General features: G+C 38.9%; 1 protein-coding gene, 2 long non-coding RNA genes and 1 pseudogene across 3 annotated transcripts; 2 read left to right on the top strand and 2 right to left on the bottom strand.

Moving 5' to 3' along the window:
• Positions 1–3,648: 3,648 nt before the first annotated feature.
• LOC122143673 lies at positions 3,649–12,350 on the bottom strand. The gene is made up of 2 exons (XM_042754244.1): positions 11,847–12,350; positions 3,649–6,403 (listed from the first exon to the last, which is right to left on the bottom strand). The coding sequence occupies exons 1-2, from the start codon at positions 11,885–11,887 to the stop codon at positions 4,213–4,215; spliced, it is 2,232 nt and encodes a 743-aa protein (XP_042610178.1). The 5' UTR covers positions 11,888–12,350; the 3' UTR covers positions 3,649–4,212.
• Positions 12,351–43,021: 30,671 nt separating this feature from the next.
• On the top strand, positions 43,022–45,299 carry LOC122143679. Its single transcript, XR_006159311.1, has 3 exons — positions 43,022–43,520; positions 44,790–44,982; positions 45,286–45,299. It is a non-coding gene; the product is annotated as an uncharacterized LOC122143679 (long non-coding RNA).
• A 15-nt stretch (positions 45,300–45,314) lies between these two features.
• LOC122143680 lies at positions 45,315–46,986 on the top strand. The gene is made up of 3 exons (XR_006159312.1): positions 45,315–45,362; positions 45,881–45,988; positions 46,472–46,986. It is a non-coding gene; the product is annotated as an uncharacterized LOC122143680 (long non-coding RNA).
• A 10,675-nt stretch (positions 46,987–57,661) lies between these two features.
• On the bottom strand, positions 57,662–70,219 carry LOC122143666 (annotated as a pseudogene).
• Between the last annotated feature and the right edge of the window lie 1,870 nt (positions 70,220–72,089).

Below are 72,089 nucleotides of genomic sequence, written 5' to 3'. Positions count from 1 at the left end.
TCCAACAGTTGCGTGACCTAACACAGAAGGCCTATAGCAAGCAGAAGATGGCCTCAAAGAAAGGTAACAAAACATCCACACTCTTGAACTCTTTCAACAAAGACTCAAGCCTTGCACTGGATGACACCCAGTGGCATCACAACACCAGAGTCTTTCATCAAGAGCTCAGAGAATGTGACACCCATGTCCACAACCGCTTTCAGCTCAACCGCTGGAAAAATCCATGGGACCAGCCACGCTTCTCAAGAAACCAAAAGGATAAGAACAACTGGAAACCTAACCAGACTTCCAAAGGTAATCACTTGACTCATCCAAGAACAAGTCATGTGGGTAAGTGACAACGAAACCCACCTCAGCACCACTCAGACATGCACAGTGCTGAGTATTCACAAGAACATGACAGCTTATCGTCAGAAGACATGGAACAAGTCATGAGACAACTGAAAGAGTTCCTTCAAGACCAGTTTCATACTTATGACCACAAAGTTGAGTCATGCTTGCTGTGACCAGCGACAGAACGGAAGGCCGGTGATCACCTGGTACACCACATCAGAGATGACAAGCACCTGTTCAACAACCACCCGGAACGAGCTAGTCTTTCACGGCCAACCGTTGATGAAAAATCTGAGGTACTAAAGAACATCACCTCAGTCTCCCAACGCTCACTAACAAACTGTCAAATGAACTCCAACTCCAGGAACCACATTCCTGTCTGTGCAACAGCAACCACCAGAGCACAGAAGGTCAGAAAGTCTGCCACAGCCAGAAGGCTTCACAAGAAGAGTGCAACATAGGAGACAAAGTTTTGCAACCCAGCTTCACACAGCCATGCCAAACTACCTCCGGCTGTCTGCTAAAGAACTTCCTGCCTTGCTGGACTGACCCCTATTAGACCATGGACACGCCCTCATCCAAGCCAAGGATGCAGAGAGCCAGTCTTCAGTGACATACAAGCAAAGGGGGGGAGACAACACAGACTGAAACAGATCTGACCACACATACACTACACCTTTAACACACACAACATTACCTACACCCAGAGGTAACAGAGGCTATCTACTGATAACACATTCAACAAACATATTCTTCCCACAGGTAGAATATCCAAATTTTAGCGTAACAAAGTTACATTTACCCACCATGAAGAAACATGCAGCCATCCTCACAATAGGTAGAACACCTAACACTAAGTTAAGGTACATGACACACTAGCTGCACATGACATCCTAACTCAACAGCAGTTGTAAGCCATGCTAGGAAAGCCCACAGCAGCTTTGTTTTGTTTTGTTCTTCTTTTACCTATCCTTCTCCTTCCCCTCTTTCCTGAGTAGGTGAAACACCTAGACACCCTGCAAGGGTCGAAGGTCTGTTATTAGGATTGACTCACCACACCTAATATCCGCCAGCCACTCTAAACTGAATGTAAGCCAGAGAGCTCCATGCATGATAGGTCAACTCATTTCATTGCAAATGATGTTACTAGAAAATTAACGGTAAACGTTTAAATTAAGACAACCTAGAAGAACCAAACAAAGTTAACCACAAATTTGATTGACGAATCAACATGCAACAACGATGTCCAAAATGATCTAAACTATCCTCAATGTACTAAACTACATTGACTAATTGAACTTAACAACGTGTACCTAAATAACCTGATGCCTGCACCAGTACAGTAACCGTCATGGAGGTGTTGTCTTGTTGTTTGCTGTGTTTGTCTGCTTCTTCTGCCTTTGTTTCTCCAGCGATCGACGATGTCTTCAGCTAAACACCTCACCGATCGAAAGGGGGGATGTAGCGTATGAGGCCTGAACCAGACAAATTAAAGATTCGATCGTGAGCATGGTTGAAACAAGAGAAGCCAAATTCCTCGGAAAGGCAACAGGATGCTGTAAATCAAGTCCTAGCACCACAGTCTGAAGCTAGATAACCAACCAGCTCTTTCACAGAACATCTTTCAACATTAACACCATTAGAACAATTATTGAAAATTTCAATTCGAAGAAGAGATTGTCTAATTTGGGGCAAGTAATCGAAGAGATGGACAGTCTGACCCTCACATGTAAAGCCATGAGAGTAAACAAGATCGTTGGATTGACTTCCCCCCACCTAGCAGAAACAGACTGAAATTCCTAAGGAGACCAGTTAACCCCTCTGTTCTTCACAGGACATATCCTTACTCCCCAGAATGGCACAAAGAATGCCTTCCAGTGCATATATGCACCAAAATGAACTCAAAAAAGACTTCTAAATGGATATCAGTCCATTGCTTAACTCCATATCATACATGTAACCCACCAAATTTGATTATAATGTTTCTAATCACTTATTGTGTATGTCTTTTTAAATAACTCTTGAATAGCTTAAGGGATCATATTTATGTTTAGTATGTGTGTGTTCGAATCTTCTTGCTTGAAACGTTTCTGATCATCAGTTATTTGTCAAATATATCATATTCTTGTTATAGGAATCATGTCCAAATTATACCCTGCAAGAGTGGGAAAATTCGGACCACGTGCTTGATAAGATAACATATGATTTATGAATGGGTGGGACAAACAATGCAACACCCCGAGAAAAGACAATATCTTTTTTGTATACACACATGATAACAACACAACTTTGTGCATTAAAAAAATAAAGAAAACAAACAGAGTGCGCTGTCTGCAGCGCTGTCTCTATTTAGAAACACAACATTAAAATGAACTGTAACTCAATGAATACTCAACACAGAGACATGAGAGGTATATCTATAGAAAGCTTGACATGTCTACTTTTAAACTAAGCAACCAAAAACAACTATTCTGTGATAAAGTAATCCACATGAAAACAACGCGATGTCCGTCTTTCATGTCTCCCTTCATTATATTGTAAGGTTCCACCCACTAGCCCAACGACGGAATCTAGTGGTCTGGTCGAAGGTTTTCAGCGTGTAAGTCCTCTGGCACTTCTGGAAAAATCATCTTAATTTAATTTAAAGTAACTCTTAGTTTCACAATGTAGCTGATCATATAATTAATTGTGTTTAAATTTTGGATCTTAGATTTTTCTGATTGTCTTATATTCTTCAATTATTCGTTCACTGCAGACCCGGTATCTCTTTAGAAGTAACATTTCGGCCGATTGAATGCTCTTCCTGGACACAAACTTGTCAGTTCTGATCTTAAACATTGGATGCAGGGTAAATATCTACCTTTAAGTCGGTCGCGCCCTGCTTACTCGTACAAAAAGTATAGTTTTTATATATTTACGAAAACTGCAACTTATTTAAGACAGTGATAGTCAGAAATCGAAATGGACTCAATTGATGTGCCCCATGCTCCATCTATTAAACCTTTCGTATGAACAATCCTGAACACAGATTTGAGGTAATACCTTCGCTTTAATCTACTAGTAATAATGAATTAAGAATAATGCAGAATAAATCAAGAATAACATTTATTGATTTACCAGGTAGGATTAAACATCGATTAAAGAAATCAAAAAGAATTCATCACACAACTGATCAGCATAAAATACATAATGCAATTCAAAACATAATATTAGAAAGAGTTTCAAAGAGTCAGCATACATGGCAAATAGAGAGATACACACAGAAATTTGTGCGGGAAGTTCTGACTACAGATTCTTCCTCGAGTGGTTTTGCCAAATCCCTTTAAATACCCAAGTCTTAACAAAAGGACAGTAAACATTTAGCACCCAAATATTTATGCAGCTTTTGTTGGACCCTTTCTCGTGCCCCAAAGGGTCACGTGCCTGGTTTTGAGGACAAACAGATGGTTAATAAAGATCTTTATTGGGGCATCTCCCACAACAGGAGAACAGGTTTTGTTTTCTTTATTCTTGTCTGTTCTATTGATGTGGGAGTGAAACCATCTTACCAGCCGCACCAGAAGTGTTTATACTGATGTCACTTAAAACAACCAAGATATCAGATTTGTGAGGTTTGCATGGCCTGAGGGGAAGGAGAGGATGTGAGGGGTCAGGAACTCAGTATGGGGGAGACGAGAGGAGGTCAAGCCAGCTGTTGTCCTGAGCTCTTTCTCGCAGATCCTCACTTGAGATTGGGGAGTTTTATTGTTTTATTACAGGATAGGAATCTTGAATTCAGTCTTGGTGAAATCCATCCTTACAGTTTCCGCCCTTGGCCACTTGGGGCAGATCCAGAGCAGTCCCTGAGGGGCCACTTTCCATGGATTTCTTGCAGCTTGCTTACGGTTGTAGCTTCTGTAAGGCTGGTACCCGTAGTGGACTGAGCGCGATGGCCATATTAGTTGAAGTGCGCATCGCACGGAGGAGACATCTGAAGTAGCAGCACTGGATGAGAGTGAATAAGAAGATGAGCACACTGGCGATGGCACATCCCCGAAACATCCAGTCCCACCAGGTGTAAGCATACCAAGCTGAGCGGGTAGAGGAACTAGACAAGATCTCTGCAGTTCTTTTTGCCAGGTTCGCTTCCACTTGTGCTTGGTTGAGGTGGTATTCAGTCTGTAAAAGAATCCCTTGAACTAAGTCCATCGTGTTGACCAACGCTTGTGTGCCTTGCTCATAAAAAGTGTCCTCCCACCATGGGGAAACGTCTACGTCTAGCGGTACCTTTCCCAGGATGTTTATCTGGCCCATTGAAAAGTCCTCTTTCACTTCCAAGCAGAAAGTGTGATTTGCAGGGCAGGTCAGACCTCCATAGGTGAAGGAATTCATCTCACTCACGACGCACCACTGAGTATGAGACACTTGGACAGCATCCGAATGGCCATGCAAAGACTGCACATTAATGAGCTTAGAATCATTAGCAGAAAAAGGCTGTAAAGTATTGCAGGTACAGATAACGTAACTAGATGTTTCATGACAACAGGTGCGAGTGGTAAATAAGGTTTCAGTGCCCTTCAAAGTCATATACCCCGTAAGATGGTCCCATTTAATGATCTGATCCTTCACTACAACGCCAATAGAGCGTATGGTAGTGGAATTTAGGTAGACTTGATCTGGGTGAATTAGAGGGAAAGTGGCAAAAAACCCAATACAACCAATACATTCATTTCCATTATACATCATTAATGTTGACAATAATTCAGAATAGTTGATGTTCTTCATTTTTTCTGAAGTAAGCCATCTATGCAGATCTAAAATTTCTATAAGATCTTTTAAAACATGTCTAGGTGTTTTATGAAGACGAAGATCTAAAATTTCTTGTCTTGCTGCAGTAAACAAATCTTGTGCATACAATCTACAGGCTAAGTCATGCTCGATGGTACGGGTCTGATTGAAAATTGTTTGACTGGCCATCAGAAGCGCCTGCGCTTCAGATCTGACCGCTTTGATTATATTTTCATTACTATTGGTGATGTGTTGGAAACCAGTGGCCACCTGATTTGCCAACCATGTTGAAAATTGAGATTGACCTGTTATTTTGTAAGTGTTGGCTATAGAATTAACTGACCCAAAAAGGCCTGCTATATTCCCAAATAGGTCTCGCTTAGTACGAGCAGGTGGGATTTGGACTGCAAGTCTGTTTTTGTAATCAGAAACTAAATCATCGATTCGTGACTGTAGCCATGTATATGTTTCATCATTATAATTACAATGCTCTACATAAGCAGACAAAATGTTAGAAATATTATATGTCACATGTGTTATCACAAGATTAACATCATGAAGCAAAGTTTTGTTTACATTTCCTTTGATAAGGCCACCCGGAGGGGTGGGATATAACTTTGGACACTGTGTGGGCTTTCTATATCCACAAGTGGTTAGATTAAAACAATGATGTAATGTCCATGAACAATTATGAGGGCTAGTAAAATTGTCCATATTTGCCTCACATTTTCCCACACAGTATGTCCCTTCTTTTCGTCCAGTCCAAACAAATGTTTTTAAATGGTTTTTTGGTTCGGGATTTGTTAGGTTAAAAAGAAGTTCAGTAAACTTCAAATGTGTATCATTATGTGTTGTAGTGTGCCTACACATATATGTTGCTGGTTCTAGATCCTTCATGGAGTAACATTTTTTGGGATCTTGACCATAATTGTTGATTTTATACAATAGTGTTTGTCTACCAATGTTTGAACCTGGGTACTCGTTAAGTTGATTCCAGGTAGTAATGTTATGGTGCATTTTTAGTGCAAGTGTGTAACCTGTGAGGTTTGTGTCTGGGAGATGGGTAGAACCTGTCTTACAGCAGATTTCAGTTGCACAATTTGGTTCCGGTGCTAATCCGGGAGGCCATGTGACTATTTCTTTGTATGTAATTGGAGTGTATGTGGATGGCCCCTTAATATATTTCCATACCCATCTCCCGCATCCTAGGGTGTGTGCGAGTGTGACTCGTTGTCCCAGTCCGACGCAGGTGGGTCCAGATACAGCCCTGGCATCCGGCCTCCATGGAATTGCAGTGACTGTCCTATGGAAAGAAAAAAATCCTAATTAATTCAATGAACCTTTGAACAGTTTGCACTGGGACATGTGGTACCATTTTAGTTTTCCTCTGATGGTCACGGCCACACAGCTGTTGCAAACAGCTTTAATTTCATAGGGCCCATGCCATCTAGGGGAGAAAGCATTTTGTTTTACAAAAACGCGTACCATCACAATATCTCCTTCTGAAAATTTTGTTTCAGAGATTGGGTTGAATTGTGCATCATTTGTCAGGTCTGACTGTTGTCGCTTCAGATCAGCCTGGGTGTGCAACACTTTCAATCTTTCCTGCAATTGCACCAATACAGTCTGCTGCGTTGCGAGCATTAGAGGCCCCAGGTCTGCTGGGGAAATCTCTGGATCAATGGGTAACTTCATCACCCTTCCAGTCATAAGCTCATATGGGCTAATGCCTGTAGCTTTTGATGGGGTTGCCCGCAGCACCGTCAGAACAGTGGGCAAAGCATCAATCCACTTGTTTTGGTGTTGAGCTATCTGCTTTGAGATATTTTCTTTGATAAAACGATTAACACGTTCCACCATCCCAGAACTTTGTGGCCGATGCGATACGTGAAATCTTTGCTTAATGTTCAGCATTTTGCACATATCTTTCATAACCTGTCCAGTAAAATGGGTCCCTTGATCGGATTCAATTTGAATTGGTGCTCCCCAAAGAGGGATGATTTGGTTCGCCATCACACGTGCCACTGTATTTGCGGTGTTATTGCGAGTGGGAATCGCTTCGACCCATTTTGAGAATTTATCAATTATCACGAGACAATAACGATACCCCCCTTTGGCACTGGGTAGCGGACCAATGAAATCCAATTGTAAGGACTCCCAGGGTCCTTTAGGTGGTTCTGGCCTGCGCAGATTTGTTCGACCTGGTTTTCCCTGGTTGATTGTGGCACAAACCAGGCAGGTGTTGCACCATCTTTCAATGTCAGCTGTCATTCCTTGCCACCAAAATTGTTTTTGTATCAATTGTGCTGTTTTTGTTGCAGACACATGCGCATATTCATGATACAATTTAATTATTGGCTTTTGAAGCGCTTCAGGAACGACAAATTTTCCATCTCGGATGACTATGCCTTCGATTATGTTAACCATCTGATCATGTTTCAAGTGTGGCACGAGTTCTCCATCAGAGATCCACAGATCCTGTTGGTACTGCTTGAGATCTATGGGTGTAACTTGTGCTGCACTTGCTACAGAAACAGAGGGTGATTCGGTTTTCCATGTGTTACCTTTCACTGCTGCCAGCTTAGCCAATTGGTCAGCAATATTATTGTTTTTCTCATGCACATCAGGATTTTTATTGATGTGTGCACGCACTTTTACAATGGAAATGGGGGCTTCTCGCGCTTGTATTTCTTGCCAAATTGCAGTTATAGTGTTGAAATGTTTTATAGGCGTTCCAGCAGACGTAAGGAAGTTTCGCAATTGCCATTGAGCCATAAAGTCTGTTACTACCCCATAAGCGTAACGGCTGTCCGTGTATACGCAGAGCGGTTCAGTGTGTGCTTTAATCGCTTCTAGCAACGAAACGAGTTCAGCTTCCTGTGCGGATATGTTAGATGGCAATTTAAACAACAACTGCTGTTTTGCATCTGTATCGGGGAGATGAGGAGTCCACACTGCACAGCCAGTATAGAAATGACCATTTTGACAGAATCGAGAACCATCAATGTACACCTGTACTTGGCCTGGCAGTGGTTGGTCATGTACAAGGCTTTGTGCCTCTTGTTCAGGCTGGCATGTGTGTGGATGTCCCTCAACCTCTCCGAGCAGATGTGGCAAGATTCGTGTGTTTTTTATTGTAATTTCACGCGCTTGAATGTCTGCTAGCCATCTCGCTAATCTCTGGGAAGAAACTCCCTTTATCTGGCCTTGTAACAGCATTCGTACAGGTGTATGCATTGTGTGTATAACAACAGGTTGAAATCCGACAATGGGTTCTGTTGTTTTTAGCATCCAATGCACCGCGAGTACCTGCTGTGTACATGGATCAAATCCTTGTTCAACTAGAGATTTTTTCCGGCTGTAATAAGCGATTGGACGCAGTTTTCCCCCATGTTCTTGGGCTAAAACTCCACTTAATGTGATTTTATGCGCATCTACTTGAATATGAAAGTCTTTTGATGGGCTGGGCAAGCCCAGGGCGGGCGCGGCGCACAGTCGTTGTTTTAAATCGGTAAACGCTTGTTCATGTTCATCAGTCCATTCAAGGACATCATTTGGCTTAGTTTTGCCTTTTAAGAGCGAATACAACGGTGCGGCGGTATTTGCAAAATCAGGGATAAAATCTCGTAAATAGTTTGCTGTGCCTAACACTTTCTGCAGCGAGTTTAAAGTATGAGGTCGGGGCAGTTCAGCAATGCATTTCTTTCTATCATCTGTCAAAGCTCTGTGACTTTGAGTCAGAGTGTACCCTAAATAGTGTACTTCTCTTTGCGCAATTTGGGCTTTCTCTTTGTTCATTTTGAAGCCTGCGTCTCCTAGCATCTGTAACACTTTGTCAACCAGTTGCAAGTGGCTCTCAAGTGGTTCTTCTGTAGCTAGTAATATGTCATCTACATAGTGAACTACTTTACCACTCCCTAATAAGGGACCGAGAGTATCTGCCACAGCTCTGTGAAAGATTGCTGGGCTGTTATGAAGGCCTTGTGGCATTCTTTCCCATGTATATTGCATTTGATTTACAGTAAAAGCTAACTTCCATTGGTCTTCTGTTTTGACTTTAATAGACCAAAAGCCATTTTTAATGTCAAGCACTGTGAACCATGAAGCACTGGTTGAGACTTGTGATAAGATGGTAGCCGGGTTTGCCACTATAGGTGTCGCTTTGGGTAAAACCTTGTTGAGACGTTGATAATCAATGCAAAGGCGCCATTTACCGTTAGGTTTTGGAACGGGTAAACACGGAGAATTTGTAGTTGAACTGCATTGCCGAACTATCCCTCTAATCTCAAGCTGTTTCACTATCTCATAAACAGCGACCTCTGCCTCTGGCTTGATGCGATATTGTTTTTGTGGGGGAGGGGGCTCTCCCTCAATGCATACTTCAAAGTCAATGAGGCCGCAGTCGTGTTCATGATTAGCCCAAACACCGCTGTGTTTGTTGATGAGAAGTTGAATCGGATCTGTACTGGATATGGACATAATGCTGGTATGTCTTTGAGACAGACATCTCTTTGCTGTTTTGTTAGTTTGTACTTCAATTTGTTTCTCAAAACAATGAATTACAAAACCATGCTTTCTCATGATGTCCATTCCCAATACAGTTCCTTCGCTGTTATCTGGTAAATACCAGAACGACTCGTTTAACACTACCATGCCTAAGTCAAGCTGGACTGGCTGTGTTTGAGTTGCTGTCATTAAAGTATCGCCTATACCTTTAATTTGGATCGTTCGTGTACTTAAGGGTAGCGGAATGTTTGTGCAGGAACAAGCGGCACCAGTATCAATTAGGATGTTAACTAACCGGCCTCCAAGATTAGCTCTTATTTTGATTCGATTGCCGCTTTTGATAATGCTTCCTACAGCAACGGAGGCCACGCACCCCTATTGGGGATTGTTATATTTTGCTAGTAGGACAGCGAGATCTGCCTGTAAATTTTTGTATGGGCTGCTTTGGTTTGGCGGTTGGTTTTCGGCTTGAATTGGGCTGCTCTCTGGAGCATTATTTTTCGCAATCAAATTTCCTAAGCGCTTAAGGATTTCACTGTCATTTTTAGAATGCATTGCTTGATTGTTTTGTGCTTTTTTCAATCTGAAACAATTTTGAACGCTGTGGTTACTTTTTTTGCAATAATAGCATCGGAGTTGTGACTGAGGTTTAGGGCTAACGTTAGAAGTTTTATCACCGTTTCCTTCTGCTAACCATTGCGTTGTTGAAACGGAACGAGCTTTGGTTTGTTTAAGTCTGGTTTCTATTTTGGAAGCCCAATCCACCAGTGACCGGTAGGTATTCTCAGATGGATCGGCTCCATGCACCAACGCTTGCTGAATGTGAGTCCCTGCATTATTTTTCAGGAGTTGTAGTAAAACTTCCTGATCGCGCTGTGCATCTTCTAATCCTGAATGCTCTTTGTACGTCACCCACAAACGCTCCGCATACATTTCAAATGGCTCTTTGTTAGCTTGTTTTATTTCTAAAATCCTATTCCACTCAGCGTGTGTTGGTCCCCTTAATTCTAACAAAGTGTCTTTCAATCTTTCATACACGTCGTTTTCATTCTCACCTTCTCTTTTGATTATAATTTCTCCAGATCTTAATTCAGGGGACATTTTTGGTTTTAGTTCCTCTGGAATAGTGAGGAGAGCAATCTGCCAAACATCTCTGACCTCTTAATTGTACACTGATGATTGTAACATCAAGTTGTCCCAGTAGGGTTGGAAAGGGCCTTTTCTTGGCATCATTCCCACAACTTCTTTGTGTTTGGTACATTCCTCGCAAGTTAAAGGACGGCTAATGGTGGTGACTTCATCATCCGCGTTAGTCATTGTTTTAAGTACAGCAATTTTCAATGGTTTTCTGAGAATAGCGCCAGTTTTAGTTCGAGTCATTATTGGACTGTACTGTCCCTCTTCGGGTCTATTTGGGCGATAATCCATATCACTTGCGGGTTCCGGAGGGGAATCATGCACCACCGAACTAGGTTTTGTCTTTGGAGTTCGGCTACGAACCTCAATGACGGACAAATTATCTTTAACATTGCCTGCTAAAGCCGCAACATCATCTTCATCACTATCACTGTTTATCTCACCTTCAACTTTAGATTTTATCGCCGCTATTTTGACTGCAGTTACGGGAAACCCTGCAGACTCGCAGCACTCTTCGAGAGCGGAGGTGTATTTTTTATCCAATTTTAGCTTCTTTTCAAGCTTTTTAATTTGCGTTTCCATCGCGTCGCCCTGTCTTGCCCAAGTTTGTTTTTCATACACCGATGCTTCAGCCTGTGCTCTGAGCTTTTTCAGCTCATCTGATCGCGTTGCTTCTAGCTCTTTTATGTTCGCTATTATGCGTTTATTTTCTGCAATAGTAGCCAAATCATTTCGACGCAGCATAAAAACAATCGCGACCAGTAGCTTTCGGTAGGAAGATTTAGCTTCCAATTTTTGGCCTTCGGTAACGTACCAGGCTAGAATTTGATCATTGTTCCACTCAAAATCTACTCCCTTTTTACGCAGACGAAAAAGGAGATCTTTTATTTGCAAAGCATGCGATTCCATTATATCTCTGTCTACACTCGAACTACCATTTCCCTGATAAGCCATGTTGTTCCTCTAATAATCTTAAACACCACCGGGTTTTTCGGTTCCGGTCTATCCTGGGTATACCGACCCGTTCTATAAATGTGTTTATATGAAGTGCGTCTAAGTTTTCCCTCAAACGTTTCTAAAAAGGTGAACAAAAATGAACTTACCACAGTAGCTGAAGACAGAGAAGAAGATTCTCAAACCTCATGCTCTGTTTGGATCTGAATTGTCGCGCCAGATGACGTCACTCGCCTGAGACTGGAGGATCACGGAGGGAATGTGACCAACTGTAAGGTTCCACCCACTAGCCCAACGACGGAATCTAGTGGTCTGGTCGAAGGTTTTTCCGCGTGTAAGTCCTCTGGCACTTCTGGAAAAATCATCTTAATTTAATACAATTTTTTTGTCGAATTCAAATCTGACTCCATGATTAATTTTAGTCTGACTCCAATTATAAGTAACTCTTAGTTTCACAATGTAGCTGATCGTATAATTAATTGTGTTTAAATTTTGGATCTTAGATTTTTCTGATTGTCTTATATTCTTCAATTATTCGTTCACTGCAGACCCGGTATCTCTTTAGAAGTAACATTTCGGCCGATTGAATGCTCTTCCCGGACACAAACTTGTCAGTTCTGATCTTAAACATTGGATGCAGGGTAAATATCTACCTTTAAGTCGGTCGCGCCCTGCTTACTCGTACAAAAAGTATAGTTTTTTATATATTTACGAAAACTGCAACTTATTTAAGACAGTGATAGTCAGAAATCGAAATGGACTCAATTGATGTGCCCCATGCTCCATCTATTAAACCTTTCGTATGAACAATCCTGAACACAGATTTGAGGTAATACCTTCGCTTTAATCTACTAGTAATAATGAATTAAGAATAATGCAGAATAAATCAAGAATAACATTTATTGATTTACCAGGTAGGATTAAACATCGATTAAAGAAATCAAAAAGAATTCATCACACAACTGATCAGCATAAAATACATAATGCAATTCAAAACATAATATTAGAAAGAGTTTCAAAGAGTCAGCATACCTGGCAAATAGAGAGATACACACAGCAATTTGTGCGGGAAGTTCTGACTACAGATTCTTCCTTGAGTGGTTTGCCAAATCCCTTTAAATACCCAAATCTTAACAAAAGGACAGTAAACATTTAGCACCCAAATATTTATGCAGCTTTTGTTGGACCCTTTCTCGTGCCCCAAAGGGTCACGTGCCTGGTTTTGAGGGACAACAGATGGTTAATAAAGATCTTTATTGGGGCATCTCCCACAACAGGAGAACAGGTTTTGTTTTCTTTATTCTTGTCTGTTCTATTGATGTGGGAGTGAAACCATCTTACCAGCCGCACCAGAAGTGTTTATACTGATGTCACTTAAAACAACCAAGATATCAGATTTGTGAGGTTTGCATGGCCTGAGGGGAAGGAGAGGATGTGAGGGGTCAGGAACTCAGTATGGGGGGGACGAGAGGAGGTCGAGCCAGGTGTTGTCCTAAACTCTTTCTCGCAGATCCTCACTTGAGATTGGGGAGTTTTATTGTTTTATTACAGGATAGGAATCTTGAATTCAGTCTTGGTGAAATCCATCCTTACATCTCCAAATAACATTTTTCTGTTATAATTATAACAAAAATATATAATTTATCATTTTTATTTGTGCATTAAGTGACTATTACTATAATAATTTGATTAATTTTATAATTACTAATAATACCAAATATATACCATCAATTATTATTTTTTTGTGGATTTTCTAATGCAAAGTAAATATGAAATCTAATAAACAGTTAAGTTAATGACAATGGTACAATATAAGTAGAATGAAGCCTCTTCAACGTACAGTGACAAACAAAACTGCATCGCCGGTTGGTTGTTTTCCCAGGCCTCTCGGGCTACGTCGAGCAATCCGCGGGGGCTGTCGGCCAAAGAGCAGCTCGAAGGGGGTGAAGCCAGTGGAGGCTTGAGGAATCTCCCGGATGCCGAAGAGCACGTAAGGAAGCATTTGGTCCCAGTCCCGTTTATCCTCGGCTGCCACCCGGCGCAGCATCTGCTTCAGGGTCTGGTTGAAGCGCTCGACGAGCCCGTCGGTCTGGGGGTGGTACACCGTGGTGCGGAGGTGTTGTACCTTCAGTAACTTGCACACATCTGCCATCATCCGGGACATGAAGGGGGTACCCTGGTCAGTCAGTATCTGCGACGGGATGCCAACCCAGCTGAAGAGGAGGAAGAGCTCCTGGGCGATGGCCTTGGTGGTTGCCTTCCAAAGGGGGATAGCCTCAGGGCACCGGGTGGCATAGTCCACAATGACCAGGATGTGTTCGTGCCCCCGGGCGGACTTTGGCAGCGGCCCCACCAGATCCATCCCAATCCGCTCGAAGGGCACCTCTATGATGGGTAGCGGTATCAGCGGGCTGGGGGAGGGGTCCGAGGCGACGTCCGGTGGCACGTTGGACAGGCCTGGCAAAACTGGCGGACCTCAGCCTCGAGGCCCGGGCCAGTGGGAAAACGATCACGGAGGCGCTGTATCATGTTCTGGGCTCCTAGGTCGCCTGCCATCGGATGGGCATAGGCGATCTCGATCACTGCCTCCGTCTTCGTGCGTGGGACCACCAGCAGGTCTTCTCCTCCCCCCGCCGCTGGGCGACACAGTAGAGCAGGCCATTTTCCACAATGAAATGTGGTGTTGGGTGGGGTGCCGGCTGAAGTTCCTTCCCCTCGGCAACCCTCACCTGGGCCCAGCAGTGTTTAAAGGCGATCGTCCTCATGCTGCTCCCTAGAGAATCCCCCGGCTCCGGTCACCTGTTGGAACAAGTCATAATAGAGGTTTAGATGAGGGCGGGGCGACTCACCATCCCTGGGACTGTCGGAGGCAAGCAGCACGGGACGTCGCGGGGCCTTCCTGCGGGGCTTCCTGGATGGGCGGTTCCCGGCCGGGCTGGCGGGCTGAGTGGCAGCGGCAAGTAGGCGGTCGAACCCTGGCCAGTCCCTTCCCAGGAGCACCAGCCCCACGTCAATCGGCCAGGTGCCTACCGACGCCGTGATGGTGACCCGCCGCGCAGGCACTTCCCTGGTGTCACCGTGCACACAAGTTATGGGGAGCTGGGTCTTGGTGTCAGCCCGCCGGAGGTAATATGGAGGTCCTGACTAGGCTGACTATGCTGCCGGAGTCCAGAAGGGCGAGGAACGGCCGTCCGTTTATCCTCACGTCCGCCCGTGGTGCGTTCTCCCGTGTGCACGGCGCAGCCCGCCAGCCAAGGTCGTCCTGGGGAGCGGGGTGCTTCTGTGGGCATGGGCTCATCCTGTGGGCCGGGAACCACCGGCCTGCCTACCGGACGCTGGGTGCCCTCTGGCGTGCGCCGCTCCTGGACCACCCTTCGGGGAAACGGCGGCGCTCTCTCCCCTATCTCCCGGTGTTGGGTGGCCTCCGCCAGCTCGATGGCCTCGACCAGCCCGCTACGTTGGCCGGGTTCCGCATCCCGGCGGCCAGCCGTAGTGGGGCTGAGTGACGGCGGCGAGTAGGCGGTCGAACCCTGGCCAGTCCCTTCCAACGTAGCGGCCGGGGACCCCCGGCCAGCAACCAGTGTTGAGCCAGACAGGAGAGGCTAGCGGCTTGGGCCCGGGCTGGCTGCCGCGGGTCGAAGGTCCACTCGTTGAACAACTGGGCCGCGCTGATCGGCGACAACCCCGTTCGTCCCAGGATCTCCTTTCGTAGGTCCTCGTAGGAGGTGCTTAGCTCCGGGGGAAGCGCAAAGTAGGCACGCTGAGCCTCTCCCGTGAGCAAGGGTGCAATGATGTGTGCCCAATCTTCCTTGGGCCACGCTTCCCTCACAGCTACGGTCTCGAACATCTGGAGGTACATCGTTACATCGTCATGGCCAGTCATCCTGGGCAGCAGCTGGGTTGCTTGGACACGGGGGTCAAGTAGCGGAGTTCGCGGGGCTGTGGCTAGGCGCAGCGCAGCCAACTCTCGCTCGGTTTCCCCCTGCCGAGAGGCCATGTGCTCCATAATCTGTTGCTGGCGGATGCTCACCTCGGTGAGATGTTTTAGCAGCTCTTCCATCGTTGGGGGAGGAGCGCCACCTGGGGAACCAGAGAAAACGTGTGAGGAAAAGACCGTGAGGGGAAAAAAATCAAAACAAAGAAATCCAAACCAGTCCACTCGTAGCCGGTGTGAGGGGTGGGGTCGTCGGTGTCCACTTCACTTGTTATAACCGCATTCTCCACCAGTGTGGCGGGGTGAAGTAGGACACGGCACGAGGATGAAGGTAAGTTCCCTGAAGGGTGGATTTTATTAACTGAAAAGGCGGTGCGGTGAGGTGGTTTGGGCATTCGGTGCTCGGCGTCTTGTCTGTGAGGTGCTGCTAGTGCAGTGTGGGTCCGTGCTCTCCCGTGGCGGTGGTGCTGGCGGTCACACGCTGCTGTCTAGAGGCAGAGGAAAAGACAAAGTTAGCCGGCTCTTGTGGAGACCACTCTGTGCCCGCTTGCGGGGTATAAATAGGCAGCGGCTGATGGCACGCAGGTGTGGCCGCTCAGCCCATGATGAGTAGGCACAGGTGTGCCTGTGCTGTTGCCAGGGCGACGCTGATGAGTGCTCGGGACACGCGTCACAATGACTTTTTCATCATAGCATTTTTTTACGAGCTGTATTCATTTTCTGAAACCAAGCACCCACTTTTTTCTTTTTTAAATCCATTAATCGCTCGCATATCTCATACAACCTACAAATAAGGGCTAATAGAGGTTCTTTCTTTTATTATTTATTTATAATGTTTATTCTTGAAGAAAATAAGGGAAAGAATAAGGGACGATCCAAATATTTGTAATGTACAATAATATAGGCCTATATCTGCCTGCAGTTAAAAAGATCTATTTGTTTTGATTCATCCATTTATGTAGGCTACAATTAGCCTATTCTAAAAATAAAAATACAAATAAATAATGTCAAAAAAAAATCCCATCGGCCTGAATAAATTTTACCATTATAGAATTGGGGTAGTAATTTAGGAGGTGAAAATACTGTGAAATTACAAATGGCATGAGATTTTAAAGCATGACAACTGAAGGTCTATGAAACATTTCTATGATGCATTTTTTTAAACAATGGCATTTAAAGTTATGGACTAAAATATTACTATTTCAACCATACAGCCTGTGAATAAATAAAATGCATACTTTTTAATGAAAGAACACTGAGGGTGTAGGTTGCTTCTGGTGTTTGGATTTTTACTTCAATATAATGAGGCTCCAAGTTTAAGAATAGCCTACACTTTTCTCTCTCTCTCTCTCTCTCTCTCTCTCTCTCTCTCTCTCTCTCTCTGTTTAACAGCATTATCTCAATGAAATATGTCTTCCTTCAGGTAGACTGAATGTTTTCTTGCCTTGCTAAATGTTGGGTCAGTTTGCGCAAGCTGCAGAGGATTCCGCTTGGTCTTAAAGCCTTCCTCAAATGCCTACGTTCACAAATAACAATGATTTTCGCAAAAATAATGATTAATTATCAATTGATAATTTGTTATTATTTTGGTCTAGAGATAATAATAATATGGGCTGCGAGAAAATAATGAATACAAAGAGTAGGGCTGCTGTGAATGCAGGCATGTTTCAACCCAGTAGCAAGACAACACACTGCTCCTCACAGCCAAAAAACAGACAGGATTCAGTTCAGCTGGAGGGGGTTGGGGGTTTGTGGGGTATTTCTGTATAGTTTGTGGGGGTTGATATAAAGGTGTGAATCTCTTGCTCTTTCATATGGACAGTGTCTTGTGAGGGTTTCAAACTTGCAGAACAGGTTTTTAGGACAACTTTAAAGAAAGGTGTGATCCACATCAAATGTTGACTACTGTATAGCGCAATAAAGTTTATTAGTTATTATAACTTAATTTCAGAGGAAGTTGCCTTAAAAAGATGATTAATTAAAGCTGCAAGCAGCGATGAAAGGGCCCTCGCACAGTGAACACTGGACCATATGCTTTTAAAATGGTAAATATTTGTGCCACATTTCCTGCTGCCAACAGGTGGCTCTATGATTATATCTGAATATCGAAATGTAAATGTCTTCAGACTAGGACTTTTACCAAACATGCAAAGTTTCGGGCAGATCAGACATTGCATGTTTAAGTTAATGTAAATGAAGTAATTTCCTGTTGCCAGCAGGTGGCGCTAAGACTATAAATAAATATTGGCCTAAAGATGACTTCAGGCCAGGACCCATATCAAACACATGAACTTTGGGCAGACCGGATATTGCATGTTTAAGTTTGTTTAAAACAAGTAATTTCCTGTCGCCAGAAGGTGGCGGTATGATTATAACTGAAATATTGGCCTTAAGATCTGTTGAGACCAGGAATCTTATCAAACATGTGAAGTTTAGGGCAGATCAGACATTTAAATTTTACGTTAGTTTAAAATAAGTCATTTCCTGTTGCCAGCAGGTGGCGCTATAATTCTTCACTGTTTCAGTGCATTAGTAGCAAGCATGCTTTAGCACTAAGCTAAGTGTTGCTAGCATGTTTTAGTATGTTTCTAGCATGTTGCCAGCCTATTTAACACTTGTTGACACTTTTTAATATATTCTTAGGAGTCCATAACAGTGTTAGCCATGTCACTTCCTTTTGCCAGCAGGTGGCGCTATGACTATAATTAAATACGGGCATGTTGATGTGTTCAGGACAGGACTCTTGTCAAATGTGTGAAGTCTGGGGCAGATTGGACATTCCTAGCCTGAGTTACAGCAACTTCCTTTTTCAATGCATTAGTAGCATGCTTTAACACTTAGCTAAGTGCTACTAGCATTTTTTAGTATGTTTCTAACATGTTGCCAGTGTATTTAGCAATTGCTGACACTTTTTAATATGTTGCTAGGAGTCCATAACAGTGTTACACGTGACACTACCTGTTGCCAGCAGGTGGCGCTATGACTATAACCAAATACGGGCATTTTGATGTGTTCAAGCCAGGACTCTTATAAAATTTTTGAAGTTTGGGAGATGGTGCGTTCAAATCCTCCTGGGAATTTCGTTCGTACGAGGAGGGAAGTCGTGTTGACGACGTGAGGTGCGTTCAAGTCAGTTTCGTCGGAGCAAGATGGCGCTGTACCTTCTTTTAATGAATAGCAAGAAATAACAGCAAGGTTTAATAACTCTGCTTATAGAAAAATGCTAAACGGAGAGATAAAAAAAATGTTAAAGCCATGTGCAATGTTGCGAATCAAACAATTTCTCGTCTAAAGGTGCACAAATGTTAGGATTTTTAGTTGTAATTCATTTACTTGTTGCTTATAACAAGATTAATGATGATCATGATAAATGACAGTTTATAGACTAGTAAACATTGAAATTCAATTAAAATGTACCGTCAACTACAGACGTTGCATCCATTGATTCCGCCGTGTTAATCACTGACATGCCCCCAACTCGTACAGATCGGGGCTTAAAGAAAATCCCGAGCTCCCCACTGGTATTTACGATATTGTGGTGGCGTTCATGTGCATTCAACTCGTAAATACGATCGATACGAGATGACTTGAACGCACCAGTAGATTGGGCATTGTATGCATGAGTTACAACAACTTCCTGTTTGATAGTATTAATAGCATGCTTTAGCTCTTAGTAAGTGTTGCTAATGTTGCTCGGAAATAATAACATTTTTTTGCTTAACCTATTAATGTACAATTACCTATTCTAAAAAAAAAAAGAAAAAAAAATGACTCCACAAGTAGTGTAGTAATTTAGGAGGTGAAAATACTGTGAAATTACATTCATACAAATTGCATGAAATTTGAAAGCTATAGCAACTGAACGTCAATGAAACATAAGTCAATGAAGCGTAAACATTTTTACCTAAAATTTGATTGGAATCATATAGCCTATGAATGAATGAAAATGCATATTTTTTAATTTAAGAAAGCTTGGAGAGTGAGCTACTTCTGGTCTTTGGATTTGTACTTGGGTCTAGTTTTAAGAATACACTAGAAGTTAATTTTTATAAAAATGTAGTATATTTTTCTCTATTCAACGGTATTAATTTACAATGAAAGATGTCTTTCCTCAGGTAGATTGAATGTTTTCCTGCCCTTGCTGGATGTTGGGCTCATGATCAATAAGTTGTTTGCATTCCCCCAAACTGATTTGGCAAAATCAAAACATGGATGGTGGAAGCGAATCACCGTAAGTCCTGCTCGCTGTGAATCGGAAGAATTTCGCTTGCTAATAAGGGACAAACTGCTTTCCGTAGGCTATAGCTTTCATACGGGATGCTTCTTTGATGCCTTAAATATGGAATGATTCCTTATTATACGGAACAGCTGACAACCCTGTGAGTGGGGCTGCGAGAAGATAATAAATAAAAAGAGTGGGCTGCTGTGAGTGGATGCAGCACAGCATATCTCAACCCCAGTGGCATGAAAACACTGGCCCTCGCAGGCAAAAATAACAGACCGGCCCACCGGTAATTCTCCCGGTCCTCCCGATTAGCTAATCCGGGCCTGGAGAGCATAGTGCCGGATATGGAGGGTTCCAGTACAGGAAAGAAGCTGTGAAAGTTCAGAATGTGAGAGTGTCAGAAGATCTGACTTATGCAGAGGCACTCAAAAAGGTTCATACGTCAAAACCTAAGGATGACAACAGAATGGAGTTGAGTCATCCAGTCATTAAGTCAGATATTAATAAAATAAACATGAATTGAAAAACTTATGGTAGTGGACAGGGTTTATGTATTATTTTTGGATGAGGTTGTGAACTGTTCAGCGCAGACTAAAATTAGGACAGAGATGATTAAAATCATTATTAGAGTAGCAGGAAAATATTTGGATGTTGAGGGAGTTACATTAGAACAGATAAACGACAAGTTAAAGATGCAAACGGCAAATTCCCAGGCACCATGCGGTGGATCTTAATGGTGTTATTGATATTGCAATGGAATGCAAGGAGCTTTATAGTGAATGGTCAAGAAATCAAAAAAATGTATTGCAGAACAGAACTAGAAAAAAAGTTTGTTGAGACAAACTTTAAGTTGGCTTGAGAAAGCCTGACCAAAAAGTTTGAAGAAGTTTAAAGAAGTTAGAAGTTTAAAGTAGTTCGAAGTTTAAAGTAGTTTAAAGTTAGATTGATAGATTAGTTGAAAGAAAGAAAGATATATTAGTTAGAATGAATGATAGATAGATTAGTTCAAAAGAAAGAATGATAGATAGATTAGAAAGAAAGATTCATTAGAAAGAAAGAAAGATAGAAAGGAAGAAGGAAAGAAAGAAATTGATCTTTCAAGCTGTTTGATGGCACTCAGCGGGTTGCATGCATCAGTCCAAAAGTAGTGAAATAAAAAGTGTCCATCCATTAAAAAACTAGCATGTTGCTAGCATGATTAGCAAGTTACTAGCATTTCGCTAGCATGTTTCTAGCATGATTACCATGTTACTAGCATGTTTCTAACATGATTAGCATGTTGCTAGCATAATAAGTATTTTGTTAGCATGATTAGCATGCTGCTAGCTTTTTGCTAGCATGAATAGCATGTGATTAATACATCCATTAAAAAACTAGCATGTTGCTAGCATGATTAGCAAGTGACTAGCATGTTTCTAGCATGAATAGCATGTCACTAGCATGTCGCTAGCATGTTTCTAGCATGATTAGCATGTTGCTAGCATGTTGCTAGCATGATTAGCATGTTGCTAGCATGTTTTGAGCATGTTTCAAGCATGAATAGCATGTGACTAGCATGTCGCTAGCATGTTTCTAGCATGATTAGCATGTCGCTAGCATGTTTCTAGCATTATTAGCATGTTGCTAACATGTTTCTAACATGATTAGCATGTTGTTAGCATGTCACTAGCATGTCGCTAGCATTTTTCTAGCATTATTAGCATGTTGCTAACATGTTTCTAACATGATTAGCATGTCGTTAGCATGTTTTTACCATGACTAGCATGTCGCGAGCATGTTTCTAGCATGAATATCATGTGATTAATCCATCCATTAAAAAACTAGCATGTTGCTAGCATGATTAACAAGTGACTAGCATGTTTCTAGCATGAATAGCATGTGACTAGCATGTCACTAGCATGTTTCTAGCATGATAAGCATTGTCGCTAGCATGTTGCTAGCATGTTTCTAGCATGATTAGCATGTTGATAACATGTTTATAGCATGATTAGCATATGAATAACATGTTGCTAGTATGTTTCTAGCATGATTAGCATGTTTCTAGCATGATTAGCATGTTGCTAACATGTTTCGAGCATGGTTTTCAAGCATGATAAGCATGTTGCTAGCATGATTAGCATGTAGCTAGCATGTTTCTAGCATGTTTCTAGCATGATTAACATGTTGCGTAGCATGTTGCCAGCATGTTTCTAGCATGATTTGCATGTTGCTAGCATGTTTCTAGCATTATGAGCATGCGACTAGCATGTTGCTAACATGTTTCAAGCATGATTATCATGTTGCTAGCATGTTTCTAACATGTCGCTAGCATGTTGATAACATGATTAGCATGTTGCTAGCATGCTGATAACATGATTAGCATGTTGCTAGCATGTTTCTAACATGATTAGCATGTTGCTAGCATGTTGCTAGCATGTTGATAACATGATTAGCATGTTGCTAGCATGTTGATAACATGATTAGCATGTTGCTACCATGTTTCTAGCATGATTAGCATGTTGCTTACATGTTTCTAGCATTACTAGCATGCGACTAGTATGTTGCTAGTATGTTTCTAGCATGATTAGCATGTTGCTAGTATATTTCTAGCATGATTAGCATGCGACTAGCATGTTTCTACAAAGAAACTTAACCATTTATGGTCATGTTTTTATATCTAAAGTGGAAGGTATTTCTAGGATTGTTTTCCCAGCTTTGTCTTTATATGTTTCGACCGAAAAACATGCTCATCTATCGACCATCCAACCTCATCTATTTTTGTGGAAAAATAAAACTGAATATGTTAAAAGGAAGATGCTGATTAGAAATACTTTGGAGGGAGGTGTGAATGCTTTGGACTTTAGTACTCTCAAGCAAGTTTTTAAAATTGGTTGGATTAAACAATGCCTGAATGCTGAATGCACCCTAATTTGTTATGATTTTATATTCTTAAACTGATCTTTGATAAATGTGGAGGTTTAAATTTTTTTGTTAGCTTGTGATTTTAGTTGCAATAAACTCCCAGCTAATCTTCATAATCAAGCTCTGGATGCTTGTAAGCTTGCCTTCTGTCACAATTTCCCCCCCCATAGATGTATTCTATGGAATAATCAGAATGTGCTGCATGGAAGAAAAAAAATCTGCCTTTATTAAAACTGGTTTGACAAAGGTGTAATTTTTGTTTTAGATTTGTTAAAAAAGGATGGTAACTTCTATTCCGAATTTTCTGAAATCTTTGAAGTGGATACCTCACCTAGAGTGTATGAATGGGTTATTAATTCTGTTTCACCTAAACTGTTACATTTGGTTATGGCAAATTATTACAGTTCTTCAAAATGTGAAATGTCAAAAATTTGTATTGGAGTGTATTGCAGAACAGAACTAGAAAAAAAAGTTTATTGAGACAAACTTTAAGTTGGCTTGAGAAAGCCTGACCAGAAAGTTTGAAGAAGTTTAAAGAAGTTAGAAGTTTAAAGTAGTTCAAAGTTTAAAGTAGTTTAAAGTTAGATTGATAGCTTAGTTGAAAGAAATAAAGATATATTAGTTAGAAAGAATGATAGATAGATTAGTTCAAAAGAAAGAATGATAGATAGATTAGAAATAAAGATTCATTAGAAAGAAAGAAATAAAGAAAGAAAGAAATTGATCTTTCAAGCTGTTTGATGGCACTCAGCGGTTTGCATGCATCAGTCCAAAGTAGTGAAAATAAAAAGTGTCCATGCCATTCAAAAAAACTAGCATGTTGGTCTAGCATGATTAGCAAGTTACTAGCATTTCGCTAGCATGTATTCTTAGCCCCATGATTACCATGTTTCACTAGCATGTTTTCTAACATGATTAGCATGTTTGCTAGCAAATAAGTATTTTGTTAGCATTTTGATTAGCATGCTGCTAGCTTTTTGCTAGGCAGTGAATATAGCATGTGATTAATACATCCTATTAAAAACTAGCATGTTGCTAGCATGATTAGCAGTGCCTAGCATGTTTTCTAGCATGAATAGCATGTCACTAGCATGTCCGCTAGCATGTTCTCTAGCATGATTAGCATGTTGCTATTATGTCGCTAGCATGTTAGCATGTTGCTAGCATGTTTTGAGCATGTTTTTTCAAGCAATGTGATAAGGCATGTGACTAGCATGTCGCTAGCATGTTTTCTAGCATGATTTAGCATGTCGCTAGCAAGGTTTATCTAGCAGTATTAGCATGTTGCTAACATGTTTCTAACATGATTAGCATGTTTTGTTGCATGTCAGTAGCATGTCGCTAGCATTTTTTCTAGCATTATTAGCATGTGCTAACATGTGTTTCTACATGATTAGCATGTCGTTAGAGCATGTTTTTTTATACCATGACTAGCATGTCGCGAGCATGTTTCTTTTCTACTAGCATGAATATCATGTGATTAATCCATCCATTAAAAAACTAGCATGTTGCTAGCATGATTAACCAGTGACTAGCATGTTTTCTAGCATGAATAGCAGGTGACTAGCATGTCACTAGCATGTGTTTCTACATTGTGATAAGCATTGTCGCTAGCATGTTGCTAGCTGTTTCTAGCATGATTAGCATTGCTGATACATGTTTATAGCATGATTAGCATATGAATACCATGTTTGCTAGTATGTTTCTAGCATGATTTAGCATGTTTCTCAGGCAGCATTTTGCCCTTAGCATGTTGCTAACAGTGTCTGCATTGATTAGCATATTCGAGCCATGTTCAAGCTTCAGATGCTAAGCATGTTGCTGCTAGCATGATTAGCATGTGCTAGCATGTTTCTAGCATGTTTCTAGCATGATTAAACATGTTGCTAGCATGTTGCCAGCGCATGTTTCTAGCACTGATTTGCATGTTGCTAGCAGCGTTTCTAGCATTATTGAGCATGCGACTAGCATGTTGCCTAACATGTTTTCAAGCATGATTTATGCATGTGTTGCTAGCATGTTTCTAAACAATGTCGCTAGCATGTTGATAACATGATTAGCATGTTTGCTAGCATGCTGAATAACATGAATAAGGCATGTTGCTAGCATGTTTCTAACCAAATGATGACATGCTGGCTAGCCATGTTGCTAGCTGTTGATAACTGATGGATCGGCATGTGTAGCTAGGCATGTTGATAACACATGATTAGCATGTTGCTACCACTGTTTCTAGCCATGATTTAGCATGTTGCTTACCTGTTCGTCTAGAGATTACTAGCATGCGACTATAGTCTTGCTAGTATGTTTCTAGGCATGCATTAGGCAGTTGTTTGCTAGTATATTTAGCTAGCATGATTAGCAATGCGCCTAGCATGTTTCTACAAAGAAACTTAACCAGTTATGGTCATTGTTTACGTTATATCTAAAGTGGAAGGTATTTCGAGGATTGTTTTCGCCCAGCTCTTGTCTTTATATGTCGACGCCGAAAAACATTGCTCCATCTATCGACCATCCAACCTCATACTATTTTTGTGGAAAATAAAACTGATATGTTAACAGTAAGATGCCTGATTAGAAATACTTTGGAGGGAGGTGTGAATGCTTTTGGACTTTAGTACTCTCAAGCAAGTTTTTAAAATTGGTTGGATTTAAACAATGCCCTGAATGCTGACCCGAATTTGTTATGATTTTATATTCTTAAACTGATCTTTGATAAATGTGGAGCGTTTAAATTTTTTGTTAGACTTGTGATTTTTAGTTGCAATAAACTCCCAGCTAATCTTCCATAATCAAGCTCTGGATGCTTGTAACCTTGCCTTCTGTCACAATTTCCCCCCCCATAGTGTATTCTATGAATAATCAGAAGGTGCGGCATGGAAGCAAAAAAACAATCTGCCTTTATTAAAACTGGGTTTGACAAAAGGTGTAATTTTTGTTTTAAGCATTTGTTAAAAAAGGATGGTAACTTCTATTCCCGATTTTTCTGAAACAGTCTTTGAAGTCTGATACCTACACCTAGAGTGTAGTAATGGGTTATTCAATTCTGTTTCACCTAAACTGTTACTTTGGTTATTGCAAATTATTACAGTTCTTCAAAATGTGAAATGTCAAAAATTTGTATTGGAGGTCTAGAGCTTTCTAATGTTAAATATAACAATTTCTGGAATAGAAAAACCCTTATTAAGAAGTTGTCAACCTATAGCATTTTATAAGTGGAAAATAAATAGCCCTTTTCTTTCTACTGTTAAAATATGGGCCGGTATTAACAAGTTTTTGTTACCTAAAACAGATTAAAGAACTTTACTATAAAATTCTTCATATGTACTATCCCTGTAATTCTTTACTCTCAAAATTTGCTGGACATCTCTTCACAATGCACATTCTGTAATTCTAATTTGGAAACAATGTCACACATATTTTTTGAATGTGATTATGCAAAGGATTTTTGGAAAGAAATGTCTTGGCTTGTTTTCTCAGTTTACAACAAACTTTTTAGGTTTGAGATAATTAATGTACCATTTTTAATTTGGGAATCAGGTTCAAAGGAGCTGGATGATATCTTAAAACTGTTAACTCTTTGTGGCCTATTTCATTTTCACAAATGTAAAGTTACTGATTGTATACCCAATTTTAGGATTTTTTTTTGCATTGGTTTGAAACTATTTTATGAATCACTCTGCTCAGCCCTCAATAATAAAGCTGCTAAAACAACTGTATTGATGGAAAAAATGACTTTGATGTAAGGGTTACCACCTGTGTATTCTTTGAAGTTGACATTTTATGTGTAATTTTTCATTTAAATATTTTTTTTATTTTAATTTATTTACGATTTATTTATTTAAAAAAAACTTTATTTTATTTATTTTATTTTCTGTTAACATTTCATTTGTATTATTCTTTTATGTAATTTTATTGTTTTGTATTTTTTATTTTGAATTTTAGCACTTCTGGTTCCATCGTCCAAGAGTCAATGGGTTTTTTTAATGGGATTTTGGTTAAATCCCTAAAATAAGGTCCGTGGTTCACAGGCTCAAAATACTTTCCGCGTTTTATTCTATGACATAAAACACACCAGTTGCACCCCACTCGTGATTTTTTTAAACTGTTACATTTCTTTAAAAGACGAAGACTTGCTAACAAGTAGCTAAATGGGACTACAGGTGCTGGCAGAGACATTAAGCGCCATCATCGCCAAACAGTTTATCAATCTACAGTATTTTCCAGTTATTATTATAATTTGTAATACAGTGGTGTAGAATAACCAATTAGTAGTTTCCCGCATTTTATATTGTTGGTCAACAATGTTTTTTGTTTTGCCCTGAATTCAACACAAATCTTCAGGTGGAAGATGCTCATTTTACCGCTTTCCTACTGATGATCGCAGGAGACTGGCGTTCAAGTCGTAAGGTAAACTCATATTACGATTATTCCATGTAAACACCATATTTGGTTTAGTCATGGTGAAAGTGAAACTTTTACGATGCATAGTGCTTAAACCCACGTTAAATTTAAATGTTTATGGCCAATATTCATAAAAATATTCAGTTTTTATCTTAATTACTTTTAAACAGTAATAATTTTATTATTACAAGTTTACTCATCCTCTCAGCACCTCAGAACTGGATAACACAACGGAATTGCAACGGAAAATGCATGAATGAATAATAATAAGAAGCGGATAGTCTGTCCAGGAAATCTCACGTAAGGCAAACATCAGAGCAAGCAACAAGAGCCTGATTCAACTGCGACCATTGACCAGATGAACAACACTCTGATCGCGAGAAAAAGGAAATACATACTTGCTGGAATAGGACTGGAACTGCGACGCCCGGCATCTGAGTGCAAGCTAGCGCTAGCTCTGCGCTAGCGCACCGTGCCTGAATCATGCCACCGCTCTGCTCCGCTGCTGACTTCCGCCAATTCAACAACCACCCCTGTCTGGACTGCATTAACTTCTTCCGAGAAACTGGACTACTTCACCGTCCCTACACACAGAGGCTCTGGTCATATGTTCAATTACAACTTTTCAACCCCAAGCTCTATTCCATCCATCTGGTCCAATTCGCGCACTGCAACTACCTCATTACATCATCACAACAAACGGCACGTGCACCTATCTAATCTCCGCCCCCTTCCCCAGTCCTCCCAACCCATCATGAAGCAATGTCACCTGAAATTGGCTTTGCTCAATACCCGCTCACTCAACAATAAAAGTCTCATTTTATATAAATTCATAATTGACAATAATCTGGATTTTCTCTGTATCACTGAAACTTGGCACAAACCTCTGGACTATTTCTCACTCAAGGAAACCACACCCACAGGATATACTTACATGGACAAACCTCGACCTGAGGGGCGGGGAGGTGGTGTCGCCGCAGTGTACAGAAAGGATATTAAAACATCCACCATCTCCATCCCTGCTGCTCAGTCCTTTGAACACATCACTTTCAAACTCTCTAGTCCCACTCCTCTGGTCACTGCCATAATCTATCGCCCTTCCAAACCAAATCCTTCCTTTCTCTCTGAATTTTCTGACTTTTTAACTCAGTTATCTGCCATCTCACCTTCTGTTCTGCTTCTGGGGAGATTTCAACATTCACATCGACAACTAACTGCAAATCTGCCACTGAATTCCTGGAACTGCTACACTGCTTCAACCTTACCCAACATGTCAACTTTCCTACCCACAGCTGCGGTCACATCCTGGATCTGGTCTGTTCTATTGGTCTCACCATACCTCACCTCTCCTTCTTTAACCTCAACATCTCTGACCATCTGGCAATCACTATGAACATTGATCTCCCTATTTCGACCAAGAACAAACACACAATCTCTTTCAGAAATCTTAAATCCATCTCCACTACTGCCCTTTCAGCCTCTCTTGTCAGCAAATTATCCTCCTCTTCTCCCCCACCGCTGACTGACAACCCCTCCGACCTCATCAACTACTACAATGAAACACTCTTCTCCTGTCTCGATCATCTGGATCCCATCAAAACTAAAACATTCTCATTCACTCACTCTGCTCCCTGTACACTCCTGATCTGCACAAAATGAAATCCTGTAAGCGTCAGCTTGAAAGACTCCTTAGGAAAACTGGTTTATAACTGTTCATCTACAAACCTACACAGATCACCTTCAGCAGTATAAGGAAGCTGTTAACACTACCCGGTCCACTTACTACTCGCACCCCATACACTCTGGTTCCACCAACCCCAAGGCTCTCTTCTCCACAGTAAATAAACTTCTCAAACCCAGTGACAATACCACCCAACTCATTCACAACTGATAAATGTAACTCTTTTCTTTCATGTTTTCAAAATTGACACCATTTACAACAACCTGTCCTCTTCTTCTGTCATCACTATCTGCCCTCTCACTCCATCATTTGTTTCTCCCCCCTTTACCTCTCAGTCCCTGTCTCAGTTCTCCCCTGTATCGGCAGTGGAACTGTCAAAAATTGTAACAGGAATGAAAACATCTACATGTGTCCTGGATCCCATTCCATCCAACCTCATCAAGGACTGTCTACCTGCTATCTCCACACTCATCATAGAAATCATTAACTCCTCTCTCAGCTCTGGCTCAATCCCCCCTTCACTCAAACTGGCTGCTGTCACCCCCATCCTTAAAAAACCTGGATTCAACCCCGATATCATGTCAAACTTTCGGCCCATCTCCAATCTCCCCTTTCTGTCTAAGATACTGGAACGCATTGTCGCCAAACAACTTAAAACTCACCTCTGCTCAAATGACCTTTTTGAACCATTTCAATCTGGTTTTTCGATCACAACACAGCACTGAAACAGCCCTCCTCAAAGTCACTAACGACATCCTCCTCTCTGCAGACGCTGGTCACCTCACCATCCTCATACTTCTTGATCTAACTGCAGCTTTTGACACTATCAGCCACACCATTCTTCTCTCCCGCCTTGAATCTTCTCTCAGTATCACCAGCACTGCCCTCTCCTGGCTCCAATCATATCTCACTGACAGACAACAATTCATCCATATCAACAACTGCACCTCCTCCACTGCTCCGCTGCCCCAAGGTGTCCCACAGGGTTCGGTGCTTGGTCCTCTCCTCTTCATACTATACCTGCTTCCCCTTGGCAATATCATTCGCCATCATGGTCTCAACTTTCACTGCTATGCCGATGATGTTCAGCTCTACATCTCCACTAAATCCATCACCTCTGCCACCCACTCCACTATCACCAACTGCCTCACTGACATTAACTCCTGGATGCACACCAATTTCCTTCAACAAAAAACAAACATGATCATCGTCGGTCCTAAACCCATCACTAAAACCATTCACAGTTTCTCCCTCACTGTCGACACCTTCACCCTGTCTCCATCCCTTCACAGTCGCAACCTCGGAGTCATCTTTGACAATAACCTCTCCTTTGAACACCACATAAAAGAAATCACCAGAACTGCCTTCTTTCACCTCAAAAAAACATCGCCCGACTCCATCCATCACTCTCTCTTTCTCTGCTGCAGAAACTCTCATCCACGCCTTCATCACCTCCAGAATCGACTACTGCAATAGCATCCTGTACGTTATATCATCCAAAACCTTAAATAAACTCCAATACATCCAGAACTCTGCTGCTCGTCTGCTCATCCACACCCGCACCTGTGACCACATCACCCCTGTCCTCAGGATCCTCCACTGGCTCCCGGTCCCACAACCATTTCAATTCAAAATCCTTCTTCTCACTCACAAATCCCTCCATAACCAGGGCCCTTCCTATCTCAGTGACCTGCTCCACCACCACAACCCATCTCGTAGCCTCCACTCATCTGATGCCAACTTACTGACTCTGCCTCCCAGGACTAAGCACCGGACCTGGGGTGACAGAGCCTTCTCTGTTGTTTGCCCCTCCCTCTGGAACTCTCTCCCCAAACAAATCCGTGACTGCACTGACCTTTCAACATTCAAATCACTGACAAAAACTCACCTTTTTAAAATTGCTTTTAATGTTTAGTTTAGTCCAGTGTTTTTTTTTTTTTTTTTTTTTTTTTTTTTGCATTTATTTTATTTTTATTTTATTTTCTATTTGATGTTGTTACTGTTGTTTTTGATTTTTTTTTCTATGTAAAGTGTCTTTGAGTACTCAGAAAAGCGCTTTCAAATAAAATGTATTATTATTATTATTAAAATAAACAAATACAATTTTAAATTACTTTTTTTTTTTCGAAATAAATCAAGTAGTATTTAATATTTTGTTCTAACAGGTAATAAAGAAAATTAGCATTTTTGACTAGAAAGAACTATAGTTTGATAGCAACAAAAAAAAAAAGCACTAGAAATGTGCTATATTTAGTTACATTAACTAAATTAATCAGAAAATGCTTAATGACACATTCACACAGGGATGCATTTCCCAAAAGCTTCATAAGCCTAAGAAGTTTGTAAAAATGATGGTACGACTGATCTTAATATTATGGTCTGTTTCCCAAAAGCATCGTAACATAAGTAGCACTTGTGCATCGTAAAAAGACATATTTATGTGGTCACCTGCAGGACAATCGGTAGATTACACCTTTAAGTTTATTCAAGTGCAATGTGATTATAATATAAGGATTTGATTGTACTTTATTGTACACTTTATTACTCGTTTTTTTTTTTGTTGTTGTTGTTTTTAAATGAATATAGGCTAATTAAAAAGGGCCGGAAAAGGCAGAAATACTAAATTAAATGACTGAAAAAAAAGAATAAAAGAAATAATATAGGAAATATGTTTAAAGATTTGGGGAAGGGGGATGATCTGTCAATGACTTGTTGACATGCACGAAAACCAGGAATGTATTGGACCCGGAAATAATGTCTCTATATTACATACTGTAGTACTATAATATATGTATATATTTATATAAAGTATATTATTATGTAAAGTATAAGATAATAATATTGTATTATAATAATATTGTGTTATAGTTATTATTTCCAAGTTGTCTAGAATGTAGCATTAGGTTTACATTTCAAATGAGCGTGTAGAAGGCTACTACAATTCTATTAGGTGACATTTCAGCACTTGACAAACAGATATCGACTCTGTTTTAAGTGGGAAATTTTTGGGAAATGCACGTGAAACAATAAGGAACGATCGTAAAATGACTCGTAGAAAATGCTCTTAATCGCTTTGATCAGTCGTTATCGGGCCAGGGCCCGGTTTCCTGATAACGATAGATCTTAAGAGTGTTTTCTACGAGTCATTTTGCGATCGTTTGTTATTGTTTCACGTGCATTTACCAAAAATGCACTTAACACAATGGCACGTAGCCGTGCTTTAAGTGCTACTTAGGAGTCGCTATGCGTTTGTCAAGTGCTGAAATGTCACGTTAGAATGGTTCATAACTGTAGTACAAGCTCGGTTGTTAAAATGTTTACGTAATGCTGTGTTCCAGACAACTCAGATATAATATATTTTTATTATACATATAATATTATACTTTACATAAATATATACACAAACCCGATTCCAAAAAAAAGTTGGGACAATGTACAAATTGTGAATAAAAACAGAATACAATGATGTGTAAGTTTCAAATTTCAGTATTTTATTCAGAATACAACAAAGATTACATCAAATGTTTAAACTGAGAGAAAATGTATCATTTTAAGGGAAAAAATAAGTTTATTTTACATTTCATGGCATCAACACATCTCAAAAAAGTTGGGACAAGGCCATGTTTACCACTGTGTGGCATCCCCCTCTTCTTTTTTATAACAGTCTGCAAACGTCTGGGGACTGAGGAGACAAGTTGCTCAAGTTTAGGAATAGGAATGTTGTCCCATTCTTTTCTAATACAAGCTTCTAGTTGCTCAACTGTCTTGGGTCTTCTTTGTCGCATCTTCCTCTTTATGATGAAACAAATGTTTTCTATGGGTGAAAGATCTGGACTGCAGGCTAGCCATTTCAGTACCCAGATCCTTCTTCTACGCAGCCACAATGTTGTAATTGATGCAGTATGTGTTCTGGCATTGTCATGTTGGAAAATGCAAGGTCTTCCCTGAAAGAGACGAAGTCTGGATGGGAGCATATGTTGTTCTAGAACTTGGATATACCTTTCAGCATTGATGGTGCCTTTTCAGATGTGTAAGCTGCCCATGCCACACGCACTCATGCAACCCCACACCATCAGAGATGCAGGCTTCTGAACCGAGTGCTGATAACAACTTGGGTTGTCCTTGTCCCCTTTAGTCGGGATGACATGGTGTCCCAGTTTTCCAAAAAGAAATTCAAATTTTGATTTATCTGACCACAGAACAGTTTTCCACTTTGCCACAATCCATTTTAAATGAGCCTTGGCCCAGAGAAAACGCCTGAGCTTCTGGATCATGTTTAGATATGGCTTCTTTTTTGACCTATAGAGTTTTAACTGGCCCCGGCGAATGGCACGGTGGATTGTGTTCATCGACAATGTTTTCTGGAAGTATTCCTGAGCCCATGTTGTGATTTCCATTACAGTAACATTCCTGTATGTGATGCAGTGCCGTCTAAGGGCCCGAAGATCACAGGCATCCAGTATGGTTTTCCAGCCTTGACCCTTACGCACAGAGATTGTTCCAGATTCTCTGAATCTTTGGATGATATTATGCACTGTGGATGATGATAACTTCAAACTCCTTTCTGATATTGCTCCACTATTTTTCACCACAGCATTGGGGGAATTGGTGATTCTCTGCCAATCTTGACTACTGAGAGACAATGCCACTCTGAGAGGCTCTTTTTATACCCAATCATGTTGTCAATTGACCTAATAAGTTGCAAATTGGTCCTCCAGCTGTTCCCTATATGTACATTTAACTTTTGTGGCCTCTTATTGCTACCTGTCCCAACTTTTTTGGAATGTGTAGCTGTCATGAAATCCAAATGAGCCAATATTTGGCATGACATTTCAAAATGTCTCACTTTCAACATTTAATATGTTATCTATATTCTATTGTGAATAAAATATAAGTTTATGAGATTTGTAAATTATTCCATTCCTTTTTTACTCACAATTTGTACAGTGTCCCAACTTTTTTGGAATCGGGTTTGTATAGGGTTTGTCAGTTGTTTAATTTAGATGTGTATTTCTATTTTTCTGCCCTTTTTAATTGTTTTTCATTTATACATTAAAACAACAACAAAAACAAGTAACAAAATGTATAATAAAGTACAATCAAATCCTTATATTATAATCATATTGCACTTGAATAAAGTTATAGGTGTAATCTGTCGATTGTCCTGCAGGTGACTGCTTAAATCATTCTTCTTACGATGCACTTAGGGCTTTACGATTACTCCAGAGCACTCATAGATCTACGATGATTTTCAAGTGCTACTTAAGTTAAGTCAAGTGTTTTTGGGAAACAGACTGTAATATTAAGATAATTCGTTCGATCGTTTTTTCCTTACTTCTTAGGCTTACAAAGCTTTTTGGAAACTTTTTTGCTTTGAAAACATGAGATGCCAGGGGGTGGAATTGGGGTAAAACGTGTTTTAGGTCTAGAGACGTGTTTTAAAGTTTTTAGAACGCTGTGTCATGCGCGAGACACTGCAAAAGACTGCAAGACCCGAGGGCAAAGGGTAAACTCCTCTGTCTAGTACTCGTTTACATAGAAAAACTATGTAAAAAAAAAAATAGTGCATTGGAATGGAAAAACGTGTTCTGTGGCTCCCAAGTGAGTTTTGCCAAAATTTTAAATCTTTACTAAAACAGACTTAGTTGCTCTCTCTAAGCCCCTTATTCACATATCTTTAATTTTACTATCTGTGTACTGTTGTTGTCTCAAAGTCTGCACTATAAGCTTTTTCTGTCATCAAAACAAATTCCTTGTGTGTGCAATGGCAATAAATCTCTTTCTGATTCTGACAAATAGTAAGGTATAATGGGGCTAAAGGCCCACCTTAAGAAAAAAAATTGCTATTCACTGCGCCTAAAATGTATAATTGCAGAAAAAAAAAATATATATATATATGTTGTATTGAACATTAATAGAGCAAAATATTTTGTGTGGAAATAAAACACTGAAGTTGGTTTTGTTTAAAAATCTTAAATGTATGAGGTGGCAAGAGGGGCATTTTACCCCACACACGGGGTAAAAGCCACACGGTATTGATACAAATATAATGTCACACCCCTGGATTCTTTATGTGTGTTTTTGCCCCTGTGATCCAGTTTCTGTCTCGGGTGTATGGTTTGATTAGTTCCCAGGTGTCTAGTTTTCCCTCCACATGTGTTCCGTGTCCCTGTTTATTTAGTTATTCCATGCACCTGTGTTTCCCCAATTATCCTTTCTTTATAAGCCTTGTTCTTTCAGTCTGTGTTTGTCGTGTCTACAAGTCAGTATGTGTGTCTTCCTCCTGTTTCCATGTTGGATTTACTCCTGTGTTGGATTAATAAATTCTCTCTCTCTCTCTCTCTCTTGATTATTCTCGACTCCGTGTGCCTTCTGACAGCGTAGCGTGACATACTTAGGCTAATTTTTTTTTTTTTTTTTAAATAATGTTAATACTAATGTTAATAAGTTAATACTTGTTCAAAACTATCACTTTAGCAAAGTTTATACTATGTTCTGCTTATTTTGAAAAATAAAATAATTTTTGTTCAGTAAATATGCTGTCATTAAAATGTTAATATAAAAAAAATATTTTAAAATACAGAAACAAAAATAATTTTCATAAGTAAACATTCTGTAAGTATTGAAGGATATCCAGTGTGTGTGTGTGTGTATATATATATATATATATATATATATATGAAGGATATCCAGTGTATATATATATATATATAGGATCAAATAAGCACAGAATCAACGCGTGATCATGTCAAGGATCAGACAAATATACACTTGCATCTTGAAAAGCAAATGTTTTGGAAAGTGCTACAGTACGCCACATTTTTGTGCCATCTAGTGGTTTAGATGAAAATAATATCAAAAGTGTCTTTTACCCCAGGGGTGCCTTTAGCCCCATTGTACCCTACTTTTTCCAAAACCCTTTACACAAAGAAAGAAGCTCAAAGATAGATAATGGTTCTACACATGGTCGTTTCTAGTGGGGCAAAAGGTGGTGACATTTCTAGGGACCCTGGGCTTGAAGGGTCCCTCCTTCCGGAATGCGTTTTCAAGGGGGCCCACAGCAACAACCTGCATTGGGCCCCGGATACCCTAGCTACAGCCCTGGTTCTATAAAAGATTTGGAGGCTTTCATATTTACAGGGCCCAATAGTAACAGGAATGCCAGAGAGCCCTCATAGACCAGAAGCCTTCTTCAAGAGGCATTGTATAGCTAAGGGACACATATATTCAAGCATAAATAAACATATGTTTTCATTGGGTACCAAACTGGATCGTGCAACATTAAAGCCCAGGGCCCCTCCTGATAGTGGTCCTTGGTAGTCAAGGGCCCCTGGGCACTGGCCCCAATGGCCCGGTCAATAATCCATCCCTGCATCCCAGCAAACAGGGGGACGTCCCCTGGACGTTCCGAATGTCCGTTTAGGTCCGCAGTACATCCGCTTTATAATGTTCACGGACGGACATTCGATGTCAAGGGGACCCTACACGCTGATGTCTGGGGGACGTTCGCAGAGGCCATTTAGGGGACCTTTTTTTGTTAGCTGGGATTTCAGTTTAAGTTTGGGCTCTAGGTTTTGTATTTACTCCAGTTTATATGAAAAGGTTCATGTAGCGTGGATTAAAATCCATTTGCAGAGTAAATCCTTTTCACTGAACACGTTAAAAATAAGTTTGAAAAAATTGTGGGAAGCGTGGTGGTGGTGACGCTGAAGGGGAGCGACTTTGGTGCTGTAGTTTGTTTATAGCCTAAGTTTAGCTTTTAAGTTCTGTCGCTTTTATTTAGGCTTCAAAATTTATCAGTAATATTATCTTGTGAAGATTATCTTGATGGACAAAACGTGTAAGTTTCATGAACTATCGTTGAACACAGAGCTTATTTTTTGCGACAATCCAAAAGCCTATGGGAAAATCCTATAGGTTTTTTGTCAAGGGAACCAGTGTCATGCTAACAGCCAATCCGCCTACAAAGTGACGTCATAATAACCCCACTCTATAGCAGCAAGCTGTTGTTGTGTTGATTAGCCCAATCACATGTAGGTGGGTGGAGTTAGTGTAAAAACCTTCTGCCAACAAGGCGGGCTATTGTACTTAGTGTAAATAGACACTCCGAAAATCAACACTGATATGCTTGAGCATTCCAAATTTCAAGGCACACTCCAAAGGCACACTTACAAAGGCACACTCCTGCTTTTTCTGGAGGGAAGTCATCAATGAGCTTATCATATGATAATTAAAACATGAATTAACATTAATAAATGTTATTAAAGTCAACAGCCAAAAGTATCACAGGATTATGAACATCACTACCTGAAGGGGGTGCACTGGCTTCATCTTGGTTTTTTTTTACATTTTCTTTTCTCTGTGCCAGACTGCTGATGTCTTTTTTTTTCTGTTCATTATGATTTTAGATTATGGTTTATGTGTGTGTGTGTGTGTGTGTGTGTGTGTGTGTGTGTGTGTGTGTGTTCTGGTATTCATCACGTTGTGGGGACATGAGTCTGTTTACACAGTCACGTCATGGGGACCTCTTGCGTTGTGGGGACCAAAAGTCAGGTCCCCATAAGGGAAAGCCAATGTGAGCCAAAATGAGTAGAGGAGCTGTTGTGAAGGTGCTTGGCGGAGTTTCAGCGATGGCCCATAACACACGTTAGCTGTGTTCCAAAGTTGAGTGTGCACACTTCGAAGGCCACGGACTTTGAAGACCAGACCTCCGAAGTGTGTGAGATGCTCTGCCTTCACAGGATTTCCTAATTCCGTCACCAGGTGTTTCTGATTAGTGCTCTGTCGCATAGCAACGGTGCCAGAAGAGCGCTGACGAGAGGACAGTCCTGCCCAGGATAGGTGGAGCCAGAATTGATCGTTTTTGTTTTTATGATTTACTCATAATGGAGGAGACAGTGATGAACCTCAGGCTTAGCCAAGACCGAGGCCAGGTAAGTTACACTGGTTTGCTGCGATCTTTGTCGAATTACAACATTAAATGCAGGTACTGGCTTGGAGCTTACTTGAATAATGTAATGATACATACGAAAAACTACAAAATACACAAATAGCAGTTCAAATGCTGACTGATATCTTACAAAGGTGCAATTTTATGTAGTTTATTGTCTTGACTGTATGTAGACAGGTTAGCAACCAGTATTTTTTAAGGCAGTTAACCATAAAAATAAAACGGTATTTAAAAAAATAGAGCATAGTACAGCTTAATGTCCAGCAACTTTAAATTTAATAATCTTGAACATATTTAGAAGTAAACTGCAACATACATAGAAGTGCAGCAGTATTATTAATGTAAAACCATCCTGACAAATTCTTTTTTTTTCAAGAAAATACTGCACATACCTTTACTTTTACTCTCAATACCTAATAAGTATATTAGTATATTAAGTATATTAGATAATATAATAAGTATATTAGAGTATGCAAGATAATACTTAAAGGATAGTTCAGCTAAAATTGAAAATTGTGTAATCATTTACTCACCCTTCAGTTGCTCCAGGTTTGTAATTTATATTTTTGGGTGAACTATCCCTTCAGCTAAAGTTTTAAATATGACTAGTAGTTTTTCCCCAATATGGTATTGGTAGTTACTAAAAGTAGTTTACTAAAGTATGTCAATATTTCTTGTACTAATTACGTTGTCATAGCTCTAAACAATTTATCTTTTCCTTCTTTCCCTAAATCAGACCGGACCCCTGTACTGCAGGATAGATGCTGAATGTGGCAGCGCTGGACAGGTGTTTAATGGTTTCTTCTGAGCAGGAAGACCCTGACTGTGCTGCTGGATCTACTGGGAAGTGAACGGCAACAGTGATGGTGTGCCACGATCCAGACCCTGGTGTTTCTCTTCTGTCTGCCAGCGGTACATCATACAGATGGTCTCCAGAGTGTTTGACATGTCCCTCGTTCCATTGTCACCGCATCGTCCTCCGAGTCGGAGGTGCTGGCCATTCACCAAGAGATTCACCTCCTGAAGACCCCAGAACACATGGAGGCAGGGCCGGGCTCAAACTGATGCTGTTTTTCTGATGTTAAACCTAAGCTATGTTGTAAATGGTTGTAAAAGTACTTTCTATTATGTATAGAACAATTTATTTTAATGTGTAAAAAAGTATTTACAGGACAAACAAATAAACATATAAAAGAATGTTTTGTGAAAAAAATTATAAGCTACATTAAAAAAAAAAATTAACAATGTACATAAGCACTTTTCTTTTATTTACACATGTGAATATGCAAAAACACAAAAATACAAAAGGTACAGAAAGTACTCAGGCTTATTTACAAATAAATTACAAAAATGAATAATGTATACAATTTATGCATTTCATTTTTAACTTGCGTCACAAAAATAAACTACAGAAATTAGGTTGTTTCATTGACAATATGACATTTAAAAAATGTACTGGAAAAACTGTAATGTACAAATTTTTTTCCCACTGTTTTCTCTTGGCTAATGAAGAATGTATTTGTTTGAGTTTGATGTCCTCCCTGTGCATCTCCACCAGCTTCCACTCGCTCCCTCACCTGTGTAGCGTATGAGCAGTTCATTCATTCATTGGTTCTGAATTAATGAATCATGGCTCGTTGAATCTAAAACAATGCACATTCCTTGGCTAAAACCCAAAGCTTTTAGCCCCTGAACTCATGCAGGTAAATCAAACTCTCTGCAAGCTGAATGACCGGCCTGGTGCCAGCATGGCTGGGGTTAAATTCCTGATCCAGGTCATAAAACTTTATGACCCAACTGGGGAGAAACAGAAAAAGCCCAGCTCGCTAGGAATTCTTGTAAGGAAAAAGGAGAGTAAATGTATTCTAAATGTATTGACTGTATTTCCTTTTTGTGCTTAGATGTCTTCCCATATCAAATTAGAGTATCTGTAGTTTTATCGTGTGTAAATCAAACTTTAAATGTGTGTGTAATTCTGCAGATGAATGTAACTTTATGTTTCTCTTACCTTTACCTGTCATTCTTGGTATCTGTTTAACCATCTTGCTTTGACCGAACCACTCATACATAGGAAATTACAGTAAAATGCATTATTCTGGAATTATCATCTTGCTGGAATATAACTGCTGAATTCTGACAACACCATAACTCACTCGAGTGGGTGTCTCCCCAGAGAAAAAGGAAGTTTTTCCCACTTCAGATCGTGGACGTTCATTGGTTGTTCACACGAACAGAGGCGTGAACCCAGTCGCTCCATAAGAGACTGACACAGAGAGTTCTCGTTGCACTTCGTCTGAGAGAACGTCTGTCGCGATGGCTCCTTAGGGAGCTCTCATCTCCGTTTTTCTTTTCTTTTCTTTACTAAGTTTTATTCTCATATTCGCCACCCCCTACATGAGGGAGACGAACTCTGAATCATTCGTTGATTCGTTCGTTGAACCTTTGAAAGTTCACGCGAGTCTGCTCACCCCGGAAGACACGAGAGAACACGCCCAGCTCCAAAAGATGACACACGCACGCTCGTCTTTAGCAGGCAAAAAGATACCCACATGCAAGTATTATTTTCTATAGAGATTTAAACGTTGTTTAAGGTTGTCTATTCCCTTTTCAAGGTGATCTGATTCCTTGTTGTCTTTCAAAAGGTTACTGTATGTGATTTTGCCATACTGGGCGATCATTCTGTGATCTCGCCTATTTCTCTCTCACCTTCTCTTGCTTACCCTTTCACTCTCTCTCTCTCTGTCTCGCTCTCTCATCTGTTATCCATTTTTTTTTTTTTTTTTTTATTGTCTTGTATTTGTGTTTTTACTGTTTGTATTGTTATAGGCATATTTACTCTGTGTGAATCGTAGTTTGATGTATTATTAGTTCAATTATTAAAATCCAATATATATTCATGATTGCCTCTGTCTAAAATGCTCACATCACGAAGTCAATGAAATGTTTGATCTTAGCTACAAAGCTTATTTGTTACTTTTCAGTAACCTAAATTTTATAAGGACAGGAGAATGGTTTCATGGCCAGAAACTATTTTTCCTGGAATTATAAGAAGTGATAACTTTATTTAAAGTTGATTTTTTTTTTTTTTTTTTTGCTGGACAAACCACTGTTCGATTTGTATTAATTCCCAGTAAAAGATATCACGTTAATTGATATGAAGAATGGAATACTGACATATTAATGAGTAAATTACAGTGCCTTGTAATGAGTTATTGATATATACAATTGACCTATTTTTCATCTTCAGTAATTTTAATGTAACTGTCATATGAGATATATATATTAATCATATTCTTGATTAATTATTAAAATTCCCTATATATCATTTGAGCTAACGTACTACCCAGTGCGGTTACACCTGTCTCAGGGCACTTCACAAATAAACCTTGCCTGTTAACAACAAAAACACATGCTCACTTTCTCCAGAATAGTATTAAAACAAGAGAAAATGGAAACACTTATGAAAAAAGACAGGTTTTCAATCTTAACATTAGAAAATATGACACAGCAGGACATGCATACAAATACTGAAGTGCTTAAGTTTGGTTAAAACATTTGTAGACATCTCTTGCATGACTGCATTACAAAAACAACAAAGGGAAAGACCATTGCCTTATATAGTGGCTGTCTTATTGTTTGTGGGCTTTATGTAAAAAAAAAAAAAAAACCGGCTAAAAAAACACTTTCGCTAGGTATTTAAGTAAATGAAAACACAATACTTACATTTCAATGTGAAGTCCTCCACAGAACTCTCACCTGCCTCTTAATATAAACACCTTCGTCATATGCACGCAAGTGATTCTGGGATATTGTAGGGTGCGAAGTATCCATAAGATGTACACTTCATTTTTATGGGAAATGAAGGGCACATTTGAAGTCACTTTCGAAACTCGTCAGCCTTCGTCGCGCCACGGTGGCGCATTCGCACTTCAAATGCGCACTTCGGAGTCCATGCACTTAAGTTTGGGACACAGCTGTTTATTCCTGAATGCTCAGCTGCGCCCCCAAACTTTTCTGAGCGGTACTGCGCGCGCTTCTCCACACACACGTTCTCCATATATGGTCGGCCCCGCCCACTTCCTCGTCCTCATTAGGAACGATATCAGCAGCAATATGAAAATATGTGTATTAAATGGACACTTCAAACAGACAGACGATAAGAAGATTGTTTAGAGGAGATGCCGACTCGAGGAGATTGTTTGCAGGAGATTCTAAATTAGGTTAGATTAGGTTAATTAGATCTAAAGTCGTTGGCTAGCTAGTTAACATTAGTGCTAATTAACTGTTGAGGCTAAGGCCTACGTATGGCCTGTAATATTTCTCTTTTTTCAATTAGCGATCGCATAATCATACAATTTAATGTTTAAGAACAATTTTTGACTGAAAAGCTTTATCAAATTTTTAGCCTGACTGATTGGTAATGTAGCGATTCGGTTCATATTAAGTTTGTTTCTGTGCATTTTGCGTTAGTTCTGGAGGGAGGAGGGGAATTACTTTATTTTTTATATTAAAGAAAGGTTATATTTAGGTTTAAATCGCGTTCTGCGGGGGAGGGGTGGGGATTATTGCACCTTTTGCGATTATTAAAATTGGTTTTGATTCTGTTAATCAGTTTAGATTGTATTTGTGTGGTTATATAAATGTTAGTCAATACACCAAAAAACATGGTTTTACTTTAATAAAACCTCTCTTTTTTGTCATATTAATTTACTGGGCTCGTGTCAAAGTGCTTCACAGAGAAATGAAGCAACATAAAAAAGGAAAGTAACGTTAGCTTTTAATGAGCAAATGATTAAGGTTAAACTTCGATGTAGTAATGACAGTATTTAAAATAAACCAGGGTTTGTATGGAGAGGTCGTCCATAAGAGGAGGCAGGTTAAGGTCCATATCAGTAGTTCTCAAGGCCTGGGATGGGATTATATAGGAACAGATTGTCATTTTGTAAGAGATTAGAGCCTAAATTAAAGTAGTGAGTTGATGCCCTAAACGCTAGCATTGTGCTAGATTTAGGTAACCTTCAGTTTTGATTTGTCACATTGATAAATTGATAACATTGTAATGCAGTGTTGCATTACAGAAGTACAATACAGCGTCGCATGACAATAACGTTCAAATCTGTTTATTAATTAAACACCTTAGTTTAATTCTGCATATTTCTCCATAATCACAGTGTAATTTTTATGCTTTTTGGATTGTTTTTTTTTTTTTTTTTCAGATTAAAATGCCACCACGAATCAGCCCTCTTAAGGATGCCATGCATCATGTTGTCACAAAGTCTGACAAAACGAAATTAGAGGTGAAGTACATTAATGCGGTGAAAGGTAAGGTGGTATCTGGTATGATTGATTTATCAGTTAATAATTAATATAATATGTAACCATAATCTTATGAGTATGTAAAAAAAAAAAAAAAAAAAAAAAAAAATCTTCTGGGTATGTTAATTAGGAACCTGGTTGCAGAATATTTTAAATAAGCCACTATTGATGTGTTCTGTGTGCACAGTTATCATCCTTTATCTGCAAGATTTATTTATTTTTTTGGTGAAAATGTTTTTGCTGTATTTGCAGGACGTGGACTATTTGCAAAAGGTTCCTTTTGCAAAGGAGATTTTATTGTGGAGTACAGGGGTGAATTGATAAATTATGCAGAGCTGGAGAGAAGAAGAAAACTCTACCACCCATCCTGTGCTGTTTTTATGTTCGAGTTTAAGTGGAGAGGGAAAACATGGTGGTAAGAAGTCACGTTGCATCAAAGCTATATTCCTTGTGTTATACTATAGTAAATAAGGTCGCATTTACACTGCAGGTCTTCATGACTTAATCTGATTTTGTGACTATATCCATTTTTTGACAATGTGCTTACATTTTTTTTTTTTTTTTTAAGAGTGACACTTATCCAGTGTGTGCATTTTACACCGCACTTGGTGACGCAATCTAAAAATAGCATCTACAGTATGACATCCTGAATCAATTTCAATAGTACATTAAGTTTAATTTATTGACATGGAATTCATATAGCAACCTTTTAATGCAATAGTTACTTCCATACATAAAAATAATTATATAGTACAGATTCTTTAGGACAGGGATTATGTATGCAGCTCCGCTGAAAGCTTGCGATTGGAATAATACTCAGGGGCCAGTTGCATAAACTTAGCCTCTATGTTATGACAGTGTCTTATGAAACTAGTGTGACCAATAAACAGTTAGCCAAGGAGTAATTAGTCTTATATTTGGGATTCTACTTAAACTAATCTAAGTTTTTATGTAACCGAATTAAAACAATTTTTTTTACCCATCTTAAAGAAAAAATGAGATGACTAACTTTTAAGACAAGTTTAAACCTTTTATGCAACTGGCCCCTAGATATTTAAGCATGTCACAGATTCTGAGTTCATTTGGATCATATAGTCATTAAAAAAAAAAAAAAAAAACCCTCATTAAAACCAAATGCGTTCATCAGTGATCATATATCAAGGCCACGTGTGTGTGCATTTTATTTTGTGGTTTCAGTGGAATGAATGGGGTGCATGAGCCACTGTCACTGACAACAGCAGCAACGAGCTCTCAGCTTAAAAAGCAACACATTTCAGTGTCAGATCGCCTTTTATTTAACACAAACAAACTAAATTAATACTCTGCTACTCAAATAGGGATGTTTCATTTGTGACTGGTATGTTTAAAAAAAACTGACTTTTCAATGACGTAGCATTTGCATTTACTGGGGAAGATTCGTTCTGTCCGCATGTATCCAATGATATCTGATTTATTTTCACATATGAATGAGGCCTGAAACCAATCTGAGAATATCTGAATCCATGCTCTTCACTTTCCTGCTTAAACAGTCGTGGCTCTTATCTGATCTGTGCCACATGGGATGAAAAAAAATTGGAATTGGGTCACTTGAACCATGCAGTGTAAATACAGCCTAAGACACTGACTTGTGGTGATGTATTGTAACACTTGTATTTATTCTTTTAATTTTTCTCTCAAATTTAAGCATTGATGCATCTAGGGAAGATGGATCGTTTAGGCGGTTAGTTAACGATGACCACCAACATCCAAATTGTAAGATCAAGAAAATTGATGTGAATGGAAAGGCACACCTGTGTTTATTTGCGCTGAAAGACATTAAAGAAGAAGAAGAAATCACATACGATTATGGGGGAGACGACTGCCCATGGAGAACCCAAGTAAGTTGCACAGCACACTGTATACAGAATAACTCCTTTTTGGTGGGTGAAGGTTGAATTAGAATTTGAATCTATTAGAAATATGAAAATAATTTGTAACAATTATTTCTATGACTTTTAGGTCAGTTTTTGTGTGTGTGTGTGTATACATTAAATAATTATTAGAAGACCAATTTAGGGGTTAGAAAGTGGGGGTTGTATTGTGGCCTTATTGGGTAAAATGTTATTACCCCCCCCCAAAAAAAAATCTGGTATCTGCATCAGATTTGTCTCTTGTGTTTCCATGTTGTGAAAACTTCTCAGCAGGTGACGCTGATGCTTCTCTCCAGTCTCAGACTCAGATGGATGATGCTTCTGGTCAAACCAAGTCTCCTCAACAGGTACGTTCACTTTTATCACTGAAAAGTTAAGTCTACTGTCTGTTTTTTCCATGTTTTTTGTGTTTTTGGAGCCTATTTTGATGCGTATCTGCTGTAAATTAGTTCCCTCAACAGTTTATCAACATGTGTCCAGTAGGTTAGTGGTAGTGGAATAGTTAGGGCCAGTTTTGTCTATCACAAGTAATATTTTCTTGGTTAATTGTTGCTTTAAAATTTAAACTCACGATGTCCCCACAACACACTTTTGGTCGCTCAGTGTTGGAGTTGAGATGGTATGTGAAATTAGATGAATCTGGTCCCCATAAGGAACAATAACGTTGTGTGTGAAAGGTCCCCACGAGGCCCGTTTTATTCAAGGTGTGTGTGTGAGCTCAGACAGAGGATGCTGGACAGTGATAAATGTTTAAGATGAGGTTGATTGTCTCTCTCTGTCTCATTGGTCATTCAGTATCTACATAAGATCTGTCTCTTGTTTCCATGTTGTGAAATCTACTCATTATTGATGTTGTCTCTTGCAGGAGAACAGTATTGCTGCTAATAGCAGAGCAGCAGGTGACTCTGATCCTTCTCTCCAGTCACAGACTCAGATGGATGATGCTTCTGGTCAAACCAAGTTTCCTCAACAGGTACGTTCACTTATCACTGGAAATCTAAGTCTACTGTCTGTTTTTTCCATGTTTTTGGAGCATATTTTGATGCATATCTGCTGTAAATTAGTTCCCTCAACAGTTTATCAACATGTGTCCTGTAGGTTAGTGGTAGTGGAATAGTTAGGGCCAGTTTTGTCTATCACAAGTAATTTTTTCTTGGTTAATTGTTGCTTTAAAATTTACACTCACGACGTCCCCACAGCACACTTTCAGTCACTCCGTGTTGGAGTTGAGATGGTGTGTGAAATTAGATGAATCTGGTCCCCATAAGGAACAATAACTTTGTGTGTGAAAGGTCCCCACGAGGCCCGTTTTATTCAAGATGTGTGTGTGAGCTCAGACAGAGGATGCAGGACAGGGGATATAATTTTTTCTCTCTGAGCTCTGGTCAACTTTTTCATTTTCAAATTTCAAATACAATAGTAACTGTCAAATATTGTTTATCCTTTCTGTTTACAGATTGCGACCCAGCGCCAAAATTAGATTTTTGTGCCAAGACTGAGATGGACTAAAAGTATCATAGCAAGTTTGTCACAACAAAGAGACTTGATGTCTTTTTTTTTTCTTTTTCTTTTTTTGTATTCCTCAGATCATTCTCATCATCAATAATAATTTATGTAATATTAGTATTCTTATGTGATATTGACTGCAAAATATCAGAGAATACAATTTAATTTTACTTTAACACCAGAATTATGTGATCAGATATATATATTTTTTGTCAGATCAACTGTCCATAACTTTTGCATTGAGAACTTTATTATAACATAGTAAGAAGCAGCAAATCATCACATGTAACTTGCAAACTTGAGGGGGAAAAAAATTTCAATAGATTAACAGAGACACAGTACATTGGCTATTATTTTCAAAATCAAATGATCAGTTAATTGCAGCAGTTCTACCGATTTCTTTTTTTTTTAGATGAAAGACACAAATCTTGAAGATTCTGGTGAGCTCTTTGATTCTACACCAGAGAGTTCATGGGCCCGGTTCCCCAAAACGTTCTTATCGCGAAGTAGTTCTTAACCTATTCCTTAACCTCTCTCTTAACGTTATGGCATGATTCCCGACACAATCGTACGCAAAGTATATCTTCTGTAAGTCACACTTTTGTAAGGTTGGTCTGGAACATTCGTAATCTCTCTCTTAGCGTTGTTTGAGCTCAAGACGCTAGTTGCCGCCACTGTGCAGCAATCTTTAGAAATCAGCGCAGCGCAGTACAAGTCAAACTATAGTATGTTGACAATGTTGTGGCTCAACAATGATTTTATGTTATGGACATTTTAAGACTAATAATAAAATATGTTCGCAATGGATACAGGCCTATTTATGAAGTTGACTTTATTTGGTATCAGAACTAATATGGTGGTAATTAGCCTAGGCTATTTCGTAATGTCATTAAAGGGGGTAAATTGGCAATCACTTTTGATAATTAAAATCTGGCAAACAATTTGGCTCTAAATGCCTAAGATCTATAAATGGGTAAGCATGGTGGTGTCCAGTAAGCCACCAACTATGGCAGCGATAAGCAAGACCTCGGTGTGGAGGTGCGTCCACACTGTCACCAACGCCCTTCTGCGCCATTCCGGAGATTACATCCGGGGAATTCTGATTGTAAAGTACCTTACCATTAATATAAAAGTGTATTACATAATTTTTAGAAGTCGTTAAACCCATTTCAAGAAGCGGCACAAGTGGCACAACGGGATAAGGAGGGTGGATGATTAGCGAGGGATACCCTGTTCGTCTACCCATCACAACATATCGTGTGAATATATATTACTGACAATTTGATAATTTAATTAATAGTCTATATTTTACGGATAACTTAAACTATGTTAAAATAAATGTTACTGTAATAATTTGAGGAATGTTTCATTTGCATAGGACGTGTTGTCTTTCTTAACACCGTAATGAACCTTCGTGTGAAGTGGAAAATCGATTCCTGAGCAATCGACGCCAACTAATTCAGCACCTTCACTTGGGACAGCGCCTTTGTAACGTCGAACGTAAGAGGCAGCGTGTTAAGAAGCTTCCTAAGGGACACTTCGGGGAACACACTTAGGAACATAAACAACTTTGGTAAGATATATCTTTCGAGTCTTCTTAGTGCGCTAAGAGTGAACGTTATCGGGGAACCGGGCCCAGATGATTACGTTCCAGATACCACTTCCGAAAGTGACAGTGATGTTAGCCTTACACTAAACCAGACAAAACGTCAGCTTCTTGATGAACTGGATGTTGATCAGTCTGGCTCAGTGAGTTGCCCTGACTGTGACACCACAATGTCATACAAAATGCACAGACTTATTTCTGAAGCATCTGGAACAGGAGAAGAACCCAGTTCAAGTCAGAACACAACCGATGGTGTAGTTGTTAGTGCATACCAAAAAAGAGATGGTGCTAGAGTGTACAACAAGAGACATTACTGCTTGTACTGCAGTAAAGCATATGCTAAGATGGCAAGGCATCTAGAAAGTTCACATGTAAATAAGTCTGATGTGGCTAGAGCTCTAAGCTTTCCAAAGAGTTCAAAGGAGAGAAAAAAACAGCTTGATTATATTCGCAACAGAGGAAACTATGCTCACAATGCAGCTGTTATGGAGTCAGGAAAGGGGGAACTAGTGCCATTTAAACGACCACGTAAAAAAGTGCAGGGAGAAGATTTCAGGCATTGTGCATACTGTCAAGGACTTTTTACAAGAAAGGTCCTGTGGAGACACATGCATAACTTGTAGACTTCAACCACAATCTGACCCTCCCAAACCATGAAAAAACTGTGTTCAGTCCATGTGTACCTACACTGGGCCTGTGCCTTCAAACATGACTAGACAACTGTGGGGAGTAATCACTGCCATGAATCCTGACCCAATCACAGATATAATAAAAAATTTAATTACTAAAATCGGGCAGCACTTGTTAAACAAAGGTGGGCTATCAGATAAGAATAAACAATGTGTGCGGGAGAAGATGCAAGAATTGGGAAGATTGATTCACAATGCCAGGAAAGTCACCTCCTTAAAAAAAACTGGAAGATTGTGTAAATCCAAAGAAGTACAAGGAGACTGTCAAAGCTGTCAAGTATACATGTGGGTATGACAGTGAAACCCACAAATTCTTGATTTCATCACTTGCAAACAAGCTTGGAAATTCCCTGGTTAAAGCAAGCAAACTCTTGAAAGCACAGGGCTTAATCTCTAACGACAAACAGCTTGTGAAGAATGCCACTGAGTTTCAAGAAGTCCATGCAAATAAGTCAAGTCAAGTCAAGTCATCTTTATTTATATAGCGCTTTAAACAAAAAAGATTGCGTCAAAGCAACTGAACAACATTAATTAGGAAAACAGTGTGTCAATAATGCAAAATGACAGTTAAAGGCAGTTCATCATTGAATTCAGTGATGTCATCATGCAGCTCAGTTCAGTTTAAATGGTATCTGTGCAATAATTTGCAATCAAGTCAATGATATCGCTGTAAATGAAGTGTCCCAAACTAAGCAAGCCAGAGGCGACAGCGGCAAGGAACCAAAACTCCATCAGTGAGAGAATGGAGAAAAAACCTTGGGAGTGGAACGAGATGATCTCTGCTACAGCGCTGAGGAATATCAGGGAAGCAAAGTGGAATGTGCCCACTCTCATGCCCTTTACTGAAGACGTACAAAAACTGCATACTTTTCTCAGTCAAGTGCAAGACGAGTGGTTCAACCTGCTCTCTGAAAGTCCATCTACTAAAGCCTGGATGGAGCTGGCCAAGGTGTGTCTAGCGCAGATGATTCTCTTTAACTGGCGGAGAGAAGGAGAGGTGGTGAGCATGCCTTTGTCTGTGTTTTTATCAAGAGACACTTCTGATCCATATGAAGATGTGGACCTGGCTCTCTCCGAAGTGGAGAAGAAACTCTGCAGACGCTTCATAAGGGTTATCACCAGGGGAAAGCGTGGTCGGCCAGTTCCAGTTCTTCTGACTCCAAAAATGCTGTGTTCCTTAGAACTCCTTGTTAAGCAGAGAGAGAATTGTGGGGTTTTTAAAAGACAATGCCTATATGTTTGCTAGACCAGAAGCCATGACACATTTCCGAGGGTCAGACTGCCTCCGTGGCTTTGCAGAGGCATGTGGTGCAAAAAGGTCCCAAGGCACTGACATCTACCAGGCTGCGAAAGCATTTCAACAGTGCTGAACATGACAGACACCGAGATGGACCAGCTGGCAAACTTTCTTGGGCACAACATAAGAATCCATCATGAGTTCTATCGACTCCCTGAGAAGACCCTGCAACTTGCCAAGATCAGCAAAGTTTTAATGGCTCTTGAGGAAGGAAGATTAGCTGAGATCCATGGCAAGAACTTGGATGGTTTGTTAATTTATTAGATTTTTTTTTAAACCATCTATTCAAATACCATGTGTTTACAAACCATTATATACCACTGTAAAGCTGTCCTTTGAACTTCCACAGAAAAAAAATATTGACTGTGATGAGAAAGAACAAGTTATTGACTGTGATGAGGAAGAACAAGTTATTGACTGTGATGAGGAAGAACAAGTTATTGACTGTGATGAGGAAGATGGGAGCATACAAGAGGGACACTGTTTATCTACTGTTGACGGTATGTATTACTGTCAAAATACAACATTATATTTTGTAGTTATTAATAGTTATCAGTCAAGTGACTTGTGAAGACCTGACGGGCGAACACATTGTTCCAGCATAGAAGATGTTTCAGAGCACTAAACAAGCATTTATTTTTATTTTTTGTCAAAACTAGTATTAAATACCTCCAAGCTATTATTCAACATTATTATTTTATTACGTACTATGAATTATTAAGTATTAATAGGGCCTTTCGCACCGCTTTAGTTCCAGAACAAAATGTACAGTATTAAAGTACTGGAACGATTTTGCATGAACTATTTCCCTGTACCATTTAAAGGATTGCGCTTGCACCGACAGTGTGTACTAGGACGTGACGTAAGTCAGTCGACAGCGACGTCATTTGTGCTCGTTCAACAACGGAAACAAAGAAGAACAGCGTTAACAACAGGAGGATGGAGGACGCTGTGATAGGAGCTGTGTTTTGATGTGTCTCGTGGGGTTTCACAATAATGGACAAGGAATGTCGACGTATATGTAAAGCGATTGAAAGAACGGAAAGGAGGACTAAGAATCTCCAACGACAACTGCCAGTCCTACATTTGCTACAAGTGCCTGCCCTTCAGTGTCCGTATATTTATCGCTGTTCGTCATTCTTGCAAAATAAGTTGACACAATGTTTACAGTATGTTACACAGCGTTTTAAATCATGGCGGGTGAGGGCGTTTTCTAACGCGTCTGGCCAATCAATGTCTACTTATGTCACGGGTAGTACCAGTTGTGCTGGTTAGACCCTGCTCCGGAGTAGGAGCTAATTTGGTTTTTGAAAAAGGCAGTCCGGTACTAAAATAATAATAAAAACGCCCAAAAGTGGGTAGTTCCACAATTAGTTCTGGTACTATGAAAAGGTTCCTGCAGTGCGAAAGGCCCTTATGCATTATTTGTATTATTACTCATTTTTTTTTCATATTGTTTTGTATGAATATAAATTTTTTTTTTGATTTTATTATTAATATGTTTTTTTGTGTTCTTTGTTTTTGAGGAACTTCATACTATAAAATTAAGGGTTCATAAGAATCTCATGTTGGATGGTTGAGGCACAAAATGAATTGTCAGATGATTCCATTTTGACTAAAATAAAACGAAGTACTCTGTTTAAAGAGTTTATGAGCTTATTTTTTTTTAAAATGTTTATTGAAAAGACATGATGAAGATGTAGTTCAATTTTACTTGCAATGATTAAAACAACTGCACACTTTAGGGTTAATTGCACTTACTGTATCTACTGTATTACCATGATTAAAATCATTAGTGTGACAAAAACACCCATCACTTGTGCATTGTCAGCATTTTTTTTTTTTTTTTTTTTTTTTAATTATTGATCTTTCTGAAAATGTTGAACTTTGATTATTTTCCCATCGAACCTTCAGCCGAGGTGGCACTTCCTTCTACCGAGAGGAATATGTCACCACCTCACAAAAGAGGCAAACATCATCAGATGTGCAGATGCCTTCAGGAGCCAGTGCTATGAGACCGCCTCGCAAAGGTGAACTCTTTACACATTTCTCTTTTGTATGTCTGTTGTTTTCTATAGAATTAATTTCAACTAGAATTGCCTAAATGTTGCAGTAGCAGCCACATGGTAAAAAAAATGAAAAGAAAAGAATGCTCATTTTAATCACTGATAAGCTTATATCTGTTTGTCATTTATCCCTGAAAAATTCTAAATTCATGCCTCTTTCATTTCAAAGCCACCAGTTAGCCTCCTCTGTCAGTTGTGAATAAATAAACATAAGATGACACACATGTAATGTTTTGCACACGTTTAATGTGCTCTCCTGCTTGCATTGCATATTGTCTCTAGAGAGGGTCGTAGATCCTTCTGAAATACATAAATGCACCATCTCTGGCAAGAAAACCAACACCACTTTTTTAGACTGGGTAGGAAAGGTGTTTTGTTGTTGTGGTTGTTTTTTTCCTGTAATTAACTGAAAAATATTGAAGATGCTGATATTGCTTTCTTCTTTCTCTTCTCTCTCCCCACAATTAAAAAAAAATTACTACAGACCCCTAGTTATAATCATATGTATTTAGTCACTAATTCCTAAGCGAAATCATTAATCTAGTTACAAAAGTATCCCTTTTATGCTTTCTCAGGTATGACCTTTCATGTAGTGTGTTATATAAAAGATCAAATGTAAAAAGAAGTGCAGGACAAATTAAATAATGGTCTCCCAAAAGAAAGAAACGAGTCATCAGTAATTCCAGACTTACTTCCTGCATGAACCTGTTTGGGTTTGTAACAAAAGCCCAGCCTCTGGTTTTCATTGGCTGTTTGCGAACGTGTAGTTAGACCTACTCTCAAACAACGGTAGAACCGACAACAGACTGGGACATCTGACCAATCAGAGCAGAGTAGAGTCTCGGTAAAGGAGGGTTTAGAGAGATCAAATCCTTGAACGAATTCAGGATTCAGAACTTTGGATTGTAATTCCAGCATAGACTCGTAATCATTTCTTCTTTTTATTCTGATCACTTTAAGGTAAAACTACCCAGAAGAAAACTCCCTGGCAGCAGGCAGAGGTGCAGGTGGTGGAAAGGCACCTGGAGCCATTCATCGTATCTGGCACTGTACCAACAAAGAGTGACTGTGAGAAATGCTTGAAAGCTGAACCAGAAGCTCTGAGGAACCGCGATTAGAAGACTGTAAAATTTTACGTTTATAATCGCATTACAGCTTACAAAAAGAAATTGCAGTGCAGATAATACTGTGAAGATGCAACCATCTGGCATGGCAGGTTTTGTTTAAATAAGTTGAGCCACAGCAACACTTAAAGAAATAGAATATCTTTATTGTTAAACCAGTGCATAAAGCCCACAAGCTGAAAAGCATTGGTCTAACAAAAGTTGTTCTAAAGTTTTTGTTGAAATCCATGTTATCTTTAGGAGGCATGTGAGTATTTATATATTATATATATATATATATATATATATATATATATATATATATATATATATATATATTATATATATATATATATATATATATAATTTATTTAATTTTTATTTAATTTTAGTTACATTTATTATAACAGGACCTTTGAGGTTTTGTTTTGAGGTTTGACTTTGAGTAATTATGTGAAGTTTAACTCATTAAAAGTTGAATTCAGTCATTTTAATCTGAATTACTGTCTTTAAGTTCAATTAGTAGTAGGTTTATTGTATTTAAGTATCCAGTGAATGAGTAGCAGCTGATGCGGGGTGGTTGGCTGGGGCTGAACGCTACTTTAAAATAATTAAAGAAAGAATAGTTTGAAGTGGAAAGGTTTAAATGTTTGACTTGTGGGTCTGATATTGGTTGGAACATATACAGGCAATTATTCACTACTTAAAAGCAATCCTTTGTATTCACATGCACAAAATGCTTGTTTGAGTTGTCCTAACTGAAAATAACTTGCATCTTTAAAATATCTCAGTGCCATTGTTTTGTCTCGAGATGCATACCAGTAATGTTTTTTTTTTTTTCTAAGGCATTTTGATAGAAGCTGTTTATATACCATAATTTAAGTAAGGCCTAGTCCTGGCTTAAGCTAATCTGTCTGTGAAACTGGGCTTTTGTGCGAGAGTGAAGCTTTGCATCACTAGCACCGTTTGCAGGCTTCACTACATCTCCACATTTCAAAATTTTAACTTTCGTACTACTGATATACGTTTTAATTTTACTTGGTTGTAGATTAAACCCATTTTAAGAGCAAATGGTCAAATGCAGTCTGAAGATTTACTTCATATAAATGCCTTTTATTTATTACTCAAATCATGGGAATGTGTGTAAATGTAAATGTAAAAGCATGGTCAAGTCATTACTTCATTACTTCAGGTGTCTGAAGTCGTGTATAGGCTAAGAGAGCTATGGTTAGTGTCCCTAATTGTTTTCAGACCTCTAAACCCTTTAGAAAGGGTGGTACCCACATGTGATGATTAAAAAGTTGGTCCCCATCAAACATGGAAACCAGTATGTGTGTGTGTGTGTGTGTGTGTGCACTTGGATGGGTTAAATGCAGAGCACGAATTCTGAGTATGGGTAACCATACTTGGCTGTATGTCACTTGGACATGAGGTGAGGGCGGATGCGGGAATTGCTTATCCAGTGTTGGCCACTTCTTTCAATGGAAAGTAGCGAAACCCTACCCGTTTTTTTTTTTTTTTTTTTTTTTTTTTTTTTTTTTGCATAACAAGAACAATAACAACATACATATACAGAGGACCACAGTGTATTCAACTATTATCTATTACATTCATAAAAACATCCACGGAAAGAAAGAAAGAAAGAAAGAAAGAAAGAAAGAAAGAAAGAAAGAGAAAAACTACAGGGGAAAAAAAATACAAAAAGTTCCAAAACGATAAGGATTCAAAAATTCTATACATCCGTTTTGCTTTTTTATTTCTTGCATCTTTTAGGGCCTCAATATAATGCTTAAGTTCAATTTTAAATAATATAATGTTAGGTTTAAGCTAAACCCCACCTGAAAAGTCGCTAAATGTCACTAGATGACGCCATACGATAATTAGTATATTCATGACGTAAGAGCGTCATATTGTCTTGCCTCCCTGTGCTCACGTACTGCATTTTAATACAGCCAAATTCTCAGTAAAACTGTTTTTTTTTTATAAATATATTTTAATGTTTCTGTTGTCAGACAAAGGAATGAATATTATAATGACTGAAACACTGTCCATTAAGACTACATAACCAGCTCTCAAAAATATTAATCTACACTAAAATCTTATTCACGACATTGTCTAATAAAATCAAATACACATATGATTAAGACAATGGTTGTGCTGTGATTTCGGATATACTTGCATGTAAAATAGAGTCAGACGCAACAGAATATGTTTTCAGAGCAGCAAGACCTCGCTCGTGCGGCAGTACTGGAGAGTCTCAGAGACTATAAGGTTTGTCCAAGAAAGTCGCTAGATATGTCGCTAGTCGCTTGTTTGGATAAAAACAAAAGTCGGTAACGGGGTCTGAAATGTCTGAAAATTGGCGACACTGGACGCCTCACGTGTGCTTATAGCCATGGCCTCATAATAAACTCGTCATAATCCCCTGCCAAATTATTACCCCCCCTCGTTTAAATTGCTACCTGATTGCATAATCCTAACCCCACCCCTAATCCTAACCCCTCCCCCAAACCTACTCCTAAACCTACCAAAACTAGGGGGGTAATAATCTAGCAGGGGGTCAGATTGACTTACCGATAGGCTTGAGTGGGCTGGAGCCCATGGGCCCCACCTTGTAGGGGGCCCCGCCTTTGCCCGTTTATGTTTATTTGATTTGTTCGTTATATGCCAGTCAGAATTCATAAATTATAAGCTGAATTTCACTACGCATGCAAGATCTAAACGGGCCAGCCGGGGCTACAGCTTAAACCAGGCATACACTGTGCAATTTTCGTCCTGTCAGAAATTTTGGTCGCCCCTCGTGAGGGTATTGCACAGTTGAAGCACCGACTGCCCTAAATTGTGTGGTTTTCACACTGTTGAAGCAGAGCTGTGAAAAGAATTTCATATATTTGTTATTTAATAGGATAGTTGAAGAAAGACAATGAAAAGAGAGAGATCTTTTGATAAAATAATATCACGGGAAATGTGAACCATTGTCCATCATTTTGCAATTAGTGATAAAGACAAACACGTTGCAAAATTCTAAATATTTAAGTTTTAAACCATGAAGGCGAGCCATTGCATGCCACACAAACAATGCGCAAACTGCATGAGCGTTATGCCCGTGAAGAAGTTTTAAACTCCAGTCAATTCATTAAGCTTCAGAAAGTGAAAGTAAAAACTGACCGAGCTGTCGGCATCTGACGCTTAACGGCACATATTCTTAGAAGAGACGAGAGACATTGGGTATTGCCTTAAAACAAGTTTTTATTTTCATCGATGACTGATTATTACAGTGTTCGGACATAGGGCTACTTTAGACAGAATGTTAATTATAGGCCTATTCATTGTGAAATATATCTAAATGTTTAAAATCATTTTCAATGAGGAGTAAGCTAATTGAATCATTTGTTATCCGTAAAGTTTTTTTTTTTTTTCTCGAATATCTACACGATCGCAAATGTACAATTAACAGAGTAACTTTATCAGACACAAAATTCCGTTTTGCGTTCAGAACCTCTGCATCTCCGAACAACTGTGTTTTGTTCCTCAGCGTTACACGGACCAGCAAATGATTCAATCAGGCTAGTAGTAGTCGTTTGCAGTTAAATAAATCAGCTTTTTAAACTAATCGGTTGATTCAACTCACTTAGACATTAATAAGAGAACACATATATGACAATAACTTTTATAATACTAATAATAAGCAAACATCTCCCTTTTTTTTTTTTTTTCATAACCTTTATAATTACACTAATTTTTTTTTTTTTTTTTTCGCTCAAAGTTATTCAATTTTTGATCTCTCAACAACCTGTTTATTATAATGGAAATTTAATGTTACATTTTAACTTTTGCTATAACCTAGACATGTTGCATATTAATTGTACTATTTACCTAAAGAATATGTTTGTGTATTTTGTGTTACTCCACAATGATGTTCTATTTGAGGGCATTTGTACTGTATAGGTATAAGACCCAGACATAACCTCAAGCCCAGGGGTCCCCGCCCCCCTAAGTCCTGCCCTGCTTATAGCCTACTGCGTTCACCGTAAAATGCATTTTTTATAACCTAATTATGTATACACACACACAAACATACATATATATATATATATATATTTATCCGTAAAATGATATATGCATATATATATTATATATGTATATATTAGTTAATGTTTTATTTATATGCATATGTTAATATTAATATAGAACGAAAAAGCATAGGAAGCGGCGGTACTGGGCAAAGGTCTGAATATAATCATACATTTTTTTTTTTTCCTAAATTGGCAATCACAGTGAAAAGTCCTAAGACAGATCTGAATGAATCACCCAGTGATGTCTGCAGATCTACTCCATTAAATCCAATTTAACTTTAGAAACACAATAAGACTTTAATCTTAACATACTGTATTATATATTTTTATTAACGCATGGTGCTTAAACCTATGTAGTCTAATCATACAGCAATTCAGGTATTAGTGTATAAACAGTACAAACTGAGATCTGATACACAGAACTGAAAACATGCCACCTAGGGGAACAGTGAGTTATTAACAGTGAGAAACAGTGCTATGCACAATGATTTCATATTCAAGTTATCTCTGGATTCACAGTTAAATCTTCACCCAAAACCATTTAAACCTGTTTTTACCAGCAATTTTGGAAACAACACTCTCAAAAAACAAACATGAAATGAAATGAAATAAAGCTATTGGTTCACCTCAAGATATTAAAGAGCAGGTCATATGGGTTTTCGAGAAATTTATTTTTTGCAGTTTACAAACGTAGCTATCCTTCAATGTAAATGGTCTGCACAGTTGTTCATCAAAAAAGTGCATGATAAATAAAGATATTGTCCCTTAAATGAGTCAACTCTGAACTGCACTGAGTCATCATATTTTTTAATCTTCTGCCTGTTATATATGTACGTCACAAAGTAACACATTTGCATAAGCCCTGCCTGTCCGCAAAATTTAAACACTTTGACCTGTCTACAAACACTTCCGCTAGTTAGTGTGTTCACATCACCTACATCATGTCTACTTGCACCTCAAATAAATAAAATGAATGCAATAAAACTGCTGTCACATCACGTAAAGTGGCACATACAAAGTTTAAACTTACCACTGAGAAACGTCCTGATCAAGTCATGCTTGCGATGGGAGTTTCTGGTTGAGTGACTGCATTATCATCATCTTCGGTCTCGGGCTCGAATTGATAGGGTAATATCGATGCCATGTTTGTAAACTTATAGCATCTTTGTTTACAAGTAACCCTCCTGAGCAAAAAATTAAATGGTAATGGGCGTTTCGTTCCCTACATGCATTGTATATGGAAAGACCAATCACAAGAGCTGGCCAGCTGACCAATCAGACTTTAAGCGCAGGACTGCTTCGAACTAATCATTTCTAAATCATTGAAAAATGATTCTAATATTAAATGTATATTCTGAGAAAAATACAATGTTTTCTGACCTTAGATGCATTTCAAACCTGTTTAATTGACCTTAATAACATGATATTTACCCCCCGGAACGTGATTTTTTACCGCGATTGGGCAGGGTTGCTATGTAATAGCAGTAAGGCTTTCCACTGTGCATACTTATCCTTACAAGTAAAATTATAGCTGCATTATTTGAGTTCCCTTTAAAAATTGCTCTTGAGAAATGTTTTTATTTATTGACCCCCCCCCCCCCAAAAAAAAAAAATCTGCCTCTGATATGACCTGCTCTTTAATGATTACAATAAAGGTGACCTCATGATTTGATGCTGCACTTTTACTTAATTTCCACTTAAATATTCTTTAAATGTGTCACAAAATACATAGCTAATGAACCATACAAGCCAAAGGCACACTCCCTTTGTTTATAACCTGTAACAGTTTTCAGACTCATTCAGGTATAATTACACTTTTCACTGACGTTGGATCAGTTGCCACATGTCATAAGTTTTTTTTATTCTCTCATATGTCTACACAACTGTGTTACCGAAGAAAATAAGAGTGTTAGGGACAGGACCGGGCAGCGATTTATTATTGTTTGTTCTCTTCCCATGGTGGAAGTCTTTTCACCAATGCCTCGTGGTCAGTTTTAATGCTTGCCAGCAGGCCACCCTTGTTTCCCTCTGTCCCAGAGTAATCAATCTGCTCTCCTTTGAGAGTTGTCATTTGACCACCAAGAGACCTCAAGATGGCATCACCCGCACAGATATCCCATTTTTGATGTACGTCACATGGATGTAAATATCGGCTGTATCTTGTTCCTCATCAGTGGGGTCTAGAAGAGCTAGTACCTTATATCCTTTGGGTAAAGAAAAAAAAGTCAGAAAAAAAAAGACACAGAGGTTGCAGTTCTATTTCTCCTGCTGCAGTCTACATGAGTATCACAAAAATATGTACTTCTGTATCTCTGTGAATAAGTTTATTCTATAGTAGGGTGAAATTTGAAATTTTATCCATTTGGAATTGAGTGGATTGTGATAATTTGGGTGACAAGATAGGGTTGAATATATACATAAAAGAAATACTATTTGTGCTGGGGCAAGTTATATCAAACTATATTAATATTTAAAAGGTTATTAAATATAAAATTCTAATCAAATATAAACATTTATATTAAATTATAACTGATGAACTATTACAATTTTGTTTTTTACTTTGTAAAAACTTGCACCAATAATTAATTTACAATAGCACCAGAAACATGCATTTAAAAAGTAAATTGGGTCAATTCTTCTGTTTTAATGTTGATGTTGATTGGATTGACTGCTTGCATCAACCATGTACAAATAACTTAAATGTCTTGAAAAAGCTGTTTAAAAACTTAACATATTACAAAATAAATCATAAAAAGTATGTTGCTGCATAAATATTAATATTAGCAATAAGTATGGAGATTCATTGTTGATATTAATATTTGTGCAACAACAAAAAAAGTGTTTAATACACTACCAAGAGTCAGAAGTCTGGGGTTGATTTTCGAATATTTTTTGAAAGAAGTCTATCATACTCACCAAGGCTGTGTTGATTTGATCATAATGCAGTAAAACAGTAATAATGTGAAATATATTTTTTAATGTGAAATAATACATTTTAAAATGAATGTGTTCATGTGATGGCAAAGCTGAATTTTCAGTAGACATTACTCTCTTCAGTGTCACATGGTCCTTCAAAAATAATATAATATGTTGATTTGATGCTAAAAATAAAACATTATTTTCAATGTTAAAAACAGTTGTGTTGCTTAAGATTTTTGTGGAAAGAATGATTAATTTTTTTCAGGTCTTTTTGATAAAGTTTATAAAAGAACAGCATTTATATGATTTAAATCTTTTATTTTTTTTTTTTTTGTAACATTAAAATTCCTTTACTGTTATTTTAGTTAAATTAAAATCTTACTGACCCCAAACATTTGAATGGTAATGTACATTTTTGTTTGAAACATTTTTTTTTCAAAAGGGGATGATTTACAGAATGCAGTACCTGCACCCCCTGCTGGTATAATTTCTGTATTGTTGCCAAAGGCCACCTGAACGAAGCTCTTCACCTTGCCTGAGTGTGAGCGTGAAACAATCACCTTAGGAAAGTTTGTGTTGTAGGAAGCACGAGGTACCACATTGGATCCCTCTCCAACAAAACCCCATGCTGAGGATGAGAATGTATGTTTGAGCAACACAGTGTGAATACATTTAAAAAACAAGGTCAGAACATAACAGTGTAGGTATAATGACCATTACTGCCCTTATAGATAATAGTGAACCATTATAATTGTCATTAAAGACACTAAAAATCAATAGTAATAGGCTATTTTAAAGTCTCACGTTTAATATATTGTTAAAGGTGCCATAGAATGCAAAAATCACTTTTATAAGGTGATTGAACACAGTTGTGTGGCCGCAGTGTGTGAAAACAACCAGCCTATAATGGTAAAAATCCACTCACTCATTGTTTTATAATCCCAAAAAATCATAAAGATCTCCACATGAGCAGTTCCAGACTATGACGTCATACTCTGTGAAAGTCCCACCCATTTGTGACGCTCTCTCTGTCCTATACACAGCCCTGAGTGAGAAGCAGCAGTCCGCCATTGATGTGTTTACTTGCTGTTGCTGCTTGAGGTACAATGTCAGCGCCAAAGAGCCATTTGTGTGTTGTTGGGATGCACCAGCGAACATAGGAGTCTCCACAGACTGCTGAGGACACGGTGGTTACATGGGGACAAAAAACAAAAAAGTCCTATACGTTTGAGCTAACATTTTACATCGGACTGCCTCACAAACGAGGGTCAGTTCAGCACTGGAGTTGTGCAAAGATTGCAGGGCTGGTCCGAATACCATTTTTTAAGCTTTATTCGAATCTTCGGAGGCTTAACATATTCTCTATAACACCGTGTCTACACCGGACGTGAGCGGCGCGGCGTGACAAAATACAATAGAACCTATTATGCTGTCTACAGTGGATGCGGCGCGTGCAACTGCTGCTGCGTTCTATTTATGAGGTACTGACACAAATTTAAAATGATTTTCAACGGTTGTTTTGTTGCGTCCGGGTGTAGACACGGTGTAATAAAGGCAGGAATCTTGTGTTTGTCTGTTTGCATTTTTATTATGTCAAGAACTGTTCATCCAATCGACTTCCAAAGCCAACGCTTCCCAGACAAAGTAAGCCTCATGCATCATATTTTGTTTTCCAAAAGAGCTTCTTGGCTCTCTGTAAGGCTAATGTTGCTAAAGCTACCATTGTCTCTGCCTGTTTTCACTAATGCTGCCTTCATGTGCTACCAGAATGATCGTGAATAGAAATGTGGCAGTTAAAAACTGTGTTTGGAAGCAATGTGAGGGATCAGTGAACATGGAACATGAACATGGTCAATCACCAGTTTAAACCGTAAACACCGGTTTATTACCCACAAGCGTGAGCTCTTGAAGCTCCGCACTCTTCTGAGAAGGGAGGTGGGAGAATCAGCTCATTTTCATTTAAACGGGGACATACACATTAACAACATGTTTTGGCTCATACCCTAAAAAAGTGGCAATTTCAACAAGCTATAAAAAATTATCTGTGGGGTATTTTGAGATAAAACTTCACATACACAATCAGAGAACAATATAAATTAAAGCTGCAAGCAGCGATGAACGGGCCCTCGCACCCGGGCTCACCACCACCGGGTGCCTTTTGTAAAACAGCGAACGGCGAGGGAAATATGCGTTTAATGTGGTAAAAATAAGAGGAATATGTCAAAGTCATTCATATGTGCCAATCTTCCTCCTGCTGCCAGCTGGTGGCGCTTATGACTATAACTGGATTTTTGTCAGGTAGATTTCTTCAGTCCAGCACTTTTATCAAGCATATGAAATTTAGTGCAGATTGAACATGGAATGTTTGAGTTAGTATAAAGCATGTGTCGGTCTATTGCCAACAGGTGGCGCTATGATTATAAACTGAACATTGGCCCTTCGATATTTTCAGGCAATGACTCTTTCCAAAATATTCGAAGTTTTGGTTTGCAGATTGGACATTTGCCATGTTTAAGTTAGTGTAAAACAAGCCCATTTTATGTTGTCAGAACGGTGCCTATCTGATATAGTAGGAATAATGACCTTCAGATGTGTTCAGGCCAAGACGTCTTTTCGAAAAACATGTGAAGTTTGGGGAAGATCGGACATCTTATGCCTGAGTTACAACAAACTTCTATTTCCAATGCGCGAGACCATCGAAACTTTGTCACGGCGCCATGGCCACACCCTTTAATGAAACCGCAAGATGTTTACAAATCTTACATCAGCAAAGGCCTTTCGATTAGGCACTGACCAAAAAAAAATTATAAAATGTCATAAAAATTTCTAGGAGTAGGTTTGTTTCGGCGTAAAAAATGTCACTCCTGTTGACCAGAGGAGTGGCGCTATAGCGATAGATGAATATTGGCATGTCGATATATTCAGGGGGTCAGGAGTCTCTCAAACATGTGGAAATTTGGGCAGATTGGACATTGTATGTATGAGTTATAGAAACTTCATTCTCATGGCGAAACATCGAAATTTGTAAGGCCGCCACAGAAACGACCTTAAACGAAAACCTCAAAGATATGCGCAATTACACATCGCAAAAGGCCTTTAGATTACAATGACAAAGTTTGGTGTTGATCTGAATAAATCTCTAGGAGGATGAGTTCCGTTAAAGGTACAAACCTGAAAATGGCAAAAAAAAACGACCAAAAATTTTGCAGTGAAAATTCAAATAACTGACTCTGGTGAAAATTGAATTAAATGTACCACTGTGGGCTTCGAAATTGTCCAAGAGACTTTTTGTAGGTAGTGGTGTGTTACATCTGTGGTAACGATTTTTGTTACTGATACGTGAAACGTTAGCTCGGAGGCGCATCCGTTTGTTGAAACTGTATAGGTGGAGCTATCGAGGCATTTCGCCACATCCAATGGAATGATGGCCTTCAACTGTGTTCAGGCATGGACTCTTAGCATTCAAACATGTGAAGTTGTGGCCAAGATCGGAAATTTGATGACTGAGTTACAAGAATTTGAATTCCCATTGGCGAGACATGCGAACTTGTGTGACGGCGCCATGGGCCACAGCGCCTTTAACGGAACAAATCAAAGATCTTCACAATTACACATCGCAACGGCCTTTAGAATCTAGACCGTGACTGAAAAAAACTAAATTATGTAATAAACTTTCTCGGTGTAGTATTTTACAGCGGAAAATATGGTCACTTCTGGTTGCCAGTAGGTGGCGCTTAGGACGATAACTGAATATGGGCATATCCAATCTGGTCAGGTCAGGAGTCTTAGCAAAACATGATGAAGTTTGGGGCAGATTGGACATTGTATGTCTGAGTATATGCAACTTCATTTTTCATGGGAAATCATCGAAATTCGGTCAGGCGCCACGGACACGCCCTTCAACGAACACTCAAGATCTTAGCAATTTAAACATCGCAACAGGCTTTAGATTAGGCATACCAAATTTGGTGTTGATCTGAATAATCGCTAGGACGAGTTCGGTAAAAATACAAGGCATGCAAATGACACAAAATTGATGCAAAATTTGCTCATAAAATTAAAAAATAAACCGACTTCCGTTGGGTTTCGGATATTGCTCCACGAGTCTTGTGGTAGGTACTGATGTTTTTACGTTACATGTGTGTGCCAATTTTCGTGCATGTACGTGAAACCACAAGCTCGAGGGCTGTTGATTTGTTTGGGATAGGTGGCGCTGTCGAGGCCATTATTGCCACACCATCTCTGAAAACCTCTATCAGCCATAAATTGTCACCAGGGCTAGACGCGTGTGCAAAGTGTCAGGACTTGTGCGAGCATGTTAGGGCCTCAAAAATGCGATTTTCATTTTGGAGGAGGAAGAAGACGCGAAGAAGAAGAAGAAGAAGAAGGAAGAAGCAGAAAGAAGAGAAGAGAAGAAAGAAGAAACAAAGCAAAAAGCAGATACCAGAGGGGTCCTCACACCATCCGGTGCTCGGGCCCTAATTATTGCATCAAAGGCCATCTATGTGGCACCTTACTACACTTAATCATTACACATGTTAATGTTAATTCTTAAAAACTGTGTCGTCTTGTCAAAGAATCACATTTGTTGTTACCAATTATTTACAAAAACATGGAAAACAAAAAAAAATGTAACCGTGTAAACCACAAACTCATTATTCCTCTGAACGGCACAGACTCCCCTAATGCCTCCTGGATCCAGGATCCAAAATCCTCTGCTTAATCTGGTTGGAATATGTCTGTAAACCTCAAAGTAAACAACCTGGGTACCCAGTGCGGGTGTGTGAATCACACCTATAACAGGATCACAGTGCCACAGCCACCCACACCATAGTGGTGACATACATCTGGAGGAGTTTCTGTTGAGAAGAACAAACAGGGATTTAACATCCGGGTACCAAACCCTGGCACTGAAGAAATATAAAACGGTTCTCTGCTATGAAGAGCAGAAAACTTACACAATAAAAACTTACAAATCCAAAAAATATACAACTCAACATATGATAACCTACAGAAATCATGTGATTCCAAGCTATATTTTTTTTTTTTTTTTTCTGTCTGTTCTTTGCATGAAAATGGCGCTTGCAAGTTTAAAGGCAACTGATTTACAGATTAGGAATAAAGAGTTGGCAAAAGACTGTGTATTCCTGAGTAGCGGCGTTCCCCAGCGGATCAATCAATCCACAACTTTGATCAGCACTTACTTTATGCCAGGACAACCTCCTTCCCTTCTGGGATCTTTGCCAGAATTTCTTCAGGGATGATGAGTGTCCACACACAAGTGGCATAACCTCGGCCTTAGAATGTTCTTCTGAGTTCACCCTGCAAACAGAGCAAAGTGAAAACACACTTAGAAACATGTAAGCAGTGGTTCCTGTTACCTCCCTTCGTATTCAGTGGTTAAAAAACCAAAACAAGTCCATTAGACTGAAAACCAAAACCGGCTTTACCACTTGACATTACAGAATAAAAGACTTCTTGAAAATCTTTGAACAAACCTATGAAGACTGAAATTTGAAACAGCATCATCACAAATGATCACTCTTTGTAACTACAATTATTCTGTGGGAGTCTCTAATCCAAAGAAATATTCTTTATAAAGTCTTAAGTAACCAACACACTTCCTAAAAGGGCTCATTCTTACATGCCCCCATTTGTCTACGTCACGATGTTGGACGAATTTTTATAATGCCGCCCAAATGTTGTGAGATGCTGTGCGTTTCATTGTGAAAGCAAAAAACTACTTTCTTTAGAGGACACAACTAGAAATCAGTGGTTAAGTTGTATTTACAACACTGTTCCAGTACAGTTCACCTAAATATTCAGATGTGTGCAGCGCATTTTACGGAGGATGAGGACTGTTTCCTGAACCAGTAACCTACAAAGCGTATGTGCACAAAGGCTGTTTCTATAAAGTTGGGGCAATTCCAACTTTGCAAGGACAGTCTGGCGCTTCTGACTCACAGCCTGCAAGTAGGTTTACATATTTAAAGAGTTTGCCACTGATGATTTAAACACAAGTTTTGAGCAGTGTAGAGTAGTGCTTGTTGTTTGTCATTTCACAGATCACAAATGACGACATGTTTTTGTTTACACAGCGTGATACACAACGTAATGCATAAAATGACAGTTTAAGTCATTATAATCAGTAATTATGTCCCCACTGGATGCAACAAATGGCTTGTTTGTAATGGGTTTTATTGGTTTTGTCTCGTCGTGCTGGGAGACGGCATCACAGTATGTTAAGGGGCGTAATATTTCCGTCACACGCTCGAAGCATTCAGCCAATCACAACGCACTGGATAGCTGGCCAATCAGTGTACACCTCGCCTTTTAGAACGATGAGCTTTGTAAAAAATTTACGCGTTTCAGAAAGGCAGGGCATAGAGGAGCAACAACAATGTACATTATGTGGATAATAATGTGTTTTTTTGAAAATTAAACCACATAAACATTGCATTACACCAAATACACAAAATAATGTTATTTTTAGCAATGTCATATGACCCCCTTTAACAAAACATACAACAGGGTCATTTGGTGTCAAATAAACCAAATTTCAGAAACTTTCCCGGCCCAAATTGTTGATTCTGTCAATATTTTTTCTGAAAAAGATTAAAGCCAAAATATTAAATGTCATGGGTTTAAATTTACTGAGCAATCCACAGTTTTGTAGAGGGGTGTCAAAATGACAAATTTCACCTGAGAATCCACAGCCAAATTACAGGAAGGTAAAAAACAACTTAAGAAATATGACAGCATATGATTTTTCCCATTTTATGAATGGGTCACCATTGTCATATAATGCAACAAGGATGGCTAAAGACAACAGATTTTACAATCAGACCAACCAAACTCTGTGTAGAAATAATATGATTATGCTGCCATATTAATAAGTAATCTTTACCCTCCTGTAATTTGGCTCCAAATCTCAGGTGAAAATTGTTTGACCCCCACTCACTAAATATTCATCCATGGCATTTATCCTCCGACTGGCTTTATAGCCCCCTTAGTATTTAGTCTTTTTTTCTTTTCTTTATTTGTGTGTTTCTTTTACCAAATAAATTAAATAGATTAAAATGAATAATATTAAAATTTTAGATTTTTAGCTATTTTTGTGTTGTTGAGTTGACACAGAATGTTGTTACTGCAATAAAACGGGTAAATTCAACTTCTGTCATCAGGAAATGTAATTATAAAACTAATAGTTCTGGTTTTGGATGCTGATTGATCAACAGCATTCCAGCAGTGTTATATACACACTTTACTGCACAGCTTCCATAGAGAGAAACCATTTTGTTTGTTATTATATATTTCAGGCTTGAATACAACCCAACCAGCTATGAGGTAAATCACATTACTTTTTTAAGTAAAACTTTGAAAATCAGATAAAAAACAAAAGGTACTACAGAAAAGAACTACAATCACAGAAGCATTGCAAATGACAAATCAACAATGACAGATAAATGTATAAGTATTGATTTAATGAGACTGATTGTGTATACAATAATGCAATATAACACGTAATGCAATATATCACGGTAATGAATATGCACGTTATTGTTATCGTGGGCACTTCTAAATACCGTGAATAATCATATATTATAAATTATTAAAAATCTGAAATGCATTTTAAGAATACTATTTCAACTACATCAACTGGTCAAAATGCACAACATCGCTGTATGCTGCTTGAAAGACATGTGACACGCTCTGATGTAAACAAGCACGCATGAGAAGCACATGGGGGAACACGTGAGAGACGCGCTGAATGAAAGCACATTCACTCTCTGACAGCAGATGGCGCTAAACTGCAGAAAATGCAGTCCTTACCCTGGAAACCCCATAAATAAAGCAGCTGTGCTACTTTCAAAAACATGTTTAAATTATTTTAAATAGTCATTCAGATTTGTGTATTCGCTATGTTGTTCATCACAGTGCCAAATATGTAAATATTTAGACTTAATAGGACTTAATAGACTTTTTTTTTTTTCATTTTAATCTGGACTACAACATGCCCTAGATATTGTTTGAAAGTGTTTTGATTCTTTATTGTTCATCCACACTTTACATCAAGGCTTCATTGGTTAACATTAGTTAATTCATTAGTTAACATAAACTGCCAATTAAAAATTATTCTGAACATTCATTAATCTTAAGTATTCCAATATTTAATAACACATTGTTAAAATCCTAAATTGCAACTGTGTTAATTTAATGAGCTAACATGAACTAAGACTTGTATTTTTTTGACAAAGATGAATAACTTCTGTAGCAAATGTAGCTATTGCTCATTGTGAATGCATTAACTAAGGTTAACTAATAAGGTTTTATTGTAATGTGAGACCTATTGGTCTTTATTTTTCTTTTGCACTTGAATCTGTGTAAAACTTTTAACTTTATAGATTTATCTGTATTGCTTTATTGTATTTAAATGTTCAGTTATTTTTGTTATAAGAAAAAAGTTATTTAACCTGTTATACTGTATTATGACCACTTTTTGTAAAACTAAATATCAACACCGTGATAATACCGTATACCGTGATAAAAGCATTAGCAATTAATCGCAACAAGACAGTTTGATACCGGCATATCCCTACACCCACACAATCTTATTCCTGAATGACAACGATTCAACTATGTCTATTACAACTGTTTCACATCACGATTGTCAGTGGAGCGTGAGAAGCACATTTTGTTGCTGCCCATGTTAATGAATAATTCATGCTGCTGCTGATCCAGAAAGAGCAACACAAACGTTTCAACTGAGTCTTTTCAACCACACACAGCATTTTTTCTGTGTTTCATACATTTAAATAACATAAGTACTGAGATAAAAGTTTATAGTTTGGGCATAAACACTTATTCTCTACAGTAGCGATCAAAATTAAGCATCTTAATGCAGGTTTCACATGGCAAATGTGAGCGGTGCGTGAGCAGCAGGTCTTTTTTTTTTCTCTTCGTGCATGTTAATCAATGAGTGCACAACGGCAGCAGGAGCAGCTCGTAAGACAAACTTATGCCTTTTATTTATTTTCAGTTCCAAAGTTACAGAAACTGAGCTATAAATGCACATGAAAGGTTTAAAACAAATTGGTAAGTCAGAGTTGTGACAATATATGTAACGTTTTGTTTAGAAAAAATAAATAAATAAATAAAGTATGCTAAGTGCCCTTTTTCCACTTGTGCCCCTGCCCCTCAAAATGTCTGTGCACGTCCCAGCCTCTGCCTGTACCTGTATATTAGGGTAGGTGTTTCTTGATCAGGTAGAACATCTTGCGGTGCGAGTTCAGATCACCCAGCGTGAGCTTTTCACTGGCCCCTTCTTTTGTTTTGCCCTTTGACTTTTCCTCTAGTGTGTTGTCCTCCCTGATCCTCTTCACCTCCCGTCCGCCCTGCACCGCAGCCTCCATGGAGAGCGCGAGCAGCTCTCTCAGATCCACAGTCCCTCTTCTGTCTGAACGAGGCGATTCTACTAGATAAAAACTCCCGCGTAAAGGGGATAGATCACACCGACTCCTAGTAAGCAGAACACGGCTATGTCGAGCGGGACAACCGGATGCCCATCGGAGCCATAACAAAGGCGGAAGTGCGAACAAAGCCGATGAATACGAGAACGGCAACAGCTAAATTAGACGTGTTCAACTTTGGTGATCATTTGCACGTTATTTGAACGCAAATATAACGCAAACGATTAGAAAAGCGTGTGAGTTAATCAAGTGTTACTTATTTCCTTCACTGGCGAAGTCCAGATTAGGTCAAGCGAAAGCTTCCTTCATTGATGTAGAGTATATTCCCCAGTTTTAGTACAAATATCTGCTTTCTCACAGTGACAGATCCATGGCTGTAACAGCGAGTAATACTGTATGCATTCCACGTCCACCGTTGTGTCAACCAAGGCCACTCCGTTTTACTTCCTGGTCAAGAAGAAACAGAAAACAGTTTTGAGCACGAGAGAGCGCCCTCTACTGCTTCAAGATCACAAACCTCTGCTGAGATTTGCCGTGTCCCAATGTTCATAATATCCATCATTAATAGTATGTGAGATTAGAATAAGTATGTCCCAAAGCATTGAATGTCCCAAAGCAGACAGTTATGTTCTCATTTTCCTTTTTTTCTTGTAATAGATTTTAAAGTGAAGTGACATACAGCTAAGTATGGTGACCCATACTCAGAATTAATGCTCTGCATTTAACATTTAGATTACATTTAGTCATTTTTAGCAGAAGCTTTTATTTAAAGCGACTTACAAATGAGGACATTGGAAGCAATCAAATCAACAAAAGAGCAACGATATACAAGTGCTATAATAAGTCTCAGTTATCTTAAAACGCAGTACACGTAGCAAGGGCTTTTAAATAATATAATAAATAAAAAGAAAACCCATCCAAAGTGCACACACACTGTGAACACACTCCCGGAGCAGTGGGCAGCCATTTATGCTGAGGTGCCCAGGGAGCAGTTGGGAGTCCGTTGCCTTGCTCAAGGACACCTCAGTCGTGGTATTGCCGGCCCGAGACTCGAACCCACAACCTTAGGGTTAGGAGTCAAACTTTTCCATATGATATTGCTAATTTTCTTATTTCAAATTAAGTTTGTTCCAAGTATTTTCCATAAATCTGGGTCATAGATGCATGTTGCCAATATTTAATTATTAAGGTCTTGATTTGAGCACAAAAATAGTTATGTTTCAATAAACTAGTAATTAATTTCCAATATCCTCTCTTAACCCTATTTGACTACCTAAATGTTAACTTTAATGGCTATGCCTTATATCGCCCTTTTCTTTTTATTAGTTGCACAAGTGATGGTCACTCATAAAAGCAAGTTTTCATGGAATCTCTGTGTTTGACAAAGATATTAAACTCAGTAAGTTAGTGGATGACACCACATTTTTTTGTCAAGAACAGTGAAGAAGTGGAGAGTGTTCTTAATTGTATAGATGACTTTTCTGAAGTCTCTTGATTAAAGATGAATCGTGAATACAGTATGCTATGTGCATACTGTGGTATGCTATGTGCATACTGTGAATAGTATGTGAATTTTAATTTGATGTATGCATCTGAAGACACTGCATGGAATACTGTTTCCCAGAGCTCCATGTGACGTTTCATGTTCAAACAAGTGAACTGGAGGGGGGGAATAGTAATTATAAATGTAACACTTGTATGTGTACTTATACATATACATGTAAATTTACAAACTATCACTGTGTATCTAAAAATAATATCATTAGTAGGACATAAATTCTACTTTAATCTCTACTACGGCATGTTCCCGATCAAGTCAAATGACGCCACCTTTATCTCTAGCGCTTTAAACAATACTGATTGTTTTAAAGATATTAAATAATAATAATATTGCATTAATATAATATAAAAATAAAGTAAAATAATATTTCAATTATGCAAACAGAATTCAATTCCGCTGTAAAGCAGCTCTAAAAAGAAATGAAGTGTATAAGGACAAATAGACCAATTTTTTTGTCAGAGGCTATTTACATTGACTCCGCCCACCAATGCCTGGTTGCCAAACCAACAATGCTGCAAGATGCCTATTTATCTGTAGTATCAGTGGCGCAGTGAGTAAAAGATGTGAGATGTGTGTGATGCGATTGACCAGAATTTGATTCTGGCTTTTGTCAAACTTGTGCTTCTCCTTTTCTAATCACATAACAGATCAGAAAGTCATTTATTTTCAATAAAAATAAAGAAAATTTATGAAAAGTGGAAATAAAATGGCTTATTAATAATACAGTGTTATTAAGTATGCTTAGCTGTAGGTGTAGGTAGGTTTTTGTCCCAATAAAGTG

The sequence above is a fragment of the Cyprinus carpio genome, unplaced genomic scaffold, assembly GCF_018340385.1.
Source record: "Cyprinus carpio isolate SPL01 unplaced genomic scaffold, ASM1834038v1 S000006481, whole genome shotgun sequence".
In the NCBI taxonomy this organism is placed as follows: Eukaryota; Metazoa; Chordata; class Actinopteri; order Cypriniformes; family Cyprinidae; genus Cyprinus; species Cyprinus carpio.
The sequence above is the reverse complement of the archived record's forward strand: the minus strand, read 5'-3'. Positions and strand labels throughout refer to the sequence as shown.

Excerpts from the sequence above, each read along its gene's own strand:
- LOC122143673 (XM_042754244.1), bottom strand. The coding sequence starts at position 11,887 with ATGAGGTTTGAGAATCTTCTTCTCTGTCTTCAGCTACTGTG. Across the intron at positions 6,404-11,846 it reads CTCTGTCTTCAGCTACTGTG|GACAGTCACTGCAATTCCAT; the intron begins GTAAGTTCATTT and ends TTCTTTCCATAG.